This window comes from Salvelinus fontinalis, chromosome 30 (genome assembly GCF_029448725.1).
Source record: "Salvelinus fontinalis isolate EN_2023a chromosome 30, ASM2944872v1, whole genome shotgun sequence".
Lineage (NCBI taxonomy): Eukaryota > Metazoa > Chordata > Actinopteri > Salmoniformes > Salmonidae > Salvelinus > Salvelinus fontinalis.
Window position 1 is genome coordinate 23,522,251 of NC_074694.1, and position 71,670 is coordinate 23,593,920.

The window sequence follows — 71,670 nt, forward strand, 5'->3', positions numbered from 1 at the left end:
GCTCATGACTGGAGGGGCAGCTCATGACTGGAGGGGCAGCTCATGACTGGAGGGGCAGCTCATGACTGGAGGGGCAGCTCATGACTGGAGGGGCAGCTCATGACTGGAGGGCAGCTCATGACTGGAGGGGCAGCTCATGACTGGAGGGCAGCTCATGACTGGAGGGCAGCTCATGACTGGAGGGCAGCTCATGACTGGAAGGCAGCTCATGACTGGAAGGCAGCTCATGACTGGAGGGTAGCTCATGACTGGAGGGTAGCTCATGACTGGCTGGCGGCTCTGGCAGCTCATGACTGGCTGGCGGCTCTGGCAGCTCCTGACTGGCTGGCGGCTCTGGCAGCTCCTGACTGGCTGGCGGCTCTGGCAGCTCCTGACTGGCTGGCGGCTCTGGCAGCTCCTGACTGGCTGGCGGCTCTGGCAGCTCCTGACTGGCTGGCGGCTCTGGCAGCTCCTGACTGGCTGGCGGCTCTGGCAGCTCCTGACTGGCTGGCGGCTCTGGCAGCTCCTGACTGGCTGGCGGCTCTGGCAGCTCCTGACTGGCTGGCGGCTCTGGCAGCTCCTGACTGGCTGGCGGCTCTGGCAGCTCCTGACAGGCTGGCGGCTCTGGCAGCTCCTGACTGGCTGGCGGCTCTGGCAGCTCCTGACTGGCTGGCGGCTCTGGCAGCTCCTGACTGGCTGGCGGCTCTGGAAGCTCCTGACTGGCTGGCGGCTCTGGAGGCTCCTGACTGGCTGGCGGCGCTGGCGGCTCCTGACTGGCTGGCGGCTCTGGAGGCTCCTGACTGGCTGGCGGTTCTGGCGGCTCCTGACTGACGGACGGCTCTGGCGGCTCCTGACTGACGGACGGCTCTGGCGGCTCCTGACTGACGGCGCGGCTCTGACGGCTCGGGACAGACGGGCGGCTCTGGCGGCTCGGGACAGACGGGCGGCTCTGGCGGCTCGGGACAGACGGGCGGCTCTGACGGCTCGGGACAGACGGGCGGCTCTGACGGCTCGGGACAGACGGGCGGCTCTGACGGCTCGGGACAGACGGGCGGCTCTGACGGCTCGGGACAGACGGGCGGCTCTGACGGCTCGGGACAGACGGGCGGCTCTGACGGCTCGGGACAGACGGGCGGCTCTGACGGCTCGGGACAGACGGGCGGCTCTGACGGCTCGGGACAGACGGGCGGCTCTGACGGCTCGGGACAGACGGGCGGCTCTGACGGCTCGGGACAGACGGGCGGCTCTGACGGCGCTGGGACAGACGGGCGGCTCTGACGGCGCTGGGCAGACGGACGGCTCAGACGGCGCTGGGCAGACGGACGGCTCAGACGGCGCTGGGCAGACGGACGGCTCAGACGGCGCTGGGCAGACGGACGGCTCAGACGGCGCTGGGCAGACGGACGGCTCAGACGGCGCTGGGCAGACGGACGGCTCAGACGGCGCTGGGCAGACGGACGGCTCAGACGGCGCTGGGCAGACGGACGGCTCAGACGGCGCTGGGCAGACGGACGGCTCAGACGGCGCTGGGCAGACGGACGGCTCAGACGGCGCTGGGCAGGCGGACGGCTCAGACGGCGCTGGGCAGGCGGACGGCTCAGACGGCGCTGGGCAGGCGGACGGCTCAGACGGCGCTGGGCAGGCGGACGGCTCAGACGGCGCTGGGCAGGCGGACGGCTCAGACGGCGCTGGGCAGGCAGGCGGCTAAGACGGCGCTGGGCAGGCAGGCGGCTCAGACGGCGCTGGCCAGGCAGGCGGCTCAGACGGAGCTGGGCAGGCAGGCGGCTCAGACGGAGCTGGGCAGGCAGGCGGCTCAGACGGCGCTGGGCAGGCAGGCGGCTCAGACGGCGCTGGGCAGGCAGGCGGCTCAGACGGCGCTGGGCAGACGAGCAGTGCAGGCGGTGTTGGACAGACGGCCCTCTCTGACCTGCTGAGGCGCACAGTAGGCCTGGTGCATGGTGCCGGAACTGGTAGTACTGGGCTGGAGACATGCACCTCAAAGCTTGTGCGGGGAGCAGGAACAGGGCACACTGGACTCTCGAGGCGCACTATAGGCCTTGTGCGTGGTACCGGCACTGGTGGTACCGGGCTGAGGGCACGCACCTCAGGGCAAGTGCGGGGAGAAGGAACAGTGCGTACAGGGCTCTGGAGACGCACAGGAGGCTTGGTGCGTGGTGTAGGCACTGATGGTACTGGGCTGGGGCGGGAAGGTTGCGCCGGATATACCGGACCGTGCAGGCGTACTGGCTCCCTTGAGCACCGAGCCTGCCCAACCTTACCTGGTTGAATGCTCCCCGTAGCCCGACCAGTGCGGGGAGGTGGAATAACCCGCACCGGGCTATGCACACGTACAGGAGATACCGTGCGCTCTTCCGCATAACACGGTGTCTGCCCGTACTCCCGCTCTCCACGGTAAGCATGGGAAGTGGGCGCTGGTTTCCTACCTGCCTTCGCCACACTTCCCTTTAGCCCCTCCCCCCCCAAGATATTTTGTGGATTTCTTCTCGGGTTCCGTGCTAGCCGCGTACCTTCATAACGCCGGTTCCTCTCTCCGGTTGCCTCTGCTCTCCTAGCTGCCTCCAGCTGTTCCCATGGGAGGCGATCCTTTCCAACCTTAGCCCAGGGTCCTTTACCGTTCATAATTTCCTCCCATGTCCAGGAGTCCTGTGTAGTGGGCCGCTGCTGCTGCCCGTAGCCACGCTGCTTGGTCCGAGTTAGGTCGGTGGTTCTGTAACGGCAGTCTAGCTCTTCCTCCTCCTCGGACGAGGAGAGGCGAGAAGGATCAGAGGACCAATGTACAGCGTGGTAAGTTTCCATGATTTAATGAACATGAAAACAATATACAAAATACAAAACAACAAACGTACTAACCGTCACAGTCCCGTGTGGCACAAACACTGACACAGAAAACAACCACCCACAAATCCCCAACACAAAACAAGCCACCTATATATGATTCTCAATCAGGGACAACGATTGACAGCTGCCTCTGATTGAGAACCATATTAGGCCGAACACAGAAACAGACAAACTAGACACACAACATAGAATGCCCACCCAGCTCACGTCCTGACCAACACTAAAACAAGCAAAACACATAAGCACTATGGTCAGGACGTGACAAAATCAATTTAGTCTCAAATAAATAATGAAACATGTTCAATTTGGTTTAAATAATGCAAAAACAGTGTTGGAGAAGAAAGTAAAAGTGCAATATGTGCCATGTAAAAAAGCTAATGTTTAAGTTCCTTGCTCAGAACATGACAACATATGATAGCTGGTGGTTCCTTTTAACACAAGTCTTCAATATTCCCAGTTAAGAAGTTTTAGGTTGTAGGAATTATAGGACCATTTCTCTCTACACCATTTGTATTTTATATACCTTTGACTATTGAATGTTCTTATAGTCACTATAGTATTGCCAGCCTAATCTCAGGAGTTGATAGGCTTGAAGTCATAAACAGCGCTGTGCTTCAAGCATTGCGAAGAGCTGCTGGCAAATGCAGGAAAGTGCTGTTAGAATGAATGCTTACGAGCCTGCTGCTGCCTACCACCGGTCAGTCAGACTGCTCTATCAAATCATATACTTAATTATAATGTAATAAACACACAGAAATACGAGCCTTAGGTCATTGATATGATCAAATCCGGAAAAGATAATAAAAAATAAATAAAAATATTCTTTCAGTGAAATACGGAACCGTTAAGTATTTTATCGAACGGGTGGCATCCATAAGTCTAAATATTGTTGTTGCATTGCACAACCTTCAATGTTATGTCATGATTATGTAAAATTCTGGCAAATTAATTACAGTCTTTGTTAGCAAGAAATGGTCTTCACACAGTTCGCAACGAGCCAGCTGGCCCAAACTGCTGCATACACCCTGACTCTGCTTGCACAGAACGCAAGAGAAGTAACACAATTTCCCTAGTTAATATTGCCTGCTAACATGAATTTCTTTTAATTAAATATGCAGGTGTAAAAAATCTATACTTGTGTATTGATTTTAAGAAAGGCATTGATGTTTATGGTTAGGTACATTGGTGCAACGACAGTGCTTTTGTCGCGAATGCGCTTGTTAAATCATCACCCGTTTGGCAAAGTAGGCTGTGATTCGATGATAAATTAACGGGCACCACAATGATTATTTGCAATGCAGGACAAGCTAGTTCAACTAGTAATATTATCAACCATGTACAGTTAAATAGTGATTATGATAAGATTGATAGTTTTTTTATAAGATAAGTTTAATGCTAGCTAGCAACTTACCTTGGCTCCTTGCTGCACCCGCGTAACAGGTGATCAGCCTGCCACGCAGTCTCCTCGTGGAGTGCAATGTAATCGGCCATAATCGACGTCCAAAAATGCTGATTACCGATTGTCTTGAAAACTTGAAATTGGCCCTAATCGGTCGACCTCAAGCGCCAGTGAAGCAAGGTGCGGTCTCCGCATGTGTGTGTGGGGGGGGGGGGGGGGGACGACAAGGTGGCGATCTGAGGCATGTTGAGTAGGACTAGGGGCACCACAGTAAAATAAAACAATGAGTGCTCCCCTAAACAACAGTATACAAGGCGTATTGACATGAGAGAGGCATAAAGCAATCACAGGTGTTGATTGGGAGAGTTAAGACGACAACGAGTGAGACAACAATGGGTAAACGGCTGAGACAACAACAATGGGTAAATGGCGATGAATGGGTAGAGGGGGTCAGTTAGCTACACACAGGGCCTGAGTTCGAAGCTGGGACCGACAGATAAACAAAATGAAGTACTGTGTCAATGAACAATCCAGCAGGCATCAGCTGTGTAGCCGAGTGAACATAGGGTTCAATGAGCAGCAATAGATGAAACAGGGAGGCATTCGGTAGTCGATTACTACGCTAGACGGGCGGGAGACACGGCGTTCAGGAAGCTAAGTTAACGGGCCGGGGATAGCAGATGGATCATCACCAACATCCTCAACGCAGTGGCCGGTTGAGAACACGGCCGAATTACGTCAGCAGACCAGTAGTGATGGATTGGCAGGGCTCCATGTCGACAAAGGGTCCAGGCCAATTGGCAAGAGAGGTATTGTAGTTGGTGTACTTCGTTTGCTAGCCGGGAGATGGGCCTAACTCGAGGCTAACTGGTGCATGCTTCTGGACAAGGGTGTTAGCCACAATAGCCACTCGGTAGCAGCTAGCTAGCTGCGAAGATCCGGTGTAATGGTCCAGAGCTTTCGGCAGGAATCTGGTGATGTAGTGGGGGGAAAAAGCAGTCCGATATGCTCAAGGCTGATATCGCGCTGTGCAGACTGGCAGGTATTATCCGGGCTATTCGGGCTAAAGCGGCTGGTGTCCGAGCTAAAGGTAAAGACCGCTAGCAGTGGCTAACAAGGACTAAATAGCTAGTAGCTAATTAGCGGTCTAGCTTCAGATGGCTAGCTCCTGATGGAGGTTCCAGTTATAAGGTCTAAAAAATAGCAGATCCGTACCACATTGGGTGAGGCGGGTTGCAGGAAGGTATATTTAATTCGAAAATTGAAAAAAAGAGATTGAAATATAATGAAATGTATACAAAAAAAGAAAAAAGACTGAATATTTACATGGGACAAAAACAAACACGTCTTACTGCTACGCCATCTTGGAATTAATTATGTGCTCCACCTTATAATATTGTTCATCTTAAATAGAAATCATTTTTGGTTTAGAATTTTCGCCGATGTAGTTAATTTTGTAACATTATTTTAACATTATGCACTTTGCAAAGCTTCAAAAATGATTGATACACATAGCCTTTTACCGCAGACTTTTATTTTGAAAGCAATATCGGAAGTCTTGATCTTGCTGCCTGGATACTGTTGCTGCCATGAAGCGAATGAGACAAATCATGCATTTAGCATTTCTTGGACCGACAGATGAATGCAATTTAATTACGTTGTCCGTGGTATGCAAAACTATTTTAATTGCAAATTAGTGATATGGCAGGAGCACGATTTACATGGCACGTTTGCCTCCTCAAAGTCTTGCTCTACTCGGGACAAATTTTAAAGTTACAACCTTGACGTACGTTGGGATTTGTTGTGACAGACAGCTAGACAGGGATTAAAGAAATACGATCAAATCAACGTTACTTGGCAAAGAGTAAAATTAACACTATCGCAGAAACAGCTGTTGCTCTTGGGTTTTTGGAGAAGTCCGAACACTGGCAACTACAGAGTCATTAGTTCCCCAGCAAAGTTGGAGGCAAACCTCAGTTGGACATCCCATGTCTTCCTGAGTTAGCATGTGGAAAATGCTAACTTCCTACAGCACTTGCGCCGAGTACAACAGGGTTCCGGTCCAAACACTTAAAAGACACACCCTATCCCCACAGCCCTCAAATTAAGTGGACACATCTGACGAGTATACACTTGCAGGGTGAGGAAGGAATGATTTTTAAATGGACCACCCTTGGCCGGAAATTTGTCTCTCGTTCATCCCGCGAGAGACAAATTTCCCGTGTTTTCAGCCACCGGTAGCTTGTGAGTGCTGTATATGCGCGACAGTCAATTGAGTGCATGTCTACTTATATTAAATATAATTATTAATATATGCCTACTGTATGATAGCTAGCAAATGAATTAGCTAACGAACATTAGCCTGCATAGCTGGAACTTCGGAATAAGGAAAATGTTTTATTTCAACAATTTCCAAAAAACCAAACAAAAACATGTACTTTTTACGAGATGTGTTTGTGCCGTCATGTGCATTAGTAGCACAACTTATAACTTATTTGCATTTGTTTTTACTTACACTTGTATGGTGACCTCTCCATTGATTTTGTTTTGTGGACTTTTCTTAGCGTATGTACAATTGTCATGAATTGAATTATGGGGAGTTTCAGGCCCGGAGTGAACATAATTGTACACTCGCAAAGCCGACTAAAAACGAGGGCTGAGGTGTTTAGGTTGCAAACTTCCCTTGCTTGGATAATCATTTGGACCATCCTCAAAGATGGCGATGGGTATTCCACCAAGGGCATAAGGCGAGGGTAAGTGGGCAAAGGTGTGTCTTTTAAGTGTTTGGGCCGCTGGCCTAGTGTAGACCTTAACAAATGCTTACTTACGAGCCCTTACATACAAGCCCTCTCTTTCTAAAGTTATCTGAAATTGTTGCAACCCCTATTACTAGCCTGTTCAGCCTCTCTTTCGTATCGTCTGAGATTCCCAAAGATTGGAAAGCTGCCGCGGTCATCCCCCTCTTCAAAGGGGGTGACACTCTAGACCCAAACTGCTACAGACCTACACTGCTCAAAAAAATTAAGGGAACACTTAAACAACACAATGTAACTCCAAGTCAATCACACTTCTGTGAAATCAAACTGTCCACTTAGGAAGCAACACTGATTGACAATAAATTTCACATGCTGTTGTGCAAATGGAATAGACAAAAGGTGGAAATTATAGGCAATTAGCAAGACACCCCCCAAAACAGGAGTGATTCTGCAGGTGGTGACCACAGACCACTTCTCAGTTCCTATGCTTCCTGGCTGATGTTTTGGTCACTTTTGAATGCTGGCGGTGCTCTCACTCTAGTGGTAGCATGAGACGGAGTCTACAACCCACACAAGTGGCTCAGGTAGTGCAGTTCATCCAGGATGGCACATCAATGCGAACTGTGGCAAAAAGGTTTGCTGTGTCTGTCAGCGTAGTGTCCAGAGCATGCAGGCGCTACCAGGAGACAGGCCAGTACATTAGGAGACATGGAGGAGGCCGTAGGAGGGCAACAACCCAGCAGCAGGACCGGTACCTCCGCCTTAGTGCAAGGAGGTGCACTGCCAGAGCCCTGCAAAATGACCTCCAGCAGGCCACAAATGTCCATGTGTCAGCATATGGTCTCACAAGGGGTTTGAGGATCTCATCTCGGTACCTAATGGCAGTCAGGCTACCTCTGGCGAGCACATGGAGGGCTGTGCGGTCCCACAAAGAAATGCCACCCCACACCATGACTGACCCATCGCCAAACCGGTCATGCTATGGGGCGGCAGGGTAGCCTAGTGGTTAGAGCGTTGGACTAGTAACCGGAAGGTTGCAAGTTCAAATCCCCGAGCTGACAAGGTACAAATCTGTCGTTCTGCCCCTGAACAGGCAGTTAACCCACTGTTCCTAGGCCGTCATTGAAAATAAGAATTTGTTCTTAACTGACTTGCCTAGTTAAATAAAGGTAAAAAAAAAAAATGCTGGAGGATGTTGCAGGCAGCAGAACGTTCTCCACGGCGTCTCCAGACTCTGTCACGTCTGTCACATGTGCTCATGTGCTCAGTGTGAACCTGCTTTCTGTGAAGAGCACAGGGCGCCAGTGGCGAATTTGCCAATCTTGGTGTTCTCTGGCAAATGCCAAACGTCCTGCACGGTGTTGGGCTGTAAGCACAACCCCCACCTGTGGACGTCGGGCCCTCATACCACCCTCATGGAGTCTGTTTCTGACCGTTTGAGCAGACACATGCACATTTGTGGCCTGCTGGAGGTCATTTTGCAGGGCTCTGGCAGTGCACCTCCTTGCACTAAGGCGGAGGTACCGGTCCTGCTGCTGGGTTGTTGCCCTCCTACGGCCTCCTACACGTCTCCTGATGTACTGGCCTGTCTCCTGGTAGCGCCTGCATGCTCTGGACACTACGCTGACAGACACAGCAAACCTTTTTGCCACAGTTCGCATTGATGTGCCATCCTGGATGAACTGCACTACCTGAGCCACTTGTGTGGGTTGTAGACTCCGTCTCATGCTACCACTAGAGTGAGAGCACCGCCAGCATTCAAAAGTGACCAAAACATCAGCCAGGAAGCATAGGAACTGAGAAGTGGTCTGTGGTCACCACCTGCAGAATCACTCCTGTTTTGGGGGGTGTCTTGCTAATTGCCTATAATTTCCACCTTTTGTCTATTCCATTTGCACAACAGCATGTGAAATCTATTGTCAATCAGTGTTGCTTCCTAAGTGGACAGTTTGATTTCACAGAAGTGTGATTGACTTGGAGTTACATTGTGTTGTTTAAGTGTTCCCTTTATTTTTTTGAGCAGTGTATATCTATCCTACCTGCCTTTCGAAGGTCTTCAAAAGCCAAGTTAACAAACAGATCACCGACCATTTCGAATCCCACCGTACCTTCTCCGCTATGCAATCTGGTTTCCGAGCTGGTCACGGGTGCACCTCAGCCACGCTCAAGGTCTTAAACGATATCATAACCGCCATCGATAAGAGACAATATTGTGCAGCCGTATTCATCGACCTGGCCAAGGCTTTTGATTCTGTCAATCACCACATTCTTATCGGTAGACTCAACAGCCTTGGTTTCTCAAATGACTGCCTCACCTGGTCCACCAACTACTCTGATAGAGTTCAGTGTGTCAAATCGGAGGGCCTGTTATCCGGACCTCTGGCAGTCTCTATGGGGGTGCCTCTGGGTTCAATTCTCGGTCCGACTCTCTTCTCTGTATACATCAAATGTCGCTCTTGCTGCTGGTGATTCTCTGATCCACTTCTACGCAGACGACACCATTCTGTATACTTCTGGCCCTTCTTTGGACACTATGTTAACTAACCTCCAGACGAGCTTCAATGCCATACAACTCTCCTTCCGTGGCCTCCAACTGCTCTTAAATGCAAGTAAAACTAAATGCATGCCCTTCAACCGATTGCTGCCCGCACCCGCCCGCCCGTCTAGCATCACTACTCTGGACGGTTCTGACTTAGAATATGTGGACAACTACAAATACCTAGGTGTCTGGTTAGACTGTAAACTCTCCTTCCAGACTCACATTAAGCATCTCCAATCCAAAATTAAATCTAGAATCGGCTTTCTATTTTGCAACAACGCATCCTTCACTCATGCTGCCAAACATACCCTTGTAAAACTGACCATCCTACCGATCCTCGACTCCGGCGATGTCATTTACAAAATAGCCTCCAACACTCTACTCAACAAATTGGATGCAGTCTATCACAGTGCCATCCGTTTTGTCACCAAAGCCCCATATACTACCCACCACTGCGACCTGTACGCTCTCGTTGGCTGGCCCTCGCTTCATTCTCGTCGCCAAACCCACTGGCTCCAGGTCATCTACAAGTCTTTGCTAGGTAAAGCCCTTCCTTATCTCAGCTCCCTGGTCACCATAGCAACACCCACCCGTGGCACACGCTCCAGCAGGTATATTTCACTGGTCACCCCCAATGCCAATTCCTCCTTTGGCCGCCTTTCCTTACAGTTCTCTGCTGCCAATGACTGGACCAAACTGCAAAAATCACTGAAGCTGGAGACTCATATCTCCCTCACTAACTTTAGCACCAGCTCTCAGAGCAGCTCACAGATCACTGCACCTGTACATAGCCCATCTGTAAATAGCCTATCCAACTACCTCATCCCCATACTGTATTTATTTATTTATCTTGCTCCTTTGCACCCCAGTATCTCTACTTGCACATTCATCTTCTGCACATCTATCACTCCAGTGTTTAATTGCTATATTGTAATTACTTTGCCACCATGGCCTATTTGTGTGACGACCCTCCCACTCTGTCTGCCGTATTCTCTCTGTGTTCTTGTTTCCTTATTAGGATGTCGGTGGGCGGAGTTGGGAGGGTCGTCAGCTACATGGGAGACACCTGGGCCCGGTCTCTCCCAGGATAAATACACCACTTCCCCATTCATGGAGGGACTCTCTCCAGGCAGACACCTTGATAGATTTGTTTGTGTTTCTTGGTGGTTTTTGGTTGTTTGTTTAAGCATCTTTCAACACCCTGCATTATCACATTCGTGCATGCAAAACACTCACTTACACTACTGATTACTGATTACACACACCATTGTATATTATACTTCGTTACTTTAGTTAATAAATATATATTTTGTTACTCCTTTTCTCCACGTTGTCTCCCTTTTGTTACGGGCTTTGAGCCGGTTCGTGACAATTGCCTTACCTCCCTTATCTTACCTCATTTGCACACAATGTATATATACCTTTTTTCTACTGTATTATTGACTGTATGTTTGTTTATTCCATGTGTAACTCTATGTTGTTGTATGTGTCGAACTGCTTTGCTTTATCTTGGCCAGGTCGCAGTTGTAAATGAGAACTTGTTCTCAACTAGCCTACCTGGTTAAATAAAGGTGAAGTAAAAAATGTAATTAAATTAACCAACAATGCAGTTCAATAAGTAGGTAACCCTTGTGTGGTGTTCAGGTCTGTGGGACCCATTTTCAATGTTTACTAAAATAAAATGATGCAATGAATTGGCCTTGTAAAATAACACATTTTCATTGAGTCCACACTGCACCCCTCTACACATTTAAATTACATATGAGGTGTTCAGGTCTACCGTGTGTGTGGGTGAAAATAAGTAAAAATTAAACAAAAAGGTTTGCTGTGTGCCTTCACTCTGTCTTCCTCCTCCCTGGGCCTGCTGTTTCAACATAGCACCAAGAACCTGCCTGGCTCCCGCTTTTCTCGCACTCTTTGTAGTGTGTGAAACTACAAAATGTCTTGCAGGAACCGCACAATGTTATTACAATACATTATTTTTTATATATTGTAAAAATAATAATTTGGTGGGAAGGAGATGGATCAAACTAATTTACATGCATACTTTGGGGTTCTTTTCCTTGCTGGTGTTTTCAGATCCAATGGGGAATCCACAGAATCCCTATGGGATGCAGAAACTGGCAGAGAACTTTTCCATACAACTTTTCTGTTCCACATTATTTCCAGGAATATCCGCTTCGATAACCGAGACAACAGACCAGCTCTGCGGCAGAGAGACAAGCTAGCTGTAGTCAGGTCATTGTGGGACAAGTGGGTGGATCGCCTTCTCCTGTTTTACAACCCTGGGCCCAACATTACTGTTGTAGAGCAGCTTATGCCATTTAGGGGCCGCTGCCCCTTCAGGCAGTACATACCGTCTAAATCAGCAAAATATGGAATCAAGATCTGGGCTGCCTGTGATGCTGCTTGTGAACTTGCAAGTGCATATGGGGAAGCCAGATGGAGGAGCCCCTGAGAAGAACCAAGGGATGCGGATTGTCCTGGACGTGACACAGGGACTCCGTGGCCACAACATCACATGCAATAACTTTTTTACCTCGCACAATCTGGGACAGGAGCAACTCAAGAGGAAGCTGACGATGGTAGAAACAGTATGAAAAAACAAGCCAGAGCTCCCACCTCAGCTGCTGAATACACGGAACAGGCCTATCAATTCCTCTAAGTTTGTGTTCATGGCCGACATATCCCTAGTGTCCTACGTGCATTTGATTAATCAGTGATGGGTATGAAAGGAGCACACTAAACATCTGGGATCATCCCACTGCTGCCACCAGTGTAACTACTGTTGCGTAACAGTTGGAGAGGGGCTTGAACTTGTAAACCTGTTACAGGACAAGCACACTACCAAAGGTCCAGATCCCTTGGTAAGAGGATGTGGTCTGCTGTTGGGTAATAGCAAAAATATGCTGGGATCCATAGTGAGCTCCCTGTGTCCATCAGAGCCTTGAGTGTAGTTATGATGTGCAACATTGGTGATGATATTAATGATGTTACTCTGCTATGATTTCAGCTCAAGCTGACATTGTGATTACTCTTTTCCAGTATTTTAGAGCCAGTTGGCAAGGACAAACAACTTTTATCCCTACGATCCTCCATCTGATAAAGGACCAAATGGGACTGAGCTTGACCCCTGCTCCCTCAGTTCAAGGGTTAAACTATGCAAGCTCTGTGGCTGTCCTGGTCAGAAAGCCTGCTCTAAATGCCATGCAGTGTCCTATTGCAGCAAAGAACACCAGACCATAGACTGGAAACACTGTCACAAGAAAGAGTGTTGCAAGCAAGGTGATTATGGTGCTCCTTTAGACCAGGGTTTCACAAACTCTGTCCTGGGGTCCCCCTGGGTGCACGTTTTGGTGCACCCAGGGAGGGGGGGGGGGGGGGGGGGGGCAGGACCGAGTTTGGTAATCCCCTACCCTGGACTGTTAAACTATTTGAAATTGTGTGTCCCCCCTCCTTGAAAGATAAATGTTAAATTAATCTTTAGTGCCGTCCAGTGCAGTGCCTTCCTCATTCCTGTTCCCCAAGTCAGAACTAGTCACAGTGCCTGAGGAACATCAAAAAGAAGAGTCAAGTGAAACAGTGGGGTACGCACAGAATAGCATGGAATGCACCTCCTTAGTTGATGGTAAAAGTTATTAGACTGCGTTGTATTTACTTATCTAGTGCTTTCATTAAGGCGGGTCATCAAAAGCAGAGGGAAGGGAGATAATATTTGGCATTGGACACAGTCTAAATATTAGTCTATACATTATTGCCATTTCTGTTGTATGAAAGTATGAATCTTTTTTAACAGATTTGAGACAGAACTTGCTTTATCATAACCAAAAAGCAAAAGACCTAATATTAGTCCATTGTTTGTTTGCTTCAAATCCGGTTTAAAAAGGTTGTTGTAATGGAATGGAATTTATTGAGCATTACATATCAATAAATGCAATTTGCATGTTAAAATGTCATGATGCAACTTCCACAATTGTTTAGTGTGTCCATTCTTTAAACTGAGGTCAAAATTATCGCAAATCCATGTTCATAGGCTGGAGTGTTTACGGACATATTTAATCTCTCCCTATCGCAGTCTGCTGTCCACACATGCTTCAAGATGGCCACCATTGTTCCCCTACCCAAGAAAGCAAAGGTAACTTAATTAAATGACTATCGCCCCGTAGCACTCACTTCTGTCATCATGAAGTGCTTTGAGAGGCTAGTTAAAGATCATATCACCCCTGCCTTACCGGACACCCTAGACCCACTTCAATTTGCTTACTGCCCAATAGATCCACTGACGCACTGCCCTATCCCATCTGGACAAGAGGAATACCTATGTAAGAATGCTGTTTATTGACTCTAGCTCAGCATTCAACACCATAGTACCCTCTAAGCTCATCATTAAGCTTGAGGCCCTGGGTCTGAACCCCGCCCTGTGCAACTGGGTCCTAGACTTCCTGACAGGCCACTCCCAAGGTGGTGAAGATAGGAAACAACACCTCCACTTCGCTGGTCCTCAACACTGGGGCTCCACAAGGGTGTGTGCTCAGCCCCCTCCTGTACTCCCTGTTCCCACACGCCTCCAACTCAATCAACAAGTTTGCAGACGACAACAGTAGTAGGCCTGATTACCAACAATGACGAGACAGCACCACATGGAGGAGGTGAGGGCCCTGGGTATGTGGTGCAATGAAAATAACCTCTCAATGTAAACAAAACAAAGGAGCCTATCGTGAACTTGAGGGAACACGCCCCTATCCACATTGACAGGATTGCAGTGGAAAGCTTCCAGTTCCTCGGCGTACACGTCACTGATAAACTGAAATGGTCCACCCACACACACAGTGTGGTGACGAAGAAGCAACAGTGCCTCTTCAACCTCAGGAGGCTGAAGAAATTTGGCTTTTGATTTTATTTTAGATTTTATTTGGATCTCTTTTAGTCCCCATTTGGACTAATCTTCCAAGAGTCCATAAACATTAAAATACAATTTATAATACGAACACATTTTCACATATAACACACTATTACAAACATAAATAATATACTAACATAATGACCCAATAAATACTCAATCTAAAAAATATTGATTCTTCATCTACTATAGTCCCACAACATTTCTATGTATTATATTTAAATCATTTTAAAATGTTTAAATGTATATATTCAAAGGTTTCTAGTTTGCTCAGTTAATTTATTCAATTTCTTTATTGCTCTAAATCGAAGTGTTCTTTTGCCTATTTCTCTTTTCTGTGTGGATAACGCATAGATGGTGGACAATCTATGCCTAGTATTTATGGAATGTCTGTCTCTTATCAACTGAATACCGTTGTGAATAGAACTTGGCCGTTTTAAATGATGTATATTATGAAATAAAATAAGCATGTTTTTTCAATTATCTTGTCGATTGATGACCAACCAAGAACACTGCGCATGACTGCAACAGAAGAACCATATCTCCACCTTAAAACAATCCTTGCTGCTTTGTTCTGTGCATTCTGCAGCCTCCTAACTTCACTTGATGATGCATTTCCCCAGACCACAGAACAGTAGTTCACCTGACTCTCAATTAATGCTTGTGTTATTTGCTGAATAATTTTTCCTGGTAAATATTTAGCTATCCTTCTGATTATGCATGCTGTTTTAATATTTTTTTTTTTTTACATAGATTAGTTATTTGAGACGACCATGATAAGTTGTTGTCTAGCTGCACTCCCAACAGTTTGGTTTCTGCCACTTCTTCAATTTGTACTCCTCCCATACTTAATTGTATCCCATGCTGTTTTGGCCTTTTCCTAGTTGAACAGACCAACATAACTTTGGTTTTCTTGGTCTTTAAAAACAAGTTTGTTTTGGCAAACCCACTCCCTGATATTCTCCAAATCTCCTTGTAAAGCCTACTGTACCTGTTGAACCGATTGTCTTGCTGCATAAATTGTAGTATCATCTGCAAATATAGTAGCTTGAGTTTCAGCTAAGGCATAGGGAAGGTCGTTGGTATATATTAAATAAATAAGTGGCCCAAGGCAGCTGCCCTGCGGTATTCCACAGTTTAACACATGAGGGGAAGAAAATGAACCATTGATATAGGTGGACTGTTTCCTGTCAGTTAGATATGACTGTACCCAATTCAATGCTACCTCCTTAAAATCAGAATGCATTACTTTTGTCAAAATGATTTCATGATCCACTAAATCAAATGCTGCACTGAAATCTAAAAATAGTACACCCACAAACTTGCCATTATCCATAGCATTGAGCCACTGGTCAGTCATGTCAACCAATGCAGTGATAGGGGAATGGTTTTTGCGATATGCATGCTGATTGGCTGTAATCAGATCATTATTTTCCATGTACTCCCACATTTGTCTACTCACAATACCCTCCAATATCTTACTGAGTGTAGGGAGTAGACTAATTGGTCAACTATTGGCAGGAGTAATGGGTTCTTTGCAGTCTTTCGTAATAGGACAGATTTTCGCATGCTTCCATACATTTGCAAACATCCCCTTTTCCAGTGACCAATTAAATATGTATCTCAGTGGAACTGCAATCTGGGGAGCAGCACAGCGAAGCAAAAAATTGTCCATAAGACCATAACCTGTAGATTTATCATCAGGTAATGACTTGAATAGGTTTAACACCTCCTCCACTGACACTGTTTGCAGACTAAAAGAGCAGATCTTGTTGCTCATAATATGATCATCAATCCATTGGACAATAGCTTGTTTGGAAGAATGTATGTTTACATTGTTGCTCAGTAATTTAATTTCCTTTGTAAAACAATCTGCAAAATGATTGGCAATATTAACTGGTTTTGTTATTATTCTCCCGTCAACCTCCACACTAGATGGGCATGATGAGATAGATGTACCAAGTAAGCCCTTTACTGTGTTCCATACCTTTTTAGAATCATTTTTACAATCAATAAAAGCATTGTTGTAAAATAACTTTTTTTTTCTTTCAATTCAATTTAACTGCATAATTACGTAATGTTCTATAGTTCTGTTAATCAATTTCTAATTTTGACTTGGCTGCTAAGACTTTTGCCATATTTCTTTGAGAAAAAGCCTCACCCAGTTCATCATCAATCCATGGAGATGGACAGGCACCAACTGTACTCTTTCTTATAGGGGCATGATGGCCCATTACCTCAGTCAGCAAATCAATAAAACATTCTGTAGCGTGATTTAAATCATCCTCTAGATAAATCAGCTCCCAGGGTACAGCAGCCAAGTCATTTAGAGATAGCTCATGATTAAATGTTTTAAATTTTATTTTGACCACAATCCTAGGGGGGTTCTTTGGAACCTTGGTGTTCATGGTTATGGTCCCAATATTATGGTCTGTCCAGCCCACTGGCATTGATCTGGCTTTTAAGCAATGCAATGGTATATTACAGAAAATCAGATCAATGCATGTCTGAACGATGACCCAACTTAATTTAAGATCTAGTAGTATGATTAAACATTTGTTTCTAACCACAGTTCTTGGCATATCTCATCAATTTTGTTCTATTCAAATTATTTTGATCCTTCCAATTTATATTAAAATCCCCCAAGATAAATACATCTATGTTGCTATCTGTGGCCTGGTCAAACTCAGTACATAAGTCATCCAGATAGGACACCTTAGGAGGTCTATACACACATCCTACCAATATGGGTGCCTGGTAAGGCAGATGTACTTGAGCCCATAGTGCCTCTATTTGACATACATTAAGGTCATCCCTCCTCTTAAAAGGTATATGATTCTGAATATACAGTGCTACACCCCCACCATTCCAATTCCTGTCCCTTTTCAATAGACTATATCCTTGAATGTTAATTTGCCCATCATTTACAGATGCATCTAAATGCGTTTCAGTCAAAGCCAAAACATGAATATTATTTATGTTGACCAAGTTAAAAACCTAATGTATTTTGTTAGGAAGGCTACATACATGAACCTGAGCTATATGCAGCCCTTTCCTTATCAAGTGGAGATCAATAGAGCATGCATTCGTTATAGTTGAAGTTGTCATGATACACTACAACACACAAACTCAGATTTGAACATTAAATTAAAATAGCCAGGGAGTTACTCTAGAGTCCTGATACAATTGCCCGTTGATATAGAGTTTATCCATCGCCATGGAGACTCGTTGATTCAGGCAACGCTTTTCCTTCATGGTGGGATATAGTTTTTTTCTCCTTTCATTGATCTCGGTGGGGAAGTGATCATTCATTCCAAAATCAGTGTTTCTGAGTTCTCTCCCATGTTCTTCATCATTTCCCTTTGCTTAAGTTTGTCAAAACATGCAATAATAGCCCGTGGCCTATTTCCAGAGGCCTTACATATTCTATGGACTCTGGAGAAAGTGGCATTACGCACAACATCAGTGGGCAGTTTTAGTTGAGTTGACATAAAGTCTCGGACTGTGTCCTCACAGCCTCTGCTGTTGTCATTCTCCGGTATCCCTGAAAATATTAGATTGTTCCGCATTGATCGACACTGTACATCAAGCAAGTTTTCTTTAAGTTGTTTGTTCCTCCTTTGCACCACATCCACCTTGCTATGAATAGTCTACGGTACCTTTCAGCGCCGTGTTCTCTTTCCTTAGATCATCAATCTGACGTTCGCTGAATTCTATACTAGCACATAATGCATTGATGTCCTCTCGTAAAATATCCAAGATATCAAGTTTGGCAAACCTTTCATTGATGGATTTTAACAAGTCAACATCCATATCAGTAAACCTCTCCCCACTCGCGCCCTCTTACTAGGGGATGGTTTGGTTCCATCGTTGATACCTATTGGCCAACCAGGTTTTGTTTTGTTGATTGGGTTGGTTGTCCTTAACAATGCTTGAATCCTCCGAAACCAGCGACATGTTTCTTTGAGTTCGTAAGTATCTCTCGTCAATGAATCGTTCAAGCTCTTCAATGGATTCTGAATCATCCAGCGTGTTTACAGGCAGAGTTAAACACACAAACTGTTCAGCCGCAACTGAAAACCGCTGGTTGAAAGTCTCCGAGTGCATTGGTTTTCTTTACAACAAATCCTCTCGTGATGTGTGAGTCACTGTTCCGTCCATGTAGTTGTTGCCTGCTAGATTCAAGCAGTGTTGCTATGTCCGCGGTATTCCTGTTAAAATGAAGAGTGGGACAAACATTCTACAGGCCAAAAAGATCAAGGACAACAACCACCGAGCCACTCCCTGTTCACCCCACTATCATCCAGAAGGCGAGGTCAGTAAAGGTTCATCAAAGCTGGGACCGAGAAACTGAAAAACAGCTTCTATTTCAAGGCCATCAGCCTGTTAAATAGCTATCACTAGCACATTTAAGGCTACTGCCCTTTATGCATAGACTTGAAATCACTGGCCACTTTAATAATGGATCACTAGTCACTAATAATGTTTACATATTTTGCATACCCATCTCATGTATATACTGCATTCTATTGTACTGCATCTTAGTCTATGCCATGCTGACATTGCTTGTCCAAATATTTATATATTCTTAATTCCATTCCTCTACTTAGAAGTGTGTATAGTTAGATATTACTGCACTGTTGGAGCTAGAAACAAGCATTAAGCTAAACACGTATGTCCAATAACATTTGATTAATCCAGTGAAATTATGACAAGTTCAAAATCTTGCCATACCCTGAAAAAAAGCTTTGTTAACTAATGAGGGAGATCACAATTGGTAAGTGAATATTTAATTGTGCACAATGGAGCAAAACAACATTTAAAACAAGAACATAACTGACTGCTTTCATGTGCTTAGTTGTAGACCAAATATACAGTACGTATCAACTATTGAAACAAAATCCATGGTGAATTAGTTTGTCTATTTTAGCATTAAAACATGACTGTTCTTAAATAGCACTTAAAATGACCAAAAACTGAATGAGAAAAATAAGACATCCGAGGTACATAGTTACTAATAACACTCAGATGCACAAGGTTGCATGATGAATGTTCCACTCCAAGTTACACCATTTTCTTGACTTCAGCAGCAAAGAGTTATCAAAATGGAATATGTACAAAAATATTGTCGCAATAATGACAAATTGGTAAGCCTTGCAACACAATCCTAAGTAACATTCAATCTGTAGATTATTCATTTAACAGTTAAATTGACTGTAAAAACCATTTAAAGAATAAGGTTAGGAATCTTAAATGTCTGCTTGTAGGGTGTGTGGACAAACATGCACTGAGAAACGATAGGATAACATCTTAAAACCTACATTAGAAAAATTAAATGCTTCAATGAAAAGAAATTGTCAGTCAGACTGCCTCATTTAATATCAAGCAAGAGTAATTTAAAAACAAATAAAACTGCTAAAATACAGCATTTCCCCTAGTATCAAATCACCATTAAGGCGATTAGGAGGGGTCCCCGACTTGCCGATTTAAAATGTACAGGTCCAATCAGAGTCCCAATGTAACGGGTCACAACAGAGCAAGTTCCCCTGGGACTATTAAAAAAATAAAATAAAAAAGATTGCAGGCATAAATATTTACGTCGTCTTCCTGAATCCTTTCAAGATGGGGTAGATGTTTTCAAATGCTTCATAAATTTCTCCTCTGACCTTTGCACCTTGAAATAAGCAGCAAAAAGGATAGTAAAGTTACATTTGACAACAAATGCCCTTACTCTATGTTATTAGGAAAGGGAGAAAAACCTCACCTGTTAATACAACTTTGCCTGAAACGAATATCAGCAGAACAATTCTGGGTTTGATCATTCTGTAGATTAGCCCAGGGAACAACTCAGGTTCATAACTGGAAAAAATAAGGGGAAAAATGAGGCCTACTTCTTATCTTTGCTCCCAGTACTAAATCACTTTAGAATACCAATCTTAGTATTATAAACAATGTACAAAATATGGCAGAATTATAAGTATAAGAATGCATCCCATCAGATATTACAGGCTTTAATTTTGCAGTAGTGAATGACAAACCTGCTGAACTGTTGGTGAGTTAGTACAAGTCCCTCTAACCGAATGGGGAATTTGACATCACAGCTGCCCACCATGTTCTGAATTTTGAAATCAAGAAATTTGGCTGGGAAGCCCAACTTCTGCACGACTCTGGCGTATTTCCTAGCCGCCAGGCGGGACTGCTCTTCACTAGAGGGGTAGGAGGGAGCATGAGGAGGTCTTTAAACAGATGTTGTTTTGACATGTTTTGTGTTCTTTAAAAAAAAGATGATATTAACCTTTTGGCTCCTGTGCAAACCATTTTCCCAGAACTGAAGATAAGTGCAGTTGTTCTTGGCTCTCGTATTCTCATGATTACAGCAGCAAATCGCTGTAAGACAAGAACAGTTGAGCAAGTTGTACATTTTGTCAATAGAATAGTGTCTTGGTGGGACATTCTCAGACCCGAAGCAACATGCCTTGTGGGCCCATTGTAGTTACATTTTAGCCTGGTCCTATTTCACCTTTCCCTGGGCCCTGACAATGATTTGTGCAAATGAAGAATAACAATTTATGCTTACCTTGGGGTTGTACTCAGCATTTCTAGCTCGCAGTGCTATTGTTTTCAAGTCAAGTTTGCAGCCCAAGTTCACAGTGGATACGATGTTCCTAAAAAAGGGAAGGAAATAAACCATGCCATCAGGATGGGAGATTCTCGCTGTTGATATGGTCACATCACTATTCACCTTCATCTATTAGCTTCTTGTGTTTCCGCTTTATAGGAGTACATAGGGGTTGAGACTAACAAACTAATGAATTGTTCAGGAACACTTACTGTAACTGAGGGACAATCCCAGAACTCTCAGAGGCAGGAGTGGCAGGTGTGATGGGTGTCATTGGGGTTAGCGGTGTAGCGGTGTAGAGGGGGGTGTTTCCTGGCAGTGTGGTGGTGGTGACCGTTTGGGAGTGATAAAGCTGTGGTGTCTGTCCCAAACCCCCTGGCACCCCAGCCTGCTGGGCCGAAGCCTGCTGCTGTTGTTGCCGCTGCTGCTCTTCCAGGAGAGACAGGCTGTTGGTGTTCGTGACAGGTTGGGGAGTCAGACCACTGCCATAGGGCATCATGGGGCTGAAAATGGGCATACCAGGAGTCATTGCCCCCTTTGACAGATGGAAGAACAATCCCTCAATTAGGCTAGTTGAATCTAAAACATTTGAGCAATGTTGTTCCTGTGTTGACAACAATAACGTCTCACTCAAATTAGTTACCTGAGGGGAGGCAAGACCCTGGAAAGGTGGCAAACTGTTGTTCTGCTCCATGTCCTCAAAGTATGAAGCGTTCACTTGACTGGCCGTCTCAAAGGCCTGAAATTCTCTGAGGAGTAGGAGCAATTCTGGTTTTGATCATTTCGACAACAGTCATGAATCGTAATAGCAGAACGTAGCAGCGAACCCCTTAGATCGCTTCTTGTGACCAGAAAGAACAGACAAATCACATACAGAAAGTTGGCTAAGCATTGAGATCGGGGAAATCGGTGGCAAACACTGTTGTCAATGGAAACTTGACCAATCACTCAACTAGACCACATAATGCAGCAGTACCTAACTAACGATAGACAGCTAATTATCTAATTAGTTAACCTTTGCAGCCAGACAGTCAGCTAACAAACGTTAACTAAGTTAGCTACCGCTACAGTGGCGCGCGAACTATTAACATAGCTACCTAGCACTTTAACACCACGCATTGAAATTCAATCCAACTTTGCAATGTATACTTTTGTTTACAGAAACCATGCAACTTCGTGTGAGCGTAAAAAACAGTTTGGCGCAAATTTCGCACCGGACTTGCAGTTGGCCAGGTTAGCGTAGTAACGTTGGTTACGTTAACAAGCTAGCTACTGCCATGGCAACACTCGTGTGGTCGTTAGTGTTTTGCTCACTAAGTGATGCTGTTGTGTTGAGAAGGGACTCCGTAAATATGTCAAATACTCACCCCCGTCTCTATAACATTCAAAGGAGCTTTGGCTAGCTGATGGTTCCACAGATTCATGCACTTGCTCCAAACAGCAACATCAGTGACCACTTCCGGTGTCAAAGTTCCTAAGCCTTTTCCGATGAGGTTTAACCGCGGTTGGCATCCATCAAAGTTCCTAATACATTCTTGCTTATTTTCTCTGACAAGGTACAAGGGCAACAGTTCCCCCAAATCAAAAACAGAAAGTGCTGTTCAAGAAAAAATAAATATTATTATTAAATATTTTCTTGCCCTGAACGTGTGTAGTCTTCTTCGATTAAGTTTAACAGCGGTTTGCATCCAATACATTTTGCATTACCGCCACGTACTAGACTGGCGTATAACTCACTTACACTTCCCTTAAAAATAAAATAAAAATAAGAAATAAATACCCTACCGTCTAACACTACACTCATATTTGTTTTATTTTTTTATAAAAATACTCCACTATTTCTATCTATTTAGCCCTACTTGAGGCCAACAGCCAGAAAGAATGTTCCACTTAAAACATCATGTAAATCTTCTGATATCAAGTCTCGCACACCAACATACTCTTTGCAGCTGCCACCACAACCTATTTTCTGCAACTTACATTCCATCCCTGCAGTACAGTTTATAACCATTGCTATAAATACCAAAAATCCAATCTTACTGAAACATATATCACTTGTTGGTTTATCCCTTTGTACTGGTACAGATCTAATACTCACACCACTCCTCTCCCTCCCCCTTGATCTTCCTCTACTTTCTTCACTGCCTCGGTATATGACAACTTCTGCACTATTCTAACCCTGGAAACCTCAACCTACCTCTCGCACAGGACATTTCTGATCCCCAGCCCCATGGGCACCCTTACAATTAACACTCACCACTACTTTCCCCAATGCTACACATTCCTTTGTCTCATGCCCTTCTGCACACCTAGGAACCTCCCTCCTTAGCACTGCTGCCACATGCCCATAAGCTTGACACCTGTAACAGCATAATGTATTTGGTACAAAAGCTTGTACAGGATAACATATATCATAACATCACTTTGTCAGGCAAAGACTCAACATCAAAACTCAAAAGAACAGACAATTACTCTTTCTCCACTCACACCACCCGGTCTGCGTCACACCAAACGACGAGCATCACAAACACCGGGAATCTTCCCATTCGGTTGGTCAGCTTTCACATTTACCGCTACCCCAGTAATCACTCCTTTTAATGGCGCCCTTTTCTTGAGAGCAAAACAATTCACGTCTCTTGCCCCAATTCATTTAACACAGAGCACCTGCTCCCTCTGACCAGCAGAAACACAAACATCACAAGATCACTTCTGGTTCCCCTCACTGATTCCACAGCAGCCAACTGTTTTCACCCACGCTGAAACCACAAATGGATCAGTCAAAAGGCAAGGGTCCACTTTTTCCAAAAACTTCACTCCTGTCAGACTCATCTTTATCCTGACCCGTGTGTAGTCTTCCTGGCCTGAGCATGCTTAGATAGGATTTTTGCTTTTATGGCACAGGTTGTAGTGCACATGCCTTGATCCACAGGGTCACTGAACCCCTGCTTCTGCAGTTGCCCCTCAATAATTACATTGGTGACAGCAGAAGGATAATTCCTGGTTTCTGTTCTTTGTCAGAAGCATTCCCCTGGCTGCATAGGGGTTTTAGTGTGAAGTGCACCTCTGAGAGGAGTTACATATGAAAGAATACTACCGTACTACCATAAAATGGTCTGGACAGTTATGGCACAGTGGGGTTGTGGATCCAGTTCTGAATGTCCAAACTCAATCTCTACAGTTGTAAACACCCCTGTTTGGCAAAAAGTGTTATTGCGAGCCTGAACCAACTCTCTTCTAAAGGAGACACTTCCAATCATTGGACCTATGTCATATACACTGTGTACAAAACATTAGGAACACCTGCTCTTTCCATGACAGACTGACCAAGTGAAAGCTATGATGTCAACTGTTACATCCACTTCAGTGTAGATCAGGGCTGCCCAACCCTCTCCATGGAAATCTACTGTCCTGTAGTTTCAGTCCAACCCTAATGTAGCATATCTGATTCAGCTAGTTAAGGTCTTGTTGAGCAGCTACTTAGTAGAATCAGGTGTGTTAAATTAGGGTTGTACTGAAAACCCACAGGACAGTAGATCTCCAGGAAGAGGGTTGGGCAGCCCTGGTGTAGATTAAGGGGAGGAGACAGGTTAATAAAGGATTTGTAAGCTTTGAGACATGGATTGTGCCCCATTAAGAGGGTGAATGGGCAAGACAAAATATTAAGTGCCTTTGAACTGGGGTATTGTAGGTGCCATGTGCACCGGTTTGAGTGTGTCAAGAACTACAGCGCTGCAGGGTTTCCACGCTCAACAGTTTCCTATCCATATCAAGAATGGTCCACCACCCAAAGGACATCCAGCCAACTTGACACAACTGTGGGAAGCATCGAGTCAACATGGGCCAGCATCCCTGTGAACCGCTTTCAACACCTTGTAGAGTTCATGCCTCAACAAATTGAGCCTGTTCTGAGGGCAAAACAGGGTGCAACTCAATATTAGAAAGGTGTTCCTAATGTTTTATACACTGTTTGTTGGTTTTTCTAAACAGTTCATACTCCATTGTAATCAAATACATTTTAAAACATTTAATGTTTAATAAAAATGGTCACTGACAAAATTAACTACAGGGAACATTTTTCTTCAGCAAGAATGTAAAAGGAAAAGCAGGAGATAGGTCCAAAATATGAAAAATAGACAAAAGTGGGAGGTTGACAGCGGCAGGGAATAGGTTGTTCAGTCCTTCCTGAGAGGGACTGTCTCTTCTTTGATGCCATCCTTGGTGATGATGCAGATCCTGAGGGCGTCCCCGGTGTACACATCTCTCTCAGCAGCGGAGATGAAGACATCTTTGACCAGCTGCACAGCCTTCTCCTGGCTCAGGGGCAGGTGCTGCACACCCTCCATGTTCTTGAATCCAATCTGATTGTAAATTAAGAATAAAGACAAAGACGATAAGGGGCTATACAGAAACCAAGAACTGGTTTGTTCCGAACCAATACAGTATCGATTAGGCCACTAGAATGTCTAGAGTTGCCTTGAAACCACCAAATAATACATCACTTTTTTTTTTTAAACACAGAAACATTCAAGTCATATTGTGCTGTCGGATTGCAGTACAATCCATTGAACAGAGGTGCTTCAGGGGGAACAAAGCCCTAAAAGATAGTGATGCTGAACTTATGCCCCTTTGTTTCTTTACCTGGTTGTCAAGCAGAGGTTGCAGCATAGCACTCGCTGAGCCTCCAGCTTTGTATGTGTCTCTCTGATAGGATCCCACTGGGTCAAAACTATAAACAGCTCCTTTACCTGAAAAGCAAAAACAACCCAAATCAGGAGAGTAATACATATTGGACTAGAAGAAGATACAAAAAACAAAAAACATGCAGTGAATAACTTACACATGGAAAATTAACCAAGCATTATGATTATAGTAATAACAGAAATAGAGCAGGAGACATACCCTCCTCATCCAAGCCACCGATGATGTTGTAAACATAGTAGGGGAAGAATCTTCTACCGTACAGGATTGTAGACAGCATGGCTGCAATTGCTCCACTTGTCATGCACTTGTTGTTGGAGTGTTTGTACATCTACAAATATTTGTTTGAAAATGAAACATTTACAAATGCTAACTTAGTGTACAGCAGTATTCCATAACTTTCAGCTTAGCGAACTATTTTTAAAGTAACATTTATGAATGAAAGTGAAACTGAGTCTCAAGCCCAAGATGATCTCACCTTTAATCTTGCATCAATGATTTTAGTAAGAGTCAAGCAATCTCCATGGAATCCACTGCATCCTATGACAGTTGTATCTGTCCTGTGATAAATGAAAAACTGTATTAGTAACAGCATTTAGTGGTTGAATATTGATTTACATCCAATGTATTATGGATGTTCACAAGCAGTATCCATTTCCACCATCTCAAATTATTTCGTTTTACCAAGACTGCATTTAGATGTGTCATCTGTGTCAATACATCACACATTGATGAGTCACTTAGGCTGTGTTTAGACAGGCAGCCCAATTATAATATTTTCCCCTTTAATTGTTTTTTGGCCAATCACATCAGATTTTACACAGCAAGCTCTTTCAGAGCTGATCTGATAGGTCAAAAGACCAATTTGTATATATTTTTTGTGGAGAATTTGACTGCCTGTTTAAACGTAGAAATAGTGAGCCAGTTAGTGGAGTTAAACCACACCAACTGACAATGTGCCTTCGCTCATCCTTGGAAATACCGTAGTGTGTGCTTGACTTACAACTTGTAGCATTTTGGAGAGTCACGGCTGTGGATTGAATAGCCTTCACTCAGACGGGTGTCAGAGGCCACAATGGCAAAGTCTTCACCGGCAACAGCAAGCACAGTCCTGGAAGCACAATAAAAACTGTTAAGACTTTGAGGCTCCCTGACAAACAAGTTCGTTTTGGCAAAACATTAATCAGCTCCGTGACATAAGTAGCTAGCTATAAAGAAACTAGTCTAACTACTGTTAGCGTCAGATAATGGCTAACGTATGCTAATTAGCTAACTGAATTCGAAACCAAACATGTAACTTAGCTAGCGAAGTCTGTTCACGTAACTAGCTAAAGGTGATCTCGATTAGTTGTGTTAGTTATTTGCTTCATGGACCCTAACTTAGACACTAACTTACATTCAGTCACAGTCCGTTCTGACTGCAAAACAGCATTAGCTAGGTAACGTTAACTTGCTAACATTTGCTAGTTGGATATTGATGCTTACCCTCCGTTAAAGGAATATGGAGAGAATCGGTGCTCTACTGGTCCAGTATAGTGATATTCCTTCATTTTCCCATTATCTCCATAAACTTGTGTCGCAAACATTGTGCCGGTTAACGAGGAAATGCAAAGTCTTCAGCTTCCCAAAGACAAGTGAGAAAAATCGCTGTATCACTGCAATATGGCGAACGGATATGCTTCTTCTTCTTCTTCTTCTTCTTCAACAACCTGCAAAACAAAAATGTGTCTTTTCTACCACCTTCTGGCTGGAGTCATGGGTAAATGCAACTCAACTGGCTATCCGAACATGGGTGTCAACTCAACATTCTTCTTCTTCTGTATATTGTCGTTAACACAATTTAGTGTGCGGCATGGAAACAGAATTCATAAAAAACGTATCAAACTACAAAACACGACTAAACTACTACCCAAAAAATCGAAATATAATTTAATCAAAAAACGTTTCTGTTAAAAATAAAACAGAGCTGATCCCTACACAAGCTCAAGGGGAGCCTGGGACGGCAGGCCGTCTTCTGGTGCCAGTACCCCTTGCAAGTCTTCAGATGTAAAATCCTTGTCCCAAAATCTCTCCCTATCAATCTCTCCCTATCCCAGTCTGCTGTCCCTACTTGCTTCAAGATGTCCACCATTGTTCCTGTACCAAAGAAAGCACACGTAACTGAACTAAATGACTATCGCCCTGTAGCACTCACTTCTGTCATCATGAAGTGTTTGAGAGGCTAGTTAAAGATCATATTACCTCTACCTTACCTGACACCTTAGACCAACTTCAATTTGCTTATCACTCCAATCGATCCACACACAATGCAATCGCCATCGCACTGCACACTGCCCTATTCCATCGGGACAAGAGGAATACCAACATCAGAATGCTGTTCATTGATTATAGCTCAGTCTTCAACACAATAGTACCCTCCAAGCTCATCATTAAGCTCAGGAACCTGGGTCTGAACGCCACCCTGTGCAACTGGGTGCTGGACTTCCTGATGGGCCGCCCCCAGTGGTGAAGGTAGGAAACAACACCTCCGCTTCGTTGATCCTCAACACTGGGGCCCCATAAGGCTGCTACTCCTGTAGGAGGGGGCTGTACAGGGAGTACAGCCCCCTCCTGTACTCCCTGTTCACCCATGACTGCGTTGCCACTCACACCTCCAACTCAATCATCAACTTTGCAGACGACACAACAGTAGTAGGTCTGATTACCAACAACAAAGACGAGACAGCCTACAGGGAGGAAGTGAAGGCCCTGGCGGAGTGGTGCCAGGAAAATAACCTCTCCCTCAACGACAACAAAATGAAGGAGCTGATCGTGGATTTCAGGAAACAGCAGAGGGACCGCAGTGGAGAAGGTGAAAAGCCTCAAGTTCCTCGGCGTACACATCACTGACAATCTGAAATGGTCCACCCACACAGACAGTGTGGTGAAGAAGGCGCAACAGCGGCTGAAGAAATTCGGCTTGGCCCCGAAGACCCTCAGAAACTTCTACAGATGCAGAATTGAGAGCATCCTGTCGGGCTGTATCACCGCCTGGTACGGCAACTGCACCACCTGCAACCACAGGGCTCTCCAGAGGGTGGTACGGTCTGCCCAACGCATCACCGGGGCACACTGCCTGCCCTCCAGAACACCAACAGCCCCCGATGTCACAGGAAGGCCAAAAAAATCATCAAGGACATCAACCACCCGAGCCCCGGCCTGTTCACCCCGCTATCATCCAGAAGGCGAGGTCAGTACAGTGGCATCAAAGCTGGGACCGAGAGACTGAAAAACAACTTCTATCTCAAGGCCATCAGACTGTTAAACACCCATCACTAGTCAACTACCACCCGGCAACTCAACCCTGCACCTTAGAGTAGGGGTGTTAACCCCGGTGTCCTGGCTAAATTTCCAATCTGGCCCTCAAACCATCATGGTCACCTAATAATCCCCAGTTTACAATTGGCTCATTCATCCCCCTCCTCTCCCCTGTAACTATTCCCCAGGTCGTTGCTGCAAATGAGAACGTGTTCTCAGTCAACTTACCTGGTAAAATAACGGTTAAAAAAAAAAAAAAAAAAAAAAAGAGGCTGCTGCCCCATATACAAAGACATGGAATCACTGGCCACTTTAATAATGGAACACTAGTCACTTTAATAATGTGTACATACTGCTTTACTCATCTCATATGTATATCATGTATTCTATTCTACTGTATTAAGTCAATGCCACTCTGACATTGCTCGTCCTAATATTTATATATTTCTTAATTCCATTCTTTTACTTTTAGATTTTTGTATTGTAGTGAATTGTTAGATACTACTGCACTGTTGGAGCTAGGAACACAAGCATTTTTCGACACCCGCAATAACATCTGCTAAATATGTGTATGTGACCAATAACAATTTCTTTTATTTTGACTGCCAGCAAACATTTCTTCAGGCTGTGGTCCATCCATTACCATATTTTCACGAGCGTCACTTGTTTAAATCGCCTCCGCATAGGAGATTCGATTGACCACTCTAACTTTTGCCACCTCAATCTCCTTCACCCTTACAGGGCACTCCAGGAATTCATGACTCCCATCACAATTGAAACACTGTTGTCTTTCTGTACATTGTTCTTCAGTATACTCCGTCCGTCTGCACACACTTGAAACATGGACAAATCCTTTACAATTTTTACACTGCAGTGGTTTGGGGACGAAAGCTCTTACAGCGTATCTTACATAACCAAGCTTCACATGCGTAGGTAAGTGCTCTTTATAAAAAAAACAACAGGATGACAGACTTTCTTATTTTTCTCCATTCACCCAGCAGGTGGCCCATTCCTCCTGACAGAGCTGGTGTAACTGAGTCAGGTTTGTAGGCCTCCTTGCTCTCACACGCTTTTTTAGTTCTGCCCACATATTTTCTATGGAATGAGGTCAGGGCTTTGTGATGGCCACTCCAATACATTGACTTTGTTGTCCTTAAGCCATTTTGCCACAACTTTGGAAGTATGTTTGGGGTCATTGTTCATTTGGAAGACCCATTTGCGATCAAGCTTTAACTTCCTGACTGATGTCTTGAGATGTTGCTTCAATATATCCACATAATGTTCCTTCATCATGATGCCATCTATTTTGTGAAGTGCACCAGTCCCTCCTGCAGCAAAGCACCCCCACAACATGATGCTACATGATTAACAGTCATTTGCGCAGCTCGGTCATGTTGTCAACAAGGCTCTTTTCGGGCCTCCCGGGTGGCGCAGTGGTCTAAGGCACTGCATTGCAGTGCTAGCTGTGCCACCAGAGATTCTGGGTTCGAGTCCAGGCTCTGTCGCAGCAGGCCGCGACCGGGAGGCCCATGGGGCGGCGCACAAACGGCCCAGCATCGTCCGGGTTAGGGAGAGTTTGGCCGGCAGGGGTATCCTTGTCTCATCGCGCACTAGTGACTCCTGTGGCGGGCTGGGCGCAGTGCACGCTGACCAAGTCGCCAGGTGTACAGTGTTTCCTCCGACACATTGGTGCGGCTGACTTCCGGGTTGGATGGGCATTGTGTCAAGAAGCAGTGTGGCTTGGTTGGGTTGGGTTGGGTTGGGTCGGTTGTGTTTTGGAGGACGCATGGCTCTTAACCTTCGCCTCTCACGTTTGTGTGAGTCAAACAAAAACACCCTAATGATTTGTTGACAATTGAACCCCCCACATGCAGGCGATGGCTGCAGGATGAAGTTGGTGAAGAGGAACTGGAGAAATCTGCAGTTGACTTGAAGGCACAAGTCGGAAATGTTTTATCCCCATAATCCAACACAATTTGAAAGGCAGTTCTCAGATGCAGAGTAGCCCACGTTTTGCGAGGATGGAGAGGCCAGAGATAGCCAGACTAGTAATTTGGGCTAAGGAACAGAAGTTGGGTATTGGAGAAAGGCCATCAGTGCGTGTTCTGCAAACAAAACAGTGGATGAAGGTGTGGCATGAGCGTGGTTAATGTATAGACGTGGTTATAGACAGTGAGGAAGAAGGAGAGGTGCCGAAGGCAGAGATGAAGATGTGTGTTGCTTTGCTCTCTGGAGCAGGGTGCCTTGGAAAGGAGTGATTACTGGGGTGGCATTAAGTGTTGAGGTGGAGCAACTGAAATGGAAGATTCCCTGTGTCTGTGACACCCGCCGTTGGGTGCGACGCAGACCCGGTGGTGAGTGTGGTAAAACTTAGAAGACACTGTCTGCCTTTTGAGTTTTAAAGAGTCTTTACCTAACAAAGTCATGTTAGGATATGTCAGTTATGCTGTGAGAGCTTTTGTGCCGAACCCTCTAAGGTGTTTCAGATACCAAGCTCATGGTCATTTTGCAGCAGTGTGTAGGAGGGAGATTCTGAGTAGAACAGAAGGTGTTGTATGCTGAGGCAGTGAAGAGAGTAGAGTAGAGGGTAGAGGATGATGAGTCAAGGGTGAGTAGTAGGCCTTCGGTTCTAGGCCAATACAGAGTGATACAATTTGTGCTTCAGTAAGGTTGACTTCTTAGCATTCATTGCCATGGTTATCAACTGTACCTCAGAAACGGAATGTAAATCACAGAAATAGATGTTGTGGTGTCAGCTGCAGAGCAGTACTTCGGTGTATGAGATTTTACTGCAGAGGAATTACAAGGTATGTTGAACGATAGAGTCATTTCCTCCCAGCCCATCGGCCTGGTGTAGTGGTGTTATTTATTATAATTGTTATGACATAGTGGGATATAGGTGTAGGGTTAGTTGGTGGTGCATTTTTTTCTTCCCTTTCCCCATTTAAAATTTGGGGCACAAAATCTAACGTGATTGACCACACACTCCCGCACAGTAGGTGGCGGCATGTACAAACAAAATGTGCGAACAGACGATACCAAAGAAGAAGAAGAAGAAGAAGATGACGGCCTTGACAGACGTGATCCGCTAGAACGTGCCTTCGTCGCGGTTAGGGATTATGGTAAGGCATTTCAATTAACGTTAGGGTAGCATTTTTCGTTTCACTTTGAGTTACGCCTTTTGTGTAGCTTCCGGTATCTAAGTTTTTCTTAGCTAGATATGTGTATACTATCTATCATGTTATTGCTGTCTAACATTAACGTGGCTATTTACCAAGCTAGCTAGCTAACATAGCACTTTGCTAGCATTATAGCTTAACTAGCTACTAACGTTATACTGTAATCATCACCGAAAAGTCAGTTTGCCTTGACCGACTGTTCGCTATCAACGCACATAACGTTCGCTGACTTGCTAAACTATTTATAATTTATGTTTGTGTTTGACAGCATATCACAGTGCGAAAAGCAGCAGATCGCCGTTTGGTTTTATCCCAGTGCCAGAAGGACCACTTGTATCATTGCCCCTTCTGCCAGCCCTCAATTTTCAAGCCCCGAGACTATGCCAGTGTGTTGACACACATTGAGTCGCACAGATTGAAGGCTGTGCTGCATAGAGGTTAGCACATGTACAGTGTTGTTACACATAGCTACACATACTAGCCGCATAAAGGCTTTCATTAATTAGACTAGTTAAGTACCGGTCATCATCACATGATTATATAAACCAAGGTAGTTTGTGTCCTGGATGTTGATTTGCTTGTTTTATTCATTTCAGAGTTCACAATATTCATATGCCATCTGAAGTGCAGAGAAGCAAAGCATTTCCACTGCCCATATTGCCCCAAGACCTATGTAAATAGGAGTGATTTTACCAAACACATTCCACAATGTGAGTCAGTATGTTATCGAGCCCCAGGTTCAACAGCGAGAGCCCCAGATGTAACCAGTGCATCGGCGAGAGCCCCAGATGTAACCAGTGCATCGGCGAGAGCCCCAGATGTAACCAGTGCATCGGCGAGAGCCCCAGATGTAACCAGTGCATCGGCGAGAGCCCCAGATGTAACCAGTGCATCGGCGAGAGCCCCAGATGTAACCAGTGCATCGGCGAGAGCCCCAGATGTAACCAGTGCATCGGCGAGAGCCCCAGATGTAACCAGTGCAACGGCGAGAGATCCAGGTTCAGCGTGTCCAGCTGTGAAACCTGCAGTCAAGCGGAAAATCAAATGTTGCAACTGCAGTTTGTGGCTTAACAAAAAAAACCTAGGGAAACATCAACTTAGAAAGCATACATCTCCTGAGAAGGGTATTACAGCTCACTCCAATCTCAAGAGTCAGTGCCTTGACCAGGACAATTGGGTGTTTGCAGAGGATAAACACATCCACCCTGTCTCTCCTCCTTCTGGTGAGCAGCAATAAGTAATATATACAGTACCAGTCAAAAGATTGGACACACCTAGTCATTCAAGGGTTTTTCTTTATTTTTACATAATAGAATAATAGTGAAGACATCAACACTATGAAATAACACATAAGGAATCATGTAGTAACCAAAAACGTGTTAAACAAATCAAAATATATTTGAGTTTCTTCAAAGTAGCCACCAATTGCCTTGTTGACAGCTTTGCACACTCTTGGCATTCTCTCAACCAGCTTCACCTGGAATGCTTTTCCAACAGTCTTGAGTTCCCACATATGCTGAGCACTTGTTGGCTGCTTTTCCTTCCCTCTGCGGTCCATCTCGTCCCAAACCATCTCAATTGGGTTGAGGTTGGGTGATTGGAGGCCAGGTCATCTGATGCAGCACTTCATCGCTCTCCTTTTTGGTCAAATAGCCCTTACACAGCCTGGCAGTGTGTTGGGTCATTGTCCTGTTAAAAAACAAATTATTGTCCCACTAAGCGCAAACCAGGTGAGATGGTGTATCGCTGCAGAATGCTGTGGTAGCCATGCTGGTAAAGTGTGCCTTGAATTCTAAATAAATCACTCAGTGTTACCAGCAAAGCACCATCACATCTCTTCCTCCATGCTTCACGGTGGGAAATACACACTCGGAGATCCGTTCACCTACTTTGCCTCTCACAAAGACATGGCGGTTGGAACCAAAAATGTCAAATTTGGACCCAGACCAAAGGAGAGATTTCCACCGGTCTAATGTCCATTGCTTGTGTTTCTTGACCCAAGCAAGACTCTTATTGTTATTGGTGTCCTTTAGTTGTGGTTTCTTTGCAGCAATTGACCATGAAGGCCTGATTCACGCAGTCTCCTCTGAAGAGTTGATGTTAAGATGTCTGTTACTTGAATGCTGTGAAGCATTTATTTGGGCTGCAATTTGAGGCTGGTAACTAATGAACTTATCTTCTGCAGCTGAGGTAACTCTGGATCTTCCTTTCCTAAGGCGGTCCTCCTGAGAGCCAGTTTCATCATAGCGCTTGATAATTTTTGCAACTGCACTTGAAGAAACTTTCAAAGTTCTTGAAACACTTGTAAATTGAAATGCATTCTGGGTGACTACCTCATGAAGCTGATTGAGAGAATGCCAAGAGTGTACAAAGCTGTCAAGGCAAAAGCTGGCTACTTTGAAGAATCTCAAGTATAAAATATATTTTGATTTGTTTAACACTTTTTTTTGGTTACTACATGATTCCTTATGTGTTATTTCATAGTTTTGATGTCTTCACTATTCTAGAATGTAAAAATAAATAAAAACCCTGGAATGAGTAGCTGTGTCAACTTTTGACTGGTAATGTATATGATAATATACACTGAGCATACAAAACATTAAGAATGTGCTGTTTCCATGACAGACTGACCAGGTGAAAGCTATAATCCCTTATTGATGTCACTTGTTAAATCCACTTCAATCAGTGTAGATGAAGGGTAAAAAAAAAGAGAAGATTTTTCAGCCTTGAGACAATTTGAGACATATGTTGTGTATGTGTGCCTTTCAAAGTTTGAATGGTCAAGACAAAATGGAAGTGCCTTTGAACAGAGTAGGGTGGTAGCTGCCAGGCGCACCGGTTTGTGTCAAGAACTGCAACGCTGCTGGGTTTATCACAGTCGACAGTTCCGTTTATATGAAGAATGGTTCACCAGCCAACTTGACATAACTGTGATAACCATTTGAGTCCACATGGGCCAGCATCCATGTGGAACGCATTTGACAACTTGTAGAGTCCATGCCCCGATGAATTGAGTCTGTTCTGAGGGCAAAAGGGCACTCTTGTCCACCTCATTGGGTTATAGTGAAATGCCCCTTTTTAAAATGTCTTTCAGTGCTAATTCGGGAAATGCTTACCAAGCAAGAGATGATACTGGAACAACAGACACTCATCCTACGACTCTTACAAACAGCACAGCAGAATGGAGCCGAATATGCGATCGAAGGAGGCCTTCTGCCATTGAAGGATCAACAAAGTCTCCAGAGGCTGGAAACCGATCTTCAGGGGGCTTACTTCAAACTTAAACTGGTGAGTTTCATTCCACTTTATCTACTGCTCTTTTAGAGTGATTCAGTGGGAGTTCATGGGATTCAAATACTTTTTCAGATATGCAAGAAGGGGGAAGAAAAATAGGATTTATGTCCACAAACTTTATGAAATGGAAAATGGGTGTCTCTCACTCCCCAGTAAACTTTTCAACTTTATGTCGGATAAAAGCATGATGTTTCAACCTCCAAAGACCTTCATCAGAATTAGCATACAAGTTTCTTAACCATATATGCTTCCCTCGCCTAGGGAAAAGCGGCAGTCACTTGTGGCTTAAAGTTGGTCAATTGATACATTCAAATGTTTTTTTTCCTTTAGATTAACCACTTGAGCCTCATTGGGGGATGCGATGTGAAGGATGTCGTGTGGCGTTTAATGAGGCACACAATTTCCAATGCGCTGGCAAAGAACATAAATTGGAGAGGAGTGAATAGGAAAATCTCTCTTGGATCTCTTCGACTGAGAGAGGTTTTGATTGGTAAGGATTTCTCATAATTGCAAATGTCTCATGACACGAATTTCTTCCTGCAATGCAATTACCATGACATTTTAAAGTATTCAATTCACCCTGTTGCAACTAAATTTTCACATTTTTGCGACACTTGTGTTCTTGTTCATTAGCTGTTGTCCGGAAGAATCCGTTAACATCTAAAGCATCCGAGAGCGATGTGGAGTCTGTCATGAAAAAGTGGTTGCAGCTGGCAGCATATCGGGAAGGAGGGAGAAGGAGACGAGACAGGAGTGTGGTGGCACCTGTGCCATGATGGACTTGGGGAGAGGGGTTTATTTAAGTGATAATGCCCAAAAAGCCGTGGTTTGGAGGACATATTGGCATTCGTCTCGGGCCAGCAAACCGTGCCAATATGTCATCCAAACTCTAGCTTTGAGGGCATTATCACTTTAATACAATGGTTACCAACCTATGAAAATATGTAAATTATTATTTTAATTCAATGTTATTTTGATGAATTTATTCATATCATTTCCATCCTTTCTCGAGATATAGTCCCAAACACAAATCTAGGGTCGCTTGTTGTTCATTCTATTGGCATCGTTGCCAGCCAAACCGGTCGTAAGTTCTATACGTTCAATGCCAAGCTAGCTTAGCTGTCTAAGCTAAATAGCTATACTAAACCAAATTTGATTTGAATCAATTTGTTATCCTCGCACCTTAGTTAGCTACTATGAAAACCAGACCTACTTGCTGTCTGTCTCGTTTGGACAGTTTCTATGATTTGGTGGAGATCGCAAATCAAAATTGTATTTGTCACATGCGCAGGAAATGTTTACTTACAAGCCTTAAACCAACAATGCCGTTTTAAGAAAAATAAATGTAAAAAGTAACAAGTAATTAAGAGAAGCAGTAAAATAACAATAGCGAAGCTATATACACAGGGGGTACTGGTACAGAGACAATGTGCGCGGGCACCGGTTAGTCAAGGTAAGAGGTAATATGTACATGTAGGTAGAGTTAAAGTGATTATGCATAGATAATGACACAGAGTAGCTGTAGTGTAAAAGGGGAGGGGGGCAGTGCAAATAGTCTGGGTAGCCATTTGATTAGCAGTTCAGGAGTCTTATGGCTTAAGGATCGGCACCTTTTCCCCCCATTTTTGCCTAAAATGTCATACTCAAATCTAACTGCCTGTAGCTCAGGCCCTGAAGCAAGGATATGCATTTTATTGGTACTATTTTGAAAGGAAACACTTTGACGTTTGTGGAAATGTGAAAGGAATGTAGGAGAATGTAACACATTAGATCTGGTAAAAGACAATACAAAGAAAAAACAACTTATTTTTTTTGTACCATCTTTGAAATGCAAGAGAAAGGCCATAATGTATTATTCCAGCCCAGGCACAATTTACATTTTGGCCACTAGATGGAAGCAGTGTATGTGCACAGTTTTAGACTGATCCAATGAACCATTTCATTTATGTGAAAATGTTTGTATCAGGACTGCCCAAATGTGCCTAATTTGGTATATTAATAACTTCATGTTCAAAACAAACTGTGTACTCTAATCAAACAATAGCATGGTATTCTTTCACTGTAATAGCTACTGTAAATTGAACAGTGCAGTTAGGTTAACAAGAATTTAAGCCTTTTGCTTATCATATGTCTATGTCCTGGGAAATTTTCCTGTTACTTACAACCTCATGCTAATCGCATTAGGCTATGTTAGCTCAACCGTCCCGCAGGGGACTCACCGATCCTGAAGAAGTTGTTTAAGAAGCCTTTTGGATACCTAGACTTGGTGCTCCGGTACCTCTTGCTTTGCGGGAGCAGAGAAAAGTCTATGACTAGGGTGGCTGGAGTCTGACAATTTTTAGGGCATTTTGACACTGGCTTGTATAGAGGTCGTGGATGGCAGGAAGCTCAGGGAGTACAGTAGGGGACTGAGCAAGCACCCCTATGTGTCCCCCGTGTTGAGGATCAGCATGGCGGATGTTGTTACCCACCCTTAACACCTGGGGGCGGCCCATCAGGAAGTCCAGGATCCAGTTGCAGAGGGAGGTGTTAAGTCGCAGGGTCCTTAGCTTAGTGATGAGCTTTGAGTGCACTATGGTGTTGAACGCTGAGCTATAGTCAATGAATAGCATTCTCACATAGGTGTTCCTTTTGCCCAGGTGGGAAAGGGCAGCGTGGAGTGCAATAGAGATTGCATCATCTGTGGATCTGTTTGTGCGGTATGCAAATTCGAGTGGGTCTAGGGTTTCTGGGATAATGTTATTGAGGTGAGCCATGACCAGCCTTTCAAAGCACTTCATGGCGACAGAAGTGAGTGCTACGGGTCGGAAGTCATTTAGGCAGGTTACCTTAGTGTTCTTGGGCACAGGGACTATGGTGGTCTGCTTGAAACATGTTGGTATTAGACTTAGTCAGGGACAGGTTGAAAATGTCAGTGAAGACACTTGCCAGGTAGTCAACGCATGCTCGCAGTGCACGTCCTGTAAATCCGTCTGGCCCAGCGGCCTTGTGAATGTTGTCCTGTTTATAGGTTTTACTCACATCTGCTACGGAGAGTGTGATCGCACAATTGTCCGGAATAGCTGATGCTCTCATGCATGTCTCAGTGTTACTTGCCTCGAAGCAAGCATAGAAGTAATTTAACTTGTCTGGTAGGCTCGTGTCACTTGGCAGCTCGCGGCTGTGCTTCCCTTTGTAGTCTGTAATAGTTTGCAAGCCCTTCGATGAGCGTCGGAGCCGGTGTAGTAGGATTCAATCTTAGTCCTGTATTGACGCTTGGCCTGTTTGATGGTTTGTCGGAGGGCATAGCGGGATTTCTTATAAGCTTCCGGGTTAGAGTCCCGCTCTTTGAAAGCGGCAACTCTACCCGATAGCTCAGTGAGGATGTTGCCTGTAATCCATGGCTTCTGGTTGGGGTATGTATGTACAGTCACTGTGGGGACGACATCATCGATGCACTTATTGATGAAGCCACTGACTGATGTTGTGTACTCCTCAATGCCATTGGAAGAATACCGAACATATTCCAGTCTGCTAGCAAAACAGTCCTGTAGCTTAGCATCTGCATCGTCTGACCACTTATTTATTGACCGAGTCACTGGTGCTTCCTGCTTTAGTTTTTGCTTGTAAGCAGGAATCAGGAGGATAGAATTATGGTCAGATTTGTCAAATGGAGGGCGAGGGAGAGCTTTGTACGCATCTCTGTGTGTGAAGTATAGGTGGGCTAGAGTTTCTTTCCCCCCCTCTCCCCTCTGGTTGCACGTTTAACATGCTGGTAGAAATTGGGTAAAATGGATTTGTTTCCCTGCATTAAAGTCCCCGGCTACTAGGAGCGCCACCTCCTGGATGAGTTTTTTCTGTTTTCTTATGACCGTATACAGCTCATTGAGTGCAGTCTTAGTGCCAGCATCGGTTTGTGGTGGTAAATAGACAGCAATCTAATATTAGATTTTAATGCACCAACTGTTTACAAATATACATAGAGCGCCACCCCTTGTCTTACTTGATGCGCCTGTTCAATCCTGCCGAAAATGCGTAAAACCTGCCAGCTACAGGTTGTTCATGTCGCTGTTCAGCCATGACTGGGTGAAACATGAGATATTACAGTTTATAATGGCACGTTGGGTAGGATATACAGTTGAAGTCGGAAGTTTACATACACTTATGTTGGAGTCATTAAAACTCCTTTTTAAACCACTGCACAAATTTCATGTTAATAAACTACAGTTTTGTCAAGTCGGTTAGGACATCTACTTTTTGCATGACACAAGTAATTTTTCCAACAATTGTTTACAGACACATTATTTCACTGATAATTCACTATCATAATTCCAGTGGGTCAGAAGTTTACATACACTAAGTTGACGGTGCCTTTAAACAGCTTGGGAAATTCCAAAACGATGTCATGGCTTTAGAAGCTTCTGATAGGCTAATTAACATAATTTGAGTCAGTTGGAAGTATACCTGTGGATGTATTTCAAGGCCTACCTTCAAACTCAGTGCCTCTGCTTGACATCATGGGGAAATCATCCAAGATCAGAAAAATAATTGTAGACCTCCACAAGTCTGGTTCAAACACCTGAAGGTATCACGTTCATCTGTACAAACAATAGTACGCAAGTATAAACACCATGGGACCACACAGCCGTCATACCGCTCAGGAAGGAGACGCGTTCTGTCTCCTAGAGATGAACGTACTTTGGTGCGAAAAGTGCAAATCAATCCCAGGACAACAGCAAAGGACCTTGTGAAGATGCTGGAGGAAACAGGTACAAAAGTATCTATGTCCACAGTAAAACGAGTCCTATATTGACATAACCTGAAAGGCCGCTCAGCAAAGAAGAAGCCACTGCTCCAAAACCGCCATAAAAAAGCCAGACTACGGTTTGCAACTGCACATGGGGACAAAGATCGTACTTTTTGGAGAAATGTCCTCTGGTCTGATGAAACAAAAATAGAACTGTTTGGCCATGATGACTATCATTATGTTTGGAGGAAAAAGGGGGAGGCTTGCAAGCCAAAGAACACCATCCCAACCGTGAAGCACGGGGGTGGCAGCATCATGGTGTGGGTGTGCTTTGCTGCAGGAGGGACTGGTGCACTTCACAAAATAGATGACATCACGATGAGGGAACATTATGTGGATATATTGAAGCAACATCTCAAGACATCAGTCAGGAAGTTAAAGCTTGGTCGCAAATGGGTCTTCCAAATGGACAATGATCTCAAGCATACTTCCAAAGTTGTGGCAAAATGGCTTAAGGACAACAAAGTCAAGGTATTGGAGTGGCCATCACAAAGCCCTGACCTCAATCCTATAGAAAATGTGTGGGCAGAACTGAAAAGGCGTGTGTGAGCAAGGAGGCCTACAAACCTGACTCAGTTACACCAGCTCTGTCAGGAGGAATGGGCCAAAATCCACCCAACTTATTGGAAGCTTGTGGAAGGCTACCTGAAACTTTTGACCCAAGTTAAACAATTAAGGCAATGCTACCAAATAATAACTTGGTGTATGTAAACTTCTGCACTGGGAATGTGATGAAATAAATAAATCATTCTCTCTACTATTATTCTGACAGTTCACATTCTTAAAATAAAGTGGTGATCCTAACTGACCTAAGACAGGGAATTTTTGCGAGGATTAAATGTCAGGAATAGTGGAACTGAGTTTAAATGTTTTTGGCTTAGGTGTATGTAAACTTCCGACTTCAACTGTACGTGCTCGTATCCAATGATTGTACGTTGGCTAATAGGACCAATGTTATAGGCAGATTACCCACTCACCGTCGGCTCCTTACAGGACACCAAGTCCTATGTCCCCGATATCTCTTTCTTCTACGAATTACGGGGATGAGCGCCTTCTCGGGTGTCTGAAGTAAATCCTTTCGTGTCCAACTCGTTAAAGATAAAATCTTCCAGTACGAGGTGAATAATCACTGTCCTGATATCTAGAAACTGTTTTTGTTCATAACAGATGGTGGCAGAAGCATTATGTCCAAAATAATTTTCAAATAACATGAAAAAATACAAGAGCACAATTGTTTCGGGGACTGTAAAATGGCAGCCTTCTCCGGCGCCATTAATTCCCTGCAAAGGTCAGAAGCAGACGACAAGGTGTAAACAAATCTCTGCTGTTGAAAAGCAAATGCTAGGATGAAAAAAAGGGGAATTATTGTTCTAGATGTGAACTCATGCCAATTACTGGTGAGTTAAGTATAATTTTGAAATGTTGTGCATCAGCAGTCTTTCTCTTGTTATATCAGTCACTGACAGTCACTCAATTAGCCATGTCAGCTAACACATTTTAGATTGGTAAGTTAGTCTAGCCAGCTATCTAAACTTGAGTAATCATGGCCGAATACTGACTGGCCATGCAGGGCATGTGCCCAGGAGCCCTGACCTCCAGGGGGCCCCCATTAATTTTGTTGAGCATTCTCACTCATATCATGAACATGTCATAAGTCATGGCAAACTTTGTTATACAATTGCAACATTTGCTCTCCCATAATGAGCTGTTCTCCCCTCAGCAGCCTCCACTGGATTTTAGTAGCACTTAAAATAAGGGCTGTGTTTTGTGTCGGCTTATCCTGGCGTAACGTTTTGATAACCATGTAAATCTCTCTAGGACAAGGTGACTAATTATAAATAACTACAAATGCCATGAGCATATAGACAAGGCAAATGTTAGCTAAATGTAGTAATGAATAAATTTGCAACATTTGCAACAACAATGGACAATTCTGTGAAACTGTCTTGTGCAAGTTTTAAATGGACAATACCTGTTAGCAAAGGTGTCAGCTAGAGATGACCTTTTGGAGCTTGCAGGGATTTGTATTTAGCATGATGTCTACTTAGATGCTAATTAGCATTTTCGATTCAGAGTATGTAGAGCTGAATAGAGATATATATATATATATATATATATATATCTATCGTGGCTGGGTCGAGGATGTCCTGGGTGGGGATCCAGGACAGTCCGTACCCCTCCCAATCCATCAGGTAGTGGATGCGACCACCCAGGCGCTTGGAGTCAAGAAGGGCTAGGACGGAATAAGCCGGTGTACCGCTGACGTCAAACGGAGGGGCTGCGCCACTGGAAGATGGAGAGGGCTGTACCTCACAGGCTTGAGAAGGGACACACGGCAGGATGAGATCCGGTAATGGCGGTACAATTGGAGACGGTAGGTGACAGGATTGATACTGTGTGTTATTTTGAAGGGACCAATGAGCAGGGGTCATGAAGCCGGATGTCCCGTGTAGAGAGCCACACACGTTGCCCAGGGTGGAAGAGTGGAGTAGATCGGTGACGCCGGTCAGCGAACTGTTTCTGGGAGAGGGAAGCTCGAAGTAGGTGCCCGATGTGCGGTCTACCAAACCTGTTCGCTCCATCGAAACCACTCATCGATGGCAGGCACAGTTCTGTGCTCTGTCCCCCATGGGAACACAGAGGGTTGGTATCAGAGGACACACTGAAAAGGAGTGCGATGGAGTGAGGAATGCACCAGGGAGTTCTGTGTGTATTCGGCCCAGGCTAGATAGCAACTCCACTCGTGTGGTTGGTGGGTGCAGTGTTGGCGAAGGTACTTCCCCATTTCCTGATTCAGGCGTTCCGTCTGCCCGTTTGTTTGGGGATGGTATCCGGAGGATAGGCTGATGGAGACCCCCAGTCGGTCGCAGAAGGCTCGCCACACCCTGGAGACGAACTGGGGTCTACGAAACGATGTCTTCCGGGATCCCATACAGACGAAACACCTGTTGGAACATGCACTCGGCCATTTCCATGGCATTAGGTAGATGTGGAAGGGGGATGAGTTGGCACATCTTGGAGAACCGGTCCACTACAACTAAAATAGTGAAGCCCGAAGAGTCTGGCAGATCACTGAGGAAATCCATGGCGATGTGGGACCATGGTCTGTGTGGTGTAGTTAAAGGCTCGAACTTACCGGTAGGTAGTTGGCGAGGGCTCTTTGTGTGACAGGTTAAAGGAAATACTAATAGCCTGTTATACATTAAAAAGTATTAGTAAATTCATAGTATGTGAGGATCTTAAAACATTTAAGGTTAAGAAGATCATGCATTCAGTATTAGTTGATAGATTGATAACATTTATATAATTCTGTTAAAATCCGTCAAGCATACAAAGGGTACGAATTGTGAGAGGAATGTGTAAACGTTATGTTGATTACTTTATGTTGTCGTGGATAAAAGTGTTAATCTGTGATCTACTAAATGCTCTTAATCTATGAGCCTGAGATCGATTGCTCTGGTCTCCACTCAAGTTCACGGAGAATTCGCGGTCTTTTTTCTCATTGCACTAAACGTTCCATGAGTAAACATTCCGTATCACGCTCTCGTGGTTCTTTCTACCCTTTTTCAGGGGTGTAACATTTTTGGAGGCTCCGCTGAGATAGCTGCTCAGATGTCCAGTTTCCACATCCTGGTCGCTGAATTCCGAGCCAGCTAAATCCCCACATAATAACTCAGGCAGGCTGCAGTGAGGAAAGTGTTGCTGTTCGAGGAGAGCTGGAAGTTGGTGGTTAAGTACGTGTCAACTGAGGCCATTGATCGACCATCAGAGACAGTAAGGACCATCTAATTCAGAGTCAACTCCTGCACAGTAAAAGTTCCTCCTGTTCTGTCAACATGACAACCGCCTTGGAAGAACTACAGGAAGAGGTAGTAGGAGAATTGCACACCCTGACTAAAGACAAGTTACTAGAGATATGTGATTTCCTTGACATATCAGGCGAACAGAGAAGAGATGTTCAAGACAAATCCCGCATATCATTGATGACTCACATTATGAGGTTCCTTGAAAGAGAGGAAGTTGCAGAGTTAGAAGATGGCGGCATGTCGGAATTGTTGCTACTTAAAGAGACAATGACAGAGATGATAAGTGGCATAGATAACAAAACATGGCAAACTGACCATGATATTGAAACAGCCGGAACACATCACAGAATAGAGGAACTGAGAACTGTAACCCCACAACAAAGGGTGGGAACTGAGCAGATTACTGCAGCCAAAGCCAGTGATTCTCTGCGTCAGCCCCAACCCCATGCCAATCTTCAGGGGAGCGTGCCGCTCTCACCCAATGCACAGCCCAGCTCATACTGGCGCAAAGAGTTTAAAATATCTGGTCAGATAGGTGAACCGGGCCAGAAAGATAAACTGATTTTTTCCAGCCTTGCCCATCAGATCGAGAGTGGACTTAACAGAGGCTATCCTGAGGTAGAAATAGTAGACGCAGTAGTCAGGGCTATTTCTCCAGGCTCACAGCTACGCAGTTACTTGGAAGGTAAACCCCAGCTAACTCTTCCCACACTTAGATGTATCCTGCGTTCCCACTTCCAAGAGAAGAGTGCTACAGAGCTTTACAAACAGCTAGCTTCAGAAGCACAGCATAGCAAGGAGACCCCTCAAAGCTTCCTGATGCGTGTTTTAGATTTGAGGCAAAAAGTACTGTTTGCATCCCAGGAGTCAGAATCAGGGCTTAAGTATGACCCTGCTCTAGTCCAGCGCATGTGTTTACACACAGTCCTTACAGGTCTCGAGTGACAGTATCAGGATAGACATGCAGCCTCTCCTGCTAGATAGCGAAACATCAGATGAGGTTTTGCTAGAGAAGCTTAACATTGCTTGTGCTAATGAGATAGAAAGACGAAACAAAAAGCGGTTTCATGCCCCACAGCCTGCTACAACTGTAAGTGTAGTCCAGTTAGATGATACGCCATCCACAAAGTGTCCTGTGAAGGAAGCCAAAGTCAAGATACCAGTAGAACTGTTAACAGAGTTAGCTGAACTTAAGACAGGTGTAGCTTCTCTAAAAGGTCTCAGTGCAGAGATTGCTCAGATTAAGGAGACATTACAGCAGCCTATGTTTCAGTCACCGCCTTGTGCCTATGCCCCACCTCCAGTTAGGAGGCCAGATTGGGGCCCCCAGCCACCTGTTTCCCAGCAGCAGTATTACAGCAACTACAGTCAGTCCCAAGCACCTGACCCTGCGCAGCATCAATATGCACCTAACCGGTATGCCAACCGCTCTGCTCAAGCTCCAAGGAGGTGTTTTGTCTGCCAGCAGGCCAGAACAGATGCACGCTGCACACACTGCTTCCGATGTGGGAGTGGAGAACATTTTCAAGCTGGATGTAAAATCCGGGGAGTCAGACCATCAAGGGAGGGCCATTTAAACGGGGAAAGGTTACCGCTGAGGGACGAGTGTTAACCATAGCTACCAAAAAGTTCCAGAAATGTGCAAATTGTGCCAGAGAAGATTCATTTGAGAACCTGAAACAATGTTCATCATGTAAAGAGACACTGTACTGTTCCAAAGTATGTCAAAATCAACATTGGATTAAACATAAGGAAAAATGCACTCACCTGAAAAGTAACTCTACCAGTGGAAGGTTTTCCTGCACAGAGGAAAATGCCCACTCCTTACCATCCCTAGCTCAAGGTCGCCACCCCCGTAAGGTCACCTCGCTAGTCGGCAGACAGTGCCTTATTGAGTGTCACCTGAATCGCCACCACCTCCAAGCTCTATGGGACACAGGCTCTCAGGTATCGGTCATTGATGAACGATGGAAAGAGGAATCTCTCCCAAACGCAAGGCTTAGGGATGTTTCAGAAATCCTGGACTCACCTGCTGATCTCAGGTTGACTGCAGCAAATGGGACTGAAATGCCGTACCTGGGATGGATTGAAACAACTTTTCGGCTAGCCTCTGAAACTGACGAAACAAAGGAACTGATCATCCCAGTGCTGGTAATGAAAGGCTGTCACCTATCTCATCCCATTATAGGTTTCAATGTTATCGAGCACATCCTGACAATGACCGAAAAGACTAAACGATACAGTACAATAAGAACAGCTTTCCCAAGCCTCAAAAGAAACAAGGTGAGTGCTTTTATACAGGCTGTTAGCGCAGAACAGACAGATGAATATGCAGTGAAAACCAAGAAAGAGAAGGTTGCTATCCCAAAACACAGTAGCATTCAGATTGAGTGCCGCGTAACTTCCCAGCCTTTCAAAGAGGACATGACAATGCTTTTCCAGCCAGACCTGAACCCGCAGTGGCCAGACGACCTTGAGTTCTTTGACACACTAGTCAGAGTCAGGAAAGGTGTTTTTCCAGTTATCAGGCTTGATGTCTCTAACCCTACTGACCACGACATTGCCCTGCTAGGACGCACAATAATCGGTACAGTACAAACCATTATGACTGTGTTACCTGCCCAAGTCTTTGAAAAAACTGTTACCCCAGCCACAGTGAATCACACCAGCGTTCGAACCCCATGTACTGCTACTGAACAGTGGGATCCACCAGTAGGTTTAACTCACCTAACTGAAGAGCAGAGAGAGGTTGTTAGGCAAATGCTTAGAGAAGAGTGTCACTCCTTCTCCAGGTCAGACAATGACATTGGCTGCATTGAACGATTGAAAATGACTATTTCTCTAAAGGACTCTGAACCAGTCAAGCGCACATACATGTCAGTGCCCAGGCCACTGTATCAGGAGATGAAGGGTTACCTTTATGACCTCATAGCCCAGGGCTGGGTTAGGAAGTCAAACTCTTCATATTCTTCACCTGTCGTGTGCGTTCGTAAGAAGGATGGGACCCTCCGGTTGTGTATAGATTACAGAGACCTGAACAGAAAGACACATCCCGACCGCCAGCCCATCCCTCGGGTCCAAGACATCATGGACAGTTTAGGTGGTAATTCCTGGTTCTCCTTCTTAGATCAGGGAAAAGCTTATCACCAGGGGTTCATCTCTGAAGAAAGCAGACCACTGACAGCATTTGTGACTCCGTGGGGACTCTATGAGTGGATACGGATGCCATTCGGCCTCATGAACGCTCCTGCAGCTTTTCAGCGGTGTATGGAGGAGTGTTTGGAAGGGCTCCGGGATGACATCTGCATTCCTTATCTGGACGACACGCTTGTTTTCAGTAAAACTTTCGACAGCCATGTGAATGATGTGCGAAAAGTTTTGAGGCGCCTCAGAGAGTATGGCATTAAACTCAAACCAAGTAAGTGTGATCTCTTTAAACCCCGGGTCCGTTATTTGGGCAGAGTAGTGTCTGCAGAGGGCAGCCGAGTTGACCCAGCCGATTTTGAAGCAGTAAGAGCATTGAAAGAAATCAGACCAGGGACTGTGGGCCAGCTCAGACAAATGCTTGGTTTACTCACTTACTACAGACAGTACATCAAAGACTTTTCTAGGAGGGCCAGCTGCCTGTATGACCTCCTGAAAGCAGACTCAGAGAAATTACCTGACCACCCACGGAAAACAAAAACAAAGAAACTAAGTCATGTGGTGCCCTCAAACAAGCCAATCCTGTGGACTGACCAGCATCAACAGGCACTTGAACAGCTGATTGAGTGTTTGCTTCACCCACCAGTCTTAGGTTTCCCTGATTTCACTCAGCCATTTGTTGTACACACTGATGCGTCACACCAAGGCTTGGGAGCAGTTCTCTATCAAAAGCAAGATGGGAAGCTTAGGGTCATTGCTTATGGCTCTCGAACCTTAACAACAGCTGAGAAGAACTATCACTATCACTCAGGCAAGCTAGAATTTCTAGCTCTAAAATGGGCAATCACTGATAAGTTCCATGATTATTTGTACTATGCTCCGTCCTTCACTGTATACAGCGATAACAACCCGCTCAGCTACATTCTGTCTACTGCGAAACTGAACGCAACCACTTCCAGGTGGGTCTCAGAATTGGCTGATTTCCACTTCACAATAAAGTACAGGCCAGGCAGAGAGAACGGTGATGCAGATGCGTTGTCAAGGATGCCACTGGATGTAGAGTCACTGATGAGAGAATGTTCTGAGGAGCTTCCACCAGACACCATTGCCGCCACGATACAAGCAGTCGAGGTTCAGAAAGAGGCTGTTGTACCTTGGTCACTTTCAGCTGCAGCTATGTCAGTGTCAGCTGAAGGTGAGACAACCACTGCAACAACCAGCTCGATCCCAAAAGATAGGATAAGAGAAGCACAAGAATCTGATCCGGTCATCCGTCCTGTGCTCAATTTCAAACTGTCGGGTTTCAAACCGCCAGTTAAAGAGCAAAAGGAATTCAGTCCAAAGACAAAATGCCTATTCAGAGAATGGGACAAATTGACAATAGACAGTGATGGCATTCTGTACAGAATCACTACAGCCCGCAAGCAGTTAGTTCTACCAGAGCAGTACAAAGGTAAAGTGATGGAAGAGTTGCACAATAACATGGGACACCAAGGTACTGACCGCACTGTATCACTAGTACGTGACCGCTTCTACTGGCCATATATGCAATCTGACATCGAGCACTATGTGACTAAAACTTGTAGCTGTGTCAAGCAGAAAAAGCCAGCCCATGAAGCAAGAGCTCCTCTGACAAACATTGTGACAACACAGCCATTTGAACTGGTATGTATAGACTTCCTTCATCTCGACAGATGCAAAGGGGGATATGAGTACATCCTCGTGATTGTTGATCATTTTACACGTTTCACTCAAGCCTACGCCACCACATCAAAGTCAGGTAAAACTGCTGCAAATCTCATCTTCAATGACTTTGCCCTGAAATTTGGGTTCCCGTCCCGCATCCACCATGACCAAGGGGGAGAATTTGAAAATCAGTTGTTCCATCAGTTAAAGAAACTCAGTGGCATGGCGGGGTCCAGAACAACACCCTACCACCCGATGGGGAATGGTCAAGTGGAACGCATGAACAGAACATTGTTGCAAATGTTAAAGACACTAACTGAGACACAAAAGTCAAATTGGAAGGAGTCTCTGAACAAACTGGTTTATGCCTATAACTGCACCCGTTGCGAAGTGACTGGCTATTCACCATTTTATCTTCTGTTTGGGAGATCACCCAGGCTTCCAGTTGATATGCTCTTTGGATTGTGCACAGAGGCAGGTTCCAGTAACCATCGAGACTACGTGGAAAACTGGAAACAAGGGATGGAAGAAGCATACGCAATTGCAAATGAAAATGCTCAGAAAGCTGCTGAAAGAAGTAAGAAGTACTATGACACTAAAGTTAGGAGTTCAGTGCTACAGCCTGGCGAGCGAGTTCTGATTAAAAACCTGACACCAAGAGGAGGACCAGGCAAACTCCGTAACTATTGGGAAGATACAATTCACACAGTAGTGAGACAAATGGGTTCAGACCTGCCGATTTATGAATTGAGACCAGAAAAGGGTAGGGGACGCTCCAGGGTCCTGCACAGAAACCTGCTCATGTCCTGTGACCACTTACCTTTTGAGACACAACCAGAAATGACCAAAGATGACAAAAGTCTGAAAAAAAGGAGACATCAGCCTGCATCACATCCTCTAGATTCTGATGACAGCGGGGATGAATATGACCTTCATCATGAGCCGCTACAGGTTCCCACATCTCCTACAGTACCTGAGGAGAGGAATGCTGAACCAGCGAGAGAGTGGGAACACAGGCCCCCACCAGTGAAACAGACAGTTGCGGTGCCAGTCCCTGATACGCTACCAGCACAGCCTCTTGTTGAAAAGCGGCTGGAGGAGACAACAACAGTTCAAGACCTGCCTGCTGAGGAGATGAACTTGCCTGCTGAAAATTTGCCTGATGATCGTCCACCAAGTGCCTTTCCTTCCTTAACTGATGCTGCTGAACCTGAGGAACCAGCCTACCAGCTGCCACAAAGAGAGAGACAGCCTCCAAGACGTATCACCTATGATCAGCTCGGTATCCCTTCCTGCTACAGTATCCAGCCACAGTTGTTCCCTGTCTACTCTGCACCAGGACTGGTTCCATGGCTGCCATCACTACAGCAATGTTACTTTCAGCCACCTTACATGTATGGGCTTCAGCAAACATGAGGCTACAGAGTTGACATGTTTGACCATGGACTACTGACTGATTTCACAGACTGTCACGAGACAATTTGCAGACTATGCATTTAGATCATTAAAATTGATGGACTGTTGATCAATAGTATGAGAAAGGACTGTTTATGTTATACAGCTTGGTCAACAGATATGGACTGTGAATAACTTGTTACTTATATTTGAACTGTGACCCTTGACCTCTGCTCAAGTACTACCTTACAGAAGAGGATTTTCTAGGTCCAGTGCATACAGACTGTTGAAGAAGACAATGTTGGTAATGTTGGGACAACATTTATTTTGTCGGGGAGAGTGTGACAGGTTAAAGGAAATACTAATAGCCTGTTATACATTAAAAAGTATTAGTAAATTCATAGTATGTGAGGATCTTAAAACATTTAAGGTTAAGAAGATCATGCATTCAGTATTAGTTGATAGATTGATAACATTTATATAATTCTGTTAAAATCCGTCAAGCATACAAAGGGTACGAATTGTGAGAGGAATGTGTAAACGTTATGTTGATTACTTTATGTTGTCGTGGATAAAAGTGTTAATCTGTGATCTACTAAATGCTCTTAATCTATGAGCCTGAGATCGATTGCTCTGGTCTCCACTCAAGTTCACGGAGAATTCGCGGTCTTTTTTCCTCATTGCACTAAACGTTCCATGAGTAAACATTCCGTATCACGCTCTCGTGATTCTTTCTACCTTTTTTCAGGGGTGTAACATTTGCCCATGCACAGACGGGACAGGAAAGAACGTAATCTCGGACGAATGCTGTTAGGGATGACCACCAGAACTTGCATGTCAGTAGTGCCGTGGTCCGGGTGATCCCGGGATGGCCAGATGCATACATGAAAGCGCGCTACGGCCTCTGAGAAAAACATGCAAAAGGACTATAGGAGGAAGGTGGAATCCTATTAACTGATTACAAAGGGAAACCAAGCCGTGAGATGCCCAGTGATGCAGAACTCCCAAACGAGCCAAATGCATTTTATGCTCACTTCAAGGAATACAACATTGAGTCTTGCGTGAAAGCCCATTTGTTCCAATCTCAAAACATGCATAGACCAGCTGAAGAGTGTTTTCACTGACATTTTCAATCTCTTCTTGTCCCAGTCTGCAATCCCAACATGTTTCTTGCTGACCACCAATATTCCTCTTCACTAGAACTCCCAAGGTAACCTGAATAAATAACAATCGCCCTGTAGAACACACATCTGTATTTATGAAGTGCTTTGAAAGAATGGTCATGACACACAATCATCCCAGACACCCTGGACCCACTCAAATTCGTATTCCGCCCCAACAGATCCACAGATGACACAATCTAAATTGCACTTCACACTGCTCAGCGTTAAAAACACCATAGTCCCCAATGCAACTGGATCCTGGTCTTCCTGACGGGCTGGCCGGCCCCAGGTGGTGAGGATAGGCAACAACACCTACGCCACGCTGACCCTCAACTCGGAGCCCCACGGGTGTGTGCTTATCCCCCTCCTGTACTCCCTGCTCACCCACGACTGAGTGGCTACACACGACTACAACACTATCAAGTTTGCTGACGACGACACAACGGTGGTAGGCCTGATCACAGATGGTGACGAGACAGCCTTCAAGGAGGTCAGAGAATTAGCCAGGACAACAACCTCTACCTCAACGTCAGTAAAATCAAGGAGCTGATTGTGGACTACAGGAGAAAGAGGGGAGAGTACGCCCCCATCCACAATGACAAAGCTGTAGTGGAGCAGGTCGAGAGCTTCAAGTTCTTTGGCGTCCACATCATTAAGGACTTAATATGGTCCACACTCACCTGCACAGTCGTGAATAGGGCACGACATCGCCTCTTCCCCCTCAGGATACTGAAAAGATTTAGCATCCTCAAAAGGTTCTACAGCTGCACCACCGAGAGCATCTTGACTGGCTGCATCGCTGCTTGGTATGGTAAATGCACCGCCCTCGATGGCAAAGCGCTACAGAGGGTGGTGCGGACAGCCCAGTACATCACTGAGGCCGAACTCCCCACCATCCAGGACCTCTATATCAGGTGGTGTCAGAGGAAGGCCCAAAAAATTGCCCAAGACTACTGCCACCCAAGCCATAGACTGTTCACTCTGCTACTGTCCGGTAAACAGTACTGGAGCATCGGCTCTTGGACCAACATGCTCCGAGACAGCTTCCACCCCCAAGCCATAAGACTTCTAAAAAACCATAAGCCTAGAGGGGCGGCAGGTTTCATTTAATAGAGTTGTACCAGTAACCGAAAGGTCAATGGTTCGAATTCCCAAGCCGGAAAGGTGGAAAAATGAGCTGTTCTGCCCTTGAGCAAAGGTAGTTAACCCCCAACAACAACTGCTCCCCAGGAGCTGATGACGTGGACGTCGATTAAGCAAGCCCCCAGCACCAGTCTGATTCAGAGGGGTTGGGTTAAATGCGAAAGACCAGTTTCGGTTTAATGCATTATTGTGCAGCTGACTAAATATCCCCTTTCCCTTTCCTTTCTCTAAGACTGCTAAATAGTCCGGGTAACCATTTAATTAACTATCTGCATTGACTCTATCCTGCACTGACTCGCAAAACTACAGTATATACTGTAAACACACTACACTCGCATACACTACATACGTACACAAAGCATACCGACACAACACATACATCATATGCTGCTGCAACTGTTCCTTATTTTACTTTTATTATAATTTATCCTGATGCCTAGCCACTTTACCCTGCTTTCATGTACATGTCCACCTCAATTACCTTTACCCCTGCACATTGATCTTATACTGGTAGTCCCTGTAGAACTCCATTCTTGTGTATTTTATTCCATGTGTTACTAATTTATTTGTATTATTATTATCTGCATCATTGGGAAAGGCTCGTATGTGATTACAACTGTGAGTCTTGAAAGAGCTTTCCACACCTGGATTGTGCAAAATTTGCCCATTTATTATTTTCAAAATTCATCAAGCCCTGTCAAAATGGTTGTTAAATTCTAGACAACCATTTTCAGGTCTTGCCATAGATTTTCAAGTAGATTTAAGTCAACACTGTAACTTGACCACTAAACAACATTCACTGTCTTCTTGGTTATCAACTCCAGTGTAGATTTGGCCTTCTTTTTTAGGTTATTGTCCTGCTGAAAGGTGAATTAATCTCCCAGTATCTGGTGAAAACAGACTGAACCAGGTTTTCCTCTGATTTTGCCGTGCTTAGCACCATTAGTTTATTTTTTTTTATCCTGTAAAACTCCCCAGTCCTAATGGGGCGGCAGCGTAGCCTAGTGGTTAGAGCGTTGGACTAGTAACCGGAAGGTTGCAAGTTCAAATCCCCGAGCTGACAAGGTACAAATCTGTCGTTCTGCCCCTGAACAGGCAGTTAACCCACTGTTCCTAGGCCGTCATTGAAAATAAGAATGTGTTCTTAACTGACTTGCCTAGTTAAATAAAGGTAAAAAAAAACAAACAAAAAAAACAAAAAACGATTACAAGCATGACCATAACATGATGCAGCCATCGCTATGCTTGAAAATATGGAGAGTGGTATTCAGTAATGTGTTATGTTTTTGGCAAATCCAACACAACACTTTGTATTCAGGACAAAAAGTGAATTGATTTGCCACATTTCTTGCAGTATTACTTTAGCCTTGTTGCAAATCGGATGCAAGTTTTGGAATATTTGTATTCTGTACAATCTTTCTTATTTTCACTCTGTCAATTAGGTTAGTATTGTGGAGAAACTACAGTGTTGTTGATCCATCCTCAGTCTTATCCTATCACGGCCATTAAACTAACTGTTTTAAAGTTACCATTGGCCCGATGGTGAAATCCTTGAGCAGTATCTTTCCTCTCCGGCAACTGAGTTGGGAAGGACACTTGTATCTTTGTAATACCTGGCTGTATTGCTACAACATCCAAACTGTAATTAATAACTTCACCATGCTCAAAGGGATATTCAATGTCTGTTTTTTTAAAATACTTTTTTATACCCATCTACCCAATAGGTGCCCTTCTTTGCAAGGCATTGCAAAACCTCCCTGGTCGTGAAGGAAGAAGATGGGAGGGAGAAAGAGAGGGAGAAAGAGACAGATAGATAGGATCTGGCTAAAGATACTTGAATCAGTTATAGATTGCCCTTTATGGTTGTGAGATCTGGGGTCCGCTCACCAACCAAGAATTCACAAAATGGAGACTGTACACAAAGGATATTTTTGCAGAATTCTGCATGTAATGTAAAACACCAAATAATACATGCAGAGCAGAATTAAGCAGATACCCGCTAATGATCAAAATCCAGAAAAGAGCCATTCAATTCTACAACCACCTAAAAGGAAGCAATTCCCAAACCTTCCGTAACCAAAGTCATCACCTACAGAGAGATGAACCTGGAGAAGAGTCCCCTAAGCAAGCTGGTCCTGGGGCTCTGTTCACAAACAGAACAGCAACATAATTAGGCCCAACCAAATCATGATTACACAAAAAGTTAATTGCTTGACACATTGGAAATAATTAACAAAAAAACTGGGCAAATTAGAATGCTATTTGGCCCTATACAGAGAGTATAAATACCTGACCACTGTGACTGACCACAAATTAAGGAAAGCTCTGACTATGTACAGACTCAGTGAGCATAGAGGCCGCCGTAGGCAGACCTGGCTCTCAAGAGAAGAAAAAATGAGATGGAAACTGAGCTGCACTTGCTAACCTGCCAAATGTAAGACCATATTAGAGACCCAAATTTCCCTCGGATTACACAGACCCACAAAGAATTTGAAAACAAATCCAATTTTGATAAACTCTTATATATTGGGTGAAATACCAGTATGCCATCACAGCAGCAAGATTTGTGACCTGTTGCCACAAGAAAAGGGCAACCAGTGAAGAACAAACACCATTTTAAATATTTATGTTTATTTATTTTCCCTTTTGCACTGTAACTATTTGCACAATGTTACAACATGGTGTATAGCCATAATATGACATTTGAAATGTTCCTTTGGAACTTTTGTGGGTGTAATGTTTACTGTTTTTCACTTTTGTTTATTATCTATTTCACTTGCTTTGGCAATGTAAACATTTGTTTCCCGTGCCAACAAAGCCCTTTGAAATGAATTGAGAGGGTGGGAGAGAGAGAGAGGAGGGAGATAAGCAGAGGTGGGATAATGTAAATACCTTACAAAAAATGTACCATGGTAGTACAATGAAAAAATGCCATGGTATTTTTCTGCCATGGTAGTGACAAACAAAACACTTTTTCATTGTACTTGCTACCATGCTACTAAAATCAACCATGGTAGTACAATGTAAAAAAAAAAAAAAAAAACTAGCCGCATGTAGTGAAAGCATGGTATTCGTTTACAATGTATTATGATGGTCTGTGTCCCACCATTTTTCGGGTAAAGAGACCAAAAATGTAGTAATTTATGGTACTCGCATGATGCAACATTGACTACTCGCTCTGCAACAGTACCCTCTTAAACCCTTTTAGCTCATAGTGGAAAACCACAACACACATGGTCTAGTAGGGTAGTCTACTCTCTTCAACCTTGTGACCTGGATCAGGTATGGTGAGAAGAATTAAGAAAACTTGAAAATGAAAAAGTTTCTGGTGCTTCTCTCTTCAATACAGTTTTCAGTTGTCTCTCAATCAACTGACTTGGCTACACTTATAATTCTAAATAGCAACATACTAAAACATTTGTAAAAATGTATTAATTATCATATCTCATAAAAAAATGCTATTAAAAGACTATGAAAGGCTAGCTTGACTAGAGCTAACTTTAGTCAATGTTCGCAAACGGACTTTTAACAATAAAAAATCGAAACCTTACAAAATTATTAAATATCATTACACTCTGCGTAACTTGGTGTTTCATATCCTATGCTTAATAACTCTTGCTCACCGTGATTATAACGTTTAAAATATTTTGTTTATCTAGTGCTTCTCTCTCCAGTTTGGCTTGGCTCTCTCATTCTCTGACTACTAGGCAGGCTAGCTCGTGAAGCTGTAGAGTGCGAGCGGCTCCCACTGCGTGCTGAGACGAGCACAACACCCCTTGACGATAAATACTGTAAATGATTAGGATACCCCATATAATCTCACATACTCTCACATTTCAGGTTGGCAACACAGGGAACCAAAACATGAGCAAAAAATTGTACTATCAATACAGAAAGTTTACCCCTTTTTCACAGCAACTATTTCCTTTTTCTTTGATACAAACTATGACCAACAATCATAGCCTGCCTCTGACTTTATCAAAAAATATACCCAAACTGGTATATAAATTAATCAATATAATACCAACCAACCTCTTTTGACGTTGGGGGGTTTATTTATTTAATGCAATATACTGCCATTGTACTATGGTAATGAACAATTAATAAAGATGATACCATATGATATTTTTTGGTACCATTTATCATAATTGTGTGTTACCATAGTAGAATATAAACTCAGCAAAAAAAGAAACGCCCCTTTTTCAGGACCCTGTCTTTCAAAGATAATTTGTAAAAATCCAAATAACTTCACAGATCTTCATTGTAAAGGGTTTAAACACTGGTTCCCAAGCTTGTTCAATTAACCATAAACAATTAATGAACATGCACCTGTGGAACGGTTGTTAAGACACTAACAGCTTACAGACGGTAGGCAATTAAGGTCAGTTACAGTTATAAAAACTTAGGACACTAAAAGGGCCTTTCTACTGACTCTGGAAAAACACCAAAAGCAAGATGCCCAGGGTCCCTGCGTGAACGTGCCTAAGGCATGAGGATCGCAGATGTGGCCAGGGCAATAAATTGCAATGTCCGCACTGTGAGACGTCTAAAACAGGGAGACAGGATGGACAGCTGATCGTCCTCGCAGTGGCAGACCACGTGTAACAACACGCACAGGATCGGTACATCCAAACATCATACCTGCGGGACAGGTACAGGATGGCAACAACAACTGCCCGAGTTACACCAGGAACGCACAATCCCTCCATCAATCCCTCCATCAGTGCTCAGACTGTCCACAATAGGCTGAGAGATGCTGGACTGAGGGCTTGTAGTTGTTGTAAGGCAGGTCCTCACCAGACATCACCGGCAACAACGTCTCCTATGGGCACAAACCCACCGTCGCTGGACCAGACATGACTATCAAAAAGTGCTCTTCACTGACGAGTTGCGGTTTTGTCTCACCAGGGGTGATGGTCGGATTCACGTATATCGTCGAAGGAATGAGCGTTACACTGAGGCATGTACTCTGGAGCGGGATCGATTTGGAGGTGGAGGGTCCGTCATGGTCTGGGGCGGTGTGTCACAGCATCATCGGACTGAGCTTGTTGTCATTGCAGGCAATCTCAACCCTGTGCATTACAGGGAAGACATCCTCCTCCCTCATGTGGTACCCTTCCTGCAGGCTCATCCTGACATGACCCTCCAGCATGACAATGCCACCAGCCATACTGCTCATTCTGTGCATGATTTCCTGCAAGACAGGAATGTCAGTGTTCTGCCATGGCCAGCGAAGAGCCCGGATCTCAATCCCATTGAGCACGTCTGGGACCTGTTGGATCGGAGGGTGAGGGCTAGGGCCAGGGCCATTCCCCAAAGAAATGTCCGGGAACTTGCAGGTGCCTTGGTGGAAGAGTGGGGTAACATCTTACAGCAAGAACTGGCAAATCTGGTGCAGTCCATGAGGAGGAGATGCACTGCAGTACTTAATGCAGCTGGTGGCCCCACCAGATTCTGACTGTTACTTTTGATTTTGATCCCCCTTTGTTCAGGGACACATTATTCCATTTCTGTTAGTCACATGTCTGTGGAACTTGTTCAGTTTATTTCTCAGTTGTTGAATCTTATGTTCATACAAATATTTACACATGTTAAGTTTGCTGAAAATAAACACAGTTGACAGTGAGAGGACGTTTCTTTTTTTGCTGAGTTTATAATGCTACTGGTAGCTCGCGATTGACCTTTTGGAGACCCAAAGTCTAGGGTGTCTGGGGTGATAGAGGTGTGCGCCATAACCAGCCTTTCAAAGCACTTGATCATTACAGATGCTAGAAACAAGCAATTCGCTGCACCTGCTTTAACATCAATGTATCTATTTACGAGATCAAAACATTTATTTTGGATTTGATTGGTTTGGTTTCAAAAATGTATTTACAAATGTATCCCCATCCATGTACAGTCGTGGCCAAAAGTTTTGAGAATGACACATATATTAATTTTCACAAAGTCTGCTGCCTCAGTTTGTATAATGGCAATTTGCATATACTCCAGAATGTTATGAAGAGTGATCAGATGAATTGCAATTAATTGCAAAGTCCCTCTTTGCCATGCAAATGTACTGAATCCCCCCCAAAACTTTTCCACTGCATTTCAGCCCTGCCACAAAAGGACCAGTTGACATGTCAGTGATTCTCTCGTTAACACAGGTGTGAGTGTTGATAAGGACAAGGCTGGAGATCACTCTGTCATGCTGATTGAGTTTGAATAACAGACTGGAAGCTTCAAAAGGAGGGTGGAATCATTGTTCTTCCTCTGTCAACCATGGTTATCTGCAAGGAAACACTTGCCGTCATCATTGCTTTGCACAAAAAGGGCTTCACAGGCAAGGATATTGCTGCCAGTAAGATTGCACCTAAATAAACCATTTATCACATCATCAAGAACTTATAGGAGAGTGGTTCAATTGTTGTGAAGAAGGTTTCAGGGTGCCCAAGAATGTCCAGCAAGCGCCAGGACCGTCTCCTAAAGTTGATTCAGCTGCGGGATCGGGGCACCACCAGTACAGAGCTTGCTCATGAATGGCAGCAGGCAGGTGTGAGTGCATCTGCACGCACAGTGAGGCGAAGACTTTTGGAGGATGGCCTGGTGTGAAGAAGGGCAGCAAAGAAGCCACTTCTCTCCAGGAAAAACATCAGGGACAGACTGATATTCTGCAAAAGGTACAGGGATTGGACTGCTGAGGACTGGGGTGAAGTCATTTTCTCTGATGAATCCCCTTTCCGATTGTTTGGGGCATCAAGAAAAAAGCTTGTCCGGAGAAGACAAGGTGAGCGCTACCATCAGTCCTGTGTCATGCCAACAGTAAAGCATCCTGAGACCATTCATGTGTGGGGTTGCTTCTCAGCCAAGGGAGTGTGCTTACTCACCATTTTGCCTAAGAACACAGCCATGAATAAAGAATGGTACCAACACATCCTCTGAGAGCAACTTCTCCCACCTACCCAGGAACAGTTTGGTGATAAACAATGCCTTTTCCAGCATGTGGCTCGGGGAACAAAACATTGATATTTTGGGTCCATGGCCAGGAAACTCCCCAGACCTTAATCCCATTGAGAAGAGAGGCGGGTGGACAAACAAAAACCCACAAATTCGGACAAACTCCAAGCATTGATTATGCAAGAATGGGCTGCCATCAGTCAGGATGTGGCCCAGAAGTTAATTGACAGCATGCCAGAGCGGATTGCAGAGGTCTTGAAAAAGAAGGGTCAACACTGCCAATATTGACTCTTTGCATCAACTTCATGTAATTGTCAATAAAAGCCTTTGACACTTATGAAATGCTTGTAATTATACTTCAGTATTCCATAGTAACATCTGACAAAAATATCTAAAGACACTGAAGCAGCAGACTTTGTGGAAATTAATATTTGTGTCATTCTCAAAACGTTTGGCCACGACTGTAGATGTGTTAGCTGACAATGTCACAAAAACGATGCGCAAGCTTCGGGGGAAGAGGTCCGTGAGTTGTTGTAATTCTGGTTTCCAGACAGCTACCAAATGACAATAACTTTCATGTGGGTAATTTCAAGTGACTCCTTTCAGCTAGTTTAATCTTGTTCTTGCATCATGTCTTGTTGAGGTGTTATGACTGATTTCTGGTGAATGCTAAAATGCACTAATGTTAGCTAGCTAACCAACGAGAGACAAGTGCTAATTGTGCAAATATTTATGTTTTTAGTAAACTTTGAAGACGAAATACAGTTAACATGTTGTCAACAATGTAAACCAATCACGTCTACTTCGCCCCATAGTTGCGCACGCTTCGGTTTTGTTGCTAAACAACCAACCCGTTGCATTATCAGTGGTTAGAGTTGGACATTACTCGAGGAACATTTGTTTGTGGAAATGTGTTCCGTGCCTGTTTCCAGTCGGTAACATTATTCTGCTAGTGTGCATCTCTGAAACTAGCTAGCTAGTAGCCGCTGAACATGGCTACAGTTCTCCCACCCAGACCTTGCGATAGCAACCCTGCAACCCCGGGAGCGCAGTCTATAAAGGTAAACTTGGCAAATATATCGTAACAGAATATACAAATTGTTGGCCATACATGCTAATGTGTTTAAGACAACATGCTAAGCCGGTGCGCGCTAACGACAACACATCAACCTCCAACTCCTTTGTTGTCATCAAACCTACCGCCGTTTCGCTAGTTAGCAACGTGACAAATATTTACAAATTACTATTTAATAGTGGTAGGCCAGGTTAGCTACTCGTTTTATTCAGCGTTGTTGAACGCAGGCCACTTGTAATGTAGATAGTTGTTAGTTATGTTACTGTGGGAGGCTCGATGTGTTGTAACTTGTCGTTGTTAGCCAAACGACTAACATTACTAGTTAGCTATCCATACCGTTAGCTAACTAACTTGCTTAGCTAGCATAGTGTCTCGCTATCTAGCTAGGTACCTAGCTAGCTGTTTAGTGTACCAGTATATCATTTTTTTGTTAGCATCGTGTGTGTCATTAGACTTCAGTCCAAGTCCAATGTTCGTTGTCGTTAAAACATTTTATTTAACCTTTATTTAACTTGGCAAGTCAGTTAAGAACAAATTATTATTTACAATGACGCCCTACACCGGCCAAACGCGGACGACGCTGGGCCAATTATACGCCGAGATGCAGTGCCTTAGACCGCTGCGCCACTCGGATCCGACTGTGATACCAAAACAAATTTTATTTGTCACATACACATGGTTAGCAGATGTTAATGCGAGTGTAGCGAAATGCTTGTGCTTCTAGTTCCGACAATTCAGTAATAACCAACGAGTAATCTAACCTAACAATTCCACAACTACTACCTTATACACACAAGTGTAAAGGCATAAAGAATATGTACATAAAGATATATGAATGAGTGATGGTACAGAACGGCATAGGCAAGATGCAGTAGATGGTATAGAGTACAGTATATACATATGAGATGAGTAATGTAGGGTATATAAACATAAAGTGACATAGTTTAAAGTGGCTAGTGATACATGTGTTACATAAAGATGGCAAGATGCAGTAGATGATATAGAGTACAGTATATACATATACATATGAGATGAGTAATGTAGGGTATGTAAACATTATATTATATTAAGTGGCATTGTTTAAAGTGGCTGGTGATACATTTTTACATAATTTCCATCAATTCCCATTATTAAAGTGGCTGGAGTTGAGTCAGTATGTTGGCAGCGGCCACTAAATGTTAGTGGTGGCTGTTTAACAGTCTGATGGCCTTGAGGTAGAAGCTGTTTTTCAGTCTCTCGGACCCTGCTTTGATGCACCTGTACTGACCTCGCCTTCTGGATGATAGCGGGGTGAACAGGCAGTGGCTCGGGTGGTTGTTGTCCTTGATCTTTATAGCCTTCCTGTGACATCGGGTGGTGTAGGTGTCCTGGGGGGCAGGTAGTTTGCCCCCGGTGATGCATTGTGCAGACCTCACTACCCGTTGGAGAGCCTTACGGTTGTGGGTGGAGCAGTTGCCGTACCAGGCGGTGATACAGCCCGACAGGATGCTCTCGATTGTGCATCTGTATAAGTTTGTGTGCTTTTGGTGACAAGCTGAATTTCTTCAGCCTCCTGAGGTTGTCTTCACAACTCTGTCTGTGTGGGTGGAACAATTCAGTTTGTCCGTGATGTGTACGCCGAGGAACTTAAAACGTACTACCCTCTCCACTACTGTCCCGTCGATGTGGATAGGGGGGTGCTCCCTCTGCTGTTTCCTGAAGTCCACAATCATCTCCTTTGTTTTGTTGACGTTGAGTGTGAGGTTATTTTCCTGACACCACACTCCGAGGGCCCTCACCTCCTCCCTGTAGGCCGTCTCGTCGTTGTTGGTAATCAAGCCTACCACTGTAGTGTCGTCCGCAAACTTGATGATTGAGTTGGAGGCGTGCATGGCCACGCAGTCGTGGGTGAACAAGGAGTACAGGAGAGGGCTCAGAACGCACCCTTGTGGGGCCCCGGTGTTGAGGATCAGCGGGGTGGAGATGTTGTTACCTACCCTCACCACCTGGGTGCGGTCCGTCAGGAAGTCCAGTACCCAGTTGCACAGGGCGGGGTCAAGACCCAGGGTCTTTAGCTTGATGACGAGTTTGGAGGGTACTATGGTGTTAAATGCTGAGCTGTAGTCGATGAACAGCATTCTCACATAGATATTCCTCTTGTCCAGATGGGTTAGGGCAGTGTGCGGTGTGGTTGCGATTGCGTCGTCTGTGGACCTATTGGTCCGGTAAGCAAATTGGGGTGGGTCTAGGGTGTCAGGTAGGGTGGAGGTGATATGGTCCTTGACTAGTCTCTCAAAGCACTTCATGATGACGGAAGTGAGTGCTACGGGCCGATAGTCATTTAGTTCAGTTACCTTAGATTTCTTGGGAACAGGAACAATGGTGGCCCTCTTGAAGCATGTGGGAACAGCAGACTGGGATAAGGATTGACAATTATTGGTATAACGTTACTATCTGAAACAAAGCTTCAAAAAATTCTTATCCAGAATGTTGAATACAATTGCATTTGACCTTACTCGACCAGTTGTCTGTGCGGTTAGTCCTTCAGATGGTCGAAATTGGAGACAAAATATTCATAGGAGGGCCTCCCGAGTGGCGCAGTAGTCTAACTACAGCCCTGGGTTCGATCCCAGGCTGTGTCAAAGCCGGCCGTAACTGGTAGACGAATGAGGCGGTGCACAATTATCCCAGCATCGTCTGGGTTAGGGGAGGGTTTGGCCGGTGGGGATTTCCGTGTCCCATCGAGCTCTAGCGACTCCTTGCGGCGGGCCTGGCGCCTGCAAGATGACCTCAGTCTCCAGTTGAATGTTTTTTCTTCCGACACATTGGTGTGGATGGCTTCCAGGTTAAGCGAGCAGCGTGTCAAGAAGCAGTGCGGCTTGGCAGGGTCGTGTTTCGGAGGACGCATGACTCTCGACCTTCGCCTCTCCCTAGTCCGTAGGGGAGTTGCAGCGATGGGACAAGACTGACTACCAATTGGCTGTCGCGAATATTGGGGAGAAAAAGGGGTAGAAGTAATAAAACAAAATATATATATATAATATCCACAGGAAAGTATTATTTTGCTGACTTTTTAGAGCGCTGGTACTGCCATTAAAGTTTATCACCTGGCACATGTGCAAAACCATGTAAACACCTGCAAGACTTGCAAGACAGGTATGACTTCCGTCTTGTGCACTTTCTCTGGGTCATGACCAAACAAATTCTTGATTGCCACACAGAGACCTGCGTTTTGAAGTCGGTTGAATAATTATTTCCTGTCGTTATTTTGTTCTAAATTTCAACCAGTTGAAGGACCAACCCCAAGGACAAGGGTCAGAGTAAGTTCCATTTTTATTCAACTTTCGTGACATACAACGGACGTTCTATGTAAACGTGCGTGACTATGCTGCACAGGCAATGGAGGGCATCATCACAATTGGGACTAGGCCTACCTCAAGGCTAGCCACAGGAGGTTGGTTGCACCTTAATTGGGGAGGACGGGCTCGTGGAAATGGCTAGAGTGGAATGGTATCAAAACACCTAACGCATGTTGGTGCCATTCCATTTGCTATATTCTAGCCATTATTATGAGCCGACCTCCCCTCAGCAGCCGCCACAGGCTAACCCAATAATGGACTACATGAGCCTAATGTTACTCCTTATAGTCCAAGGACCTTATGTGTTCTGCTTCGAGGCGATTGGGCTTTGTCAGCCAAAATTCATAAATACCATCTAAACGTGAATGTATTCTCAATTGCGGTACAGTTCTAAAAACATAAAGCCCTTTACTTTCATATCACATCAAAATAATTTCACAAATGCTAAATATCCACTTACTGTTAACTAGTTTTAACACAGTTGCAGCCTCACAGTATTTTTTAGTGACAACAGGTTTGTGGCATTAGTCTTCCGATTACACAAACAGATGTTCAGAGACGCAGATGGCTAATTAGAACATGTAGTGGTATCAGTCTTCGGTCTGTGGCTGCCGTCCAAAAATGTGAAAGACGCCCACTTACCCTTGCCTTATGCCTTTGGGGGATCCCCTTCACCATCTTGGAGGGCGGTCCAAAGGATTAGCCAAGCAAGGGAAGTTTGCAACGTAAGCCCCTCAGTCCTCAAATTTTTAGTTTGCTTTGCGAGTGTACGATTATGTTCACTTCGGGCCTGAACTCCCCATAATTACATTTGTGACGATTGTACATCCACTAAGAAAAGTCCCCGAAAACGTAAAAACAACATCAATGGAGAAGTCACCATACAACTGTAAGTAAAAACTAATGCAAATACGTTCGAAATTGTGTTACTAATGCACACGGTGGCACAAACGTCTCACATGTTTTGTTTTTGGTTATCTTTTGGAAATTGTAGAAATAAAATATTTTCCTTCAGAAGTTCAAGCTAGGCAGGCTAACGTTAGTTAGCTAATTAATATGCTAGCTATCATACAGTAGGCGTATATTAACAATTATATAAGTAGACATGCACTCATTATTGACTGTAGTGCATATAAAGCACCAATATGCTACCGGTGGTTGAAAACTCAATCATCGCGGCATGAAGGAGACACATTTCCGGCCAAGGGTGGTCCATTTAAAAATCATTCCTTCCTCCCTTGCCCTGCAAGTGTATACTCGTCAGACGTCATGATACGTCATCAGAAGTGTCCACTTAAGGCGGGAGGCCAAGATGGCGGCTTGAACAGAGGCTTTTTTTACCGAGCTCCGCAACAAACTTTCAGAAAGATTGTGGGGGAAAACAGTTGAATTTGTTCAAGATATCAGAACTTTCCTGGGACTGGAATAATAATTGGATAATTTATTTCGGCATGTCCATGTGAAGTTGTGACAAAAAAAGAAAGGAAGAAGCTAGCCGTTCTATTGCTAATCAACAAGAGAGAAACGTGCTTATAGACAACTGCCATAACTACGCTTGCCCTATGGATAATCTCATGCTTTCGAAAGCCGTTGAAGATGACGAATTCCCCTCTTCACCGGTTACTCTGCGCAAACCTCCACCCTCCAAAAAACAACAACATGAACTCTGACATCGTGGCAGCCTCTCCTTACTTATCAACTCCAGGTCTGATGCCATTGAGAAAATGGTAGGCGCGAACATCATGGTTATCCAAGGCTTGAAAAAGACTGGAGTTTGCATGATGTGAAAAAAAAGTAGGAACAAGTTGTGGCCAACGATCAAGAAAGCACGAAATGAGGGAAAGGCTGCTTACTTCGTCGGAAGACGAGGCTTCATCAACGGTTCGGAAATCCATATTCCTCCGTAGAATCTCACCAGAAGGACAGATTGATAGTTTCAGCCATGGTATTCCCATTTCCCTTGTACTGAGTAATGTTACCTAACAAGCATCAGGTGACTATTTTTCAGAATACTCAGGTACCTCAATTTTATTATTTTGTTCTGTGTGACCAGACCAGAAGGTCTAGTTTGTTTACAAACTTATGAAGAAGACTGAAAGTTGTATTTATTGTTTATGCATACAGTAACTGATATTGTTTTAAAGGGGCATACAGGTCTCCTTTTTTGGGGCATGTCTTGCTAATTGCCTATAATTTCCACCTTTTGTCTATTCCATTTGCACAACAGCATGTGAAATTTATTGTCAATCAGTGTTGCTTCCTAAGTGGACAGTTTGATTTCACAGAAGTGTGATTGACTTGGAGTTACATTGTGTTGTTTAAGTGTTCCCTTTATTTTTTTGAGCAGTGTATATATATGAGAGAGATTAAATGCAGACGGAGCCTTTATTAGATCTAGGAAAAAATGGATTGAGGGAGAACAGAAATCATCTTATTTCTTTAGACGTGAGAAATTTCACTCTACAAATAACACTATCAATAAGTTAAACATTGATGGTGTTATTACAGATGACCCAAAATTAATCGCTAAATACTGTAGCAATTTTTACAGGAAATTGTATAGCTCTATGTACTGTCAGGAATCCACAGATGTTTTTTGACTCACTGAATAATGTTCACTATCAGTGATATAGAATCTAAACAGTGTGATGAACCCATCAAGTTGAAGAGATTAGAGTTTATCAAACATCTAAGAACAATAAATCACCAGGTGTTGATGGAATTACTTCAGAATTTTACATATTATTTTCTAAACAATGTTCTCCCTCCTACAATGAGTCAGGGGTTAATAACACTGACACCTAAGCCTAAAAAAGAAGTGCTGCTCATCGATAACTGGTGTCCAATTTGTCTTCTTAATAATGACTATAAGATTTTTTTTTTATTATTATTATTTTTTTCCCCGTTATTTTACCAGGTAAGTTGACTGAGAACACGTTCTCATTTGCAGCAACGACCTGGGGAATAGTTACAGGGGAGAGGAGGGGGATGAATGAGCCAATTGTAAACTGGGGATTATTAGGTGACCATGATGGTTTGAGGGCCAGATTGGGAATTTAGCCAGGACACCGGGGTTAACACCCCTACTCTTACGATAAGTGCCATGGGATCTTTAATGACCTCAGAGAGTCAGGACACCCGTTTAACGTCCCATCCGAAAGACGGCACCCTACACAGATATTAGCCTTACTACTTGCAAAAATAATTAAAGAAGTCCTGGATGCAATCATTGATGAGACACAGTGGCTTTATGAGGAATATACATATTTCTAACAATATCAAGTATTAGACATACTTGACTACTCAGACCTAATAGCCGAGGATAGCTTCATATTATTTTAAGATTTTTATAAAGCATTTGACACAGTAGAGCATCAGTTCCTCTTCCACTCCCTTGAGAAATTTGGCTTTGGGGATTTTTTCTGTAATGTTATTAAGACTCTATACAAATGGTAACAGCACTATCAAATTGAAATATGGCACCTTACCTAGATTTGAGTTAGAGAGGAATTAGGCAAGGCTGTCCAATCTCTCTGTATCTGTTTTTATTAATCACCCAACTTCTTACACATTCTTTAAATAATAGTCCTGTACAAGGTATTTCCATAGCTGGTAAATAAATTATTATAATCCAGCTGGCTGATGATACTACACTTTTTCTGAAAGACGCAAACCAAATTCCCATATCGATCAATGTGAATCGAACTCGAATAAATGTGGACTCATGGCCGTCAAAGATTGTTTGACACCTTAATATTATGGTATTCCAGTGAAAGAAGAACTTACGTATTTAGGCATAACCATTACTACGGATCAGAAGTCTAGAGCCTTACTAAATTTTAACTCTCATAAAAAAAACTCAGAAGAGGCTAAATCAATGGCTACGGAGGGACTTATCTTTAAAAGGAAGAGTCCTAATAACCAAGGCTGAATGTATCTCTACAGATATCTTTATATCTTGACGGTAAAATAAGCAAGGAGATAGATCAGATGCTTTTCAACTTTCTGTGGAGAAACTGTACACATTACACTAGGAAAACTGTTGTTATGAACACGTATGAGTATGGTGGGCTGATTTTTCTGGACTTTACTACCTTAAATTATACTTTTAAGATCAATTGGATAAAACTATTCCTAAGAAGACCCACTTCTATGTAGAATTTTATTCCTCATCATGTCTTCTCTACTTTTGATGGTCTTAACTTCATGTTGGTTTGCAATTATATTATTGACAAAGTTCCAGTGAAACTTTCTGCTTTTCATTGGCAGGTTTTCTTGTCATGGACTTAAATTATGCATATAAATGATTCTCCACACAGATATTATATATGGAATAATCGGGATATATTGTATAAAAATACTTCTTTGTTTTTAGAATTTTGGTTCAGAAATAATATTCTATTGGTGAGCCAACTTGTAAATGCGGAGGGTTTTTTACTTAGTTATGAGGAATTCTTATCACTTTACAAGGTCCCTGTAACACCAAAAGATTTTGCAAATCTCTCAGGTGTTGCTTTATTATTCAGGAACGTGTCAAGACCTGACCCTCAGAGCCTACCTTCCATTAACTCTGTTCTCATCAGTAGGAAAGATTTGTTTCTCTTTTGGTCCATTAAACAACAGAGCGGTACCTACCTTGTTTCAGCAGGATGTTGTATGTATACCTTATGTCATGCCTTATTGGAATTGTTTGATTGATAATATCTGTTGGGGAAAAGTTTGGATGTTGCCACACATACAGTTGAAGTTGGAAGTTTACATACACTTAGGTTGGAGTCATTAAAACTTGTTTTTCAACCACTCCACAAATTTCTTGTTAACAAACTATAGTTTTGGCAAGTCAGTTAGGACATCTACTTTGTGCATGACACAAGCAATTTTTCCAACAATTGTTTACAGACAGATTATTTCACTTAATCACAATTCCAGTGGGTCAGAAGTTTACATACTTAGTTGACTGTGCCTTTAAACAGCTTGGAAAATTCCAGAAAATTATGCAATGGCTTTAGAAGCTTCTGATATGCTAATTGACATAATTTGAGTCAATTGGAGGTGTACCTGTGGATGTATTTCAAGCCCTACCTTCAAACTCAGTGTCTCTTTGCTTGACTTCATGGGAAAATCAAAAGAAAGATTCAGTAGTTTTGGAACGGAGGAGTCTGATTTAGTTACCAAGACTGAACACACGGGTGTAATCATTAGTTGAAACAGTTGCAAAACAATTTGCAACTAAAAGGAGAGTTTCTATTGGAGAAATGCAGTTAGGTCTCTCCCTCGCCGTTTCATTCAGTTTGCTTTCGTTTAAGAAACATTTTGCAACCAAATCTGTGTAATGAATATGCCCCAGGCGAGGGAGAGCGAGGAGTGGGCAAGCAGAAAAAAATTGTGTGCATATGTCTTGGTAATCTATCTTGCATGCCTCGCAAATTCACCAAAGTAGCCTAAAGTTCTATTTAAATTACAGAACTTTCCCCAGCCTTTATAGCCTATAGTCTAGTTAGGCTGTAACACAGAAAATATTGTTTTGTGGTAACTGCACTGCCATAAAAAGGGTTTGGGATTGTTCTTTAATGTTAAGGATTACAATTTTGTTTAAATGTTTTGACATTTTAACGTTCACACTCTTAGTGTGTAGTAATTTAACCGTTTAAAAAAATATATTGTTTCTTGCTGATAAGATCTGTTCCTTCTGTTTACAAAACTGTACCGCGGAATATACGTGTTAACGTTTAGAACAAGCGTCAGGGCTCTTGGCACGAACATACTGTCGTCAATAGATGCTAAAGGTACAGTGCCTTCAGAAGGTATTCATACGCCTTGACTTATTCCACATTTTGTTGTTACAGCCTGAATTCAAAATGTATTAAATATATGCTTTTTCTCTCACCCATCTACACAGAATACCCCATAATGACAGAGAAAACATGTTTTGAGCTTTTTTTTCTTGAAATTGATTGAAAATAAAATACAGAAATATATATAATTTACATAAGTATTCACATGTCTGAGTCAATACATGTTAAAGTCACCTTTGGCAGCGATTACAGCAGTGAGTCTTTCTGGGTAAGTCTAAGAGCTTTGCAGTTTGCACATCTGGATTGTATCAGTCTTGCCATAGGTTTTCAAGTGGATTTCAGTCAAAACTGTAACTAGGCCACTCAGGAACATTCAATGTTGTCTTGGTAAGCAACTCCAGTGTATATTTGGCCTTGTGTTTTAGGTTATTGTCCTGCTGAAAGGTTAATATGTCTCCAAGTGTATGTTGGAAAACAGACTAAACCAGGTTTTCCTCTAGGATATTGCCTGTGCTTAGCTCTATTACATTTATTTTTATACTAAACTCCTCAGTCCTTGCCGATGACAAGCATACCGATAACATGATGCAGCCACCACCGTGCTTGAAAATATGAAGGGTGGTGCTCAGTAATGTTGTGTTGGATTTGCTCCAAACAACACTTTGTATTCAGGACATGAAGTTCATTTGTTTGCCACATTTTTTGCAGTTTTACTTTAGTGCCTTATTGCGAGCACGATTCATGTCCTTCCTTCTTTTCACTCTGTCATTTAGGTTAGTATTGTGGAGTAACTACAATGTTGTTGATCCATCCTCAGTTTTCTCCTATCACAGCCATTAAACTCTGTAACTGTTTTAAAGTCACCATTGGCCTCATGGTGAAATCCCTGAGCGGTTTCCTTCTTCTCCGGCAACTGAGTTAGGACGCCTGTATCTTTTTAGTGACTAGGTGTATTGATTCACCATCCAAAGTTTAATTAATAACTTCACCATGCTCAAAGGGTTATTCAATGTCTGCTTTTTAAAAATGTACCCATCTACCAATAGGTGCCCTTCTTTGCGAGGCATTGGAAATCCTCCCTGGTCTTTGTGGTTGAATCTGTTTGAAATTCACTGCTCGACTGAGGGACCTTTAGAGATAATTGTATGTGTGGGGTACAGAGATGAGGTAGTCATGAAAAAAAAATCATGGTAAACACTATTGCACACGGTGAGTCCATGCAACATATGTGACTTGTTAAGCACATTTTTACTTCTGAACTTAGTAAGGCTTGCCATAACAAAGGTGTTGAATACTTATTGATCAAGACATTTCAGCTTTTCATTTTTAATGAATTTGTACACATTTCTAAAAACATAATCCACTTTGATATTATGGGGTATTGTGTGTAGGCCAATAACACATTTACATTTAATCAATTTTAAATTCAGGCTGTAACACAACATGATGTGGAAAAATTCAAGGGGTATGAATACTTTCTGAAGACCCTATAGCTGGCATCTATGAATGCGCTACCTCTAGGCTTGCTTTTTACATGTCATTTTTTTAAACATTTATCCAGAGCGACTTACAGTAGGTTGTGAGGCCAATTGTACGTACTGCCAATTTTTCTAAAACAATGTTTGAGGTGGCTTATAGGAAGAGAAATTAACATAGAATTCTCTGGCAATAGCTCTGGTGGACATTCCTGCAGTCAGCATGCCAATTGCACACTCCCTCAACTTAAGACACTGTATGTGACATTGTGTTGTGTCACAACTGCACATTTTAGAGTGGATTATCTTGGAAAATAAGAAATATTTGAGAGAAATAAGCTTTTTCTGCATATGGACCATTTCTGCAATCTTTTATTTCAGCTCATGAAACATTGGACCAACACTACAT

The 71,670-nt window shown here is 43.8% G+C and overlaps 4 protein-coding genes across 7 annotated transcripts in view; 2 read left to right on the plus strand and 2 right to left on the minus strand.

Moving 5' to 3' along the window:
• Positions 1–19,206: 19,206 nt before the first annotated feature.
• Positions 19,207–22,527, minus strand: LOC129828843 (TATA-box-binding protein-like). Its single transcript, XM_055890087.1, has 8 exons — positions 22,419–22,527; positions 21,695–21,800; positions 21,264–21,586; positions 21,010–21,097; positions 20,728–20,819; positions 20,471–20,638; positions 20,197–20,291; positions 19,207–20,106 (listed from the first exon to the last, which is right to left on the minus strand). The coding sequence occupies exons 2-8, from the start codon at positions 21,743–21,745 to the stop codon at positions 20,027–20,029; spliced, it is 897 nt and encodes a 298-aa protein (XP_055746062.1). The 5' UTR covers positions 21,746–21,800; positions 22,419–22,527; the 3' UTR covers positions 19,207–20,026.
• A 2,533-nt stretch (positions 22,528–25,060) lies between these two features.
• Positions 25,061–27,434, minus strand: LOC129828844 (proteasome subunit beta type-1-B). The gene is made up of 6 exons (XM_055890088.1): positions 27,235–27,434; positions 26,753–26,860; positions 26,228–26,309; positions 25,951–26,080; positions 25,690–25,796; positions 25,061–25,409 (listed from the first exon to the last, which is right to left on the minus strand). Exons 1-6 carry the CDS (start codon positions 27,333–27,335, stop codon positions 25,224–25,226), a joined length of 714 nt encoding a protein of 237 aa, XP_055746063.1. The 5' UTR covers positions 27,336–27,434; the 3' UTR covers positions 25,061–25,223.
• A 4,604-nt stretch (positions 27,435–32,038) lies between these two features.
• On the plus strand, positions 32,039–39,734 carry LOC129828845 (uncharacterized). Of its 2 annotated transcripts, XM_055890089.1 has the most exons (6): positions 32,061–32,168; positions 32,494–32,662; positions 32,822–33,448; positions 35,320–35,513; positions 35,850–36,009; positions 36,153–39,734. In XM_055890089.1, the coding sequence occupies exons 1-6, from the start codon at positions 32,166–32,168 to the stop codon at positions 36,293–36,295; spliced, it is 1,296 nt and encodes a 431-aa protein (XP_055746064.1). In that variant the 5' UTR covers positions 32,061–32,165; the 3' UTR covers positions 36,296–39,734. The 2 variants fall into 2 exon arrangements, with proteins under 2 accessions (XP_055746065.1, XP_055746064.1); XM_055890090.1 differs by lacking the exons at positions 32,494–32,662; positions 32,822–33,448 and having other exon boundaries at positions 32,039–32,168.
• Positions 39,735–60,049: 20,315 nt separating this feature from the next.
• LOC129828846 (PHD finger protein 10) overlaps positions 60,050–71,670 on the plus strand; it is an 18,585-nt gene continuing 6,964 nt past the window's right edge. The window contains exon 1 of one of the 3 annotated variants that reach the window (XM_055890093.1): positions 60,050–60,156. In XM_055890093.1, the coding sequence (XP_055746068.1) occupies positions 60,140–60,156 (17 nt within the window). In that variant the 5' untranslated portion in view covers positions 60,050–60,139. Of the gene's footprint in view, positions 60,157–60,455; positions 60,640–71,670 lie in introns of those variants that run through there. The other 2 variants (XM_055890094.1, XM_055890091.1) reach the window with 2 other exon arrangements.

Bases quoted from the DNA above. Each gene is read 5' to 3' on its own strand.
- LOC129828845 (XM_055890089.1), top strand. The intron at 32,663-32,821 runs GTTAGCACATGT...TATTCATTTCAG, and splicing joins GAAGGCTGTGCTGCATAGAG to AGTTCACAATATTCATATGC. The intron at 36,010-36,152 runs GTAAGGATTTCT...CTTGTTCATTAG, and splicing joins ACTGAGAGAGGTTTTGATTG to CTGTTGTCCGGAAGAATCCG.
- LOC129828843 (XM_055890087.1), bottom strand. From the start codon at position 21,745: ATGGAGCAGAACAACAGTTTGCCACCTTTCCAGGGTCTTGCCTCCCCT. The intron at 21,098-21,263 runs GTAAGTGTTCCT...TCCCTTTTTTAG, and splicing joins GGGATTGTCCCTCAGTTACA to GAACATCGTATCCACTGTGA. The intron at 20,107-20,196 runs GTGAGGTTTTTC...GCTTATTTCAAG, and splicing joins AGGCAAAGTTGTATTAACAG to GTGCAAAGGTCAGAGGAGAA.
- LOC129828844 (XM_055890088.1), bottom strand. From the start codon at position 27,335: ATGTTTGCGACACAAGTTTATGGAGATAATGGGAAAATGAAGGAATAT. The intron at 25,797-25,950 runs GTATGTCTCCTG...TTTGCTTTTCAG, and splicing joins CGGTGGCTTGGATGAGGAGG to GTAAAGGAGCTGTTTATAGT. The intron at 25,410-25,689 runs GTAAAGAAACAA...ATTTACAATCAG, and splicing joins AACCTCTGCTTGACAACCAG to ATTGGATTCAAGAACATGGA.